Source organism: Physeter macrocephalus, chromosome 8 (genome assembly GCF_002837175.3).
Source record: "Physeter macrocephalus isolate SW-GA chromosome 8, ASM283717v5, whole genome shotgun sequence".
Lineage (NCBI taxonomy): Eukaryota > Metazoa > Chordata > Mammalia > Artiodactyla > Physeteridae > Physeter > Physeter macrocephalus.
In genome coordinates, this window is record NC_041221.1 from 158,905,633 (window position 1) to 158,977,721 (window position 72,089).

Here is a 72,089-nt window from a genome sequence, read left to right on the forward strand (position 1 = left end):
CAATTTCTAGGTTCTCCCTGTGGTGAACCTTCCACTGAATTCCCACATGACAAGCAAACTCATTTGCTCTGTGACTTTTGGTTTCTCTTTGCAGGTCATGGGGAAGCAGTAGACATCATAATAACACACAATTCTTGCTTCTCCTTGCCTCACTCACCTCACTTGAGGCTTATATCTTTCACATAAATTATCACACTTTAATTTTTGCCTGTCAATTTTTGTTTGTTTTTGTTTTTTTAAGAAGACTCAGGCTAAGAAAGGGATATTGACAAATGTAATTAAGTCAAAAGGAGGGCGGAAACACTAACATTTTAAAAGTGTTTTTATGTCACAGAAATTCTTTTTTGGTACTTTCACAAATTATCTCTGATAGTACTTCTCGGCACCTCCATTATTTCCATGTACAGATGAGGAAATAGGGGTTCAGAAAAGGAAAATGTATTACTCAAGGTTAAACAGATAGTAGGGGATAGAACAAAAGCTCAGAGAGTTTGGATAAATTGCTTGCGGTCTTAGATGTGGCAGAAGAAATAAAGGCTCAGAGAGGTGAAATGACCAGTTTGATCCACACATAAGTCAATGGGGGTAGAGAAGAATTTCATTCTGACATGACTAACTCTATGAATTGAGATACCAACTTCTTTGTCTCACTCCCTCTCCCAGAGCAAAGAAGGAAGATGAGGAAATCTTACAAAAGATTAAAATGATTAAGATGCCTACGCAGAAGAAAAGATAACTTCAAGGGACAAAGGAATTTTAGAATATGTGAAGTGTTTTCTTCAGAAAAAGACATTTTAGACTTTGTCTATATAACTCCAATAGCAAAAGAGAGAAATAGCAGAAGAGCCCATTTTGGCTCATAACAGGAACAAAACTTTCTGCAAATTGAAACTACTTAAAAATGCCAAAGGCTTGTGATTTCTCCCATCATTGGTAGAGAGTGGGAGGGATCAAAGTGGGTCTGAAAAATTTTAGAAAGACCATGCTGTGGAGAAAGTGTTGGACTAAATTATCTTTATAGTAATTCTTTCTAATGCAGCGAGTACATGATTTTGAAATCTTTTAGTTTGACTAATGTTTGAATGCACTGAAATTTTAAAAGCAAGGCATTATAAATAGTTACTATGAATAGATACTATGACCATTTGACCCCAAATTTCAGCTAGGCAAAGATTTCCTTTTAATCATGCAAATGAATACTGGAAAATAGGCATCTCATTCACAGTGTCATGAGTTTTTAACCTTAAACTAATACAGTGCCCACATCATTGTATGACTATTTTGGAAAGCATTAATTCTTCATTTCATAAGAATAATTGTATAAAGGTCAAGGTAAGGTTTTCATGCCTGATAAAGAATGTGTTGGTGTCAACTTTAACCCAATAATTGCCCTCTGTTATCAAGAGTTATCATACATAAAACTTCAGTGACAAGTGGAACATATATCAGCTTTGAGTAGGTGTTAAAAATACCCAGGGAGCAAATGTAGCTTTTGAGATATAGGTTATATGAAAATATCTCATTATTTCAAACATGATCTTTAAAACTAGATTTTCAATCTATTTTATTATGAAACTTAACTTATAATAATAAAGAATTCATGATTATCATTAATATCAACAAATCTTTTATATACCCCCCTGAATAAATTAAAGTCTGTTCAATGATAATTATTTCACATGTCATGTAAAAACATGAAATTTTGTAAAGTTAGCTATTCTTAGAGAAGCAGAATTCTTACAAAGAGATGTCCCAAGAAGTTTACCCAGTAGGAGAAAAGGAGTCTGAATTGGAAATAGCTTCTCACTACAAATAAAGAAACTGATTTGGTTGAACATTTATCATAAGCTTTGAGCAAAGAACAAATGCATTTATTTAAGTTGTGGATTTTCCTTAGCATATTAGAATATCTTAGGAAGCATAGCCTTCCAAACTCAGAAAGAAGAATGTCTTACAGACTGCCTGATGCATATAATTTAAACTTTCAATGTAATCATCTTTCTTTGATAACTCTGGAGAAGCAATAAAGACAACTGTAGCCTCACCTAAAGGTTGCAGAGGTCTCCCCTGCTTTTTAAACCAAGTCTCATGTATATAATGAAAGGGTCAGAGTTTTTTTTTCTCCCTCCAAAGGGGTTACACTAAATGAATTTTTTAGTGTTCCTTTTCAACCCCTCCCCTCCAAACATCTATTATTGATTAATACTTGCTCAAGCTGGGATGCTTTTCCTCAAACCTTCACTTTCAGTTAATAGTGCATCATATTCTACCACCTTCTCTCCCTTTCCCATGGATGTGATTCCCAGAATGATATCCTGGTCTTAAGGTTTCCTCCTTGAGTTTCTCAAAGTATATTGTTGCCGTAGCTGCTTTACTATCTACCTATCTATCTATCTATCTATTATTTTGTCATAGCAAAATAATTTCAGTGGGTGGATCTTATTTTGGAATGCGTCAGACTTGCTGTGTAAGCCAGGTTATGATTGTGAGTTACTGAAGGAAGTTTCTGAGTAGTTTTTGCTCTCTCCTGGAGATTTCTCTGTTTAGAGATGGTATCCCCATGAAATGTAATAGAGAAAGCAATAGGCTGATGAACTCAATTCTACAGTGAGTTATCTTGTTGTACAAATTTTATAAAATGTATATAGGCCTTCAGGTAATAAATGTTTCTATAGTGCAAAGCTTTGAATTCAGTAGGATCCAGATCACAGAGAAATTCTTTCATCCTGATTTTGTCCCTAGAAATCAATAAGTAAGACATGACCCTTCTCACAGTGACATCACAGTCTATTTGAAATAGATTTAAGATTTTATTATTCAAAGATTGTAAGAATAGATATTCTTATGTGGTTCCAGAGCACATGTTTAATATTGTAGGGGAGAATAGAAGTGAACAGAAATGGGTTTGTTGGACTAGGTGACCTGAGCGTAATATAATACTGATAAAACTAAAATTTTGGAAACTCAGAAAATAAAATTTATTTTACTTAACTTAGGAAAGTTAGAACTTTTCCTTTTGAGTAATTGACAATATTATGAAAAAAAAAGATGATAACTTAAAGATAAGAGTATAATACTCCCTATGGTAGATAGGATTGTGGTTTCTATGGTCTTCTCCCTTGCCCCCATCCCTACCCCTCACATTACTTCTGCGTTACCCTCTATGGCAAAAGGACTTTGCAGACCATATAAATGTTATGCACCTTAATATAGGGACATTGTTCTAGATTATCCAGGACAAGTCATTGTTAGCGCAAGTTCGTGTTCCCAACGCACAGTGAGGCCAAACAAACCGAAACGTTGGAGTTTGGAGCAGAGAAAGCTTTACTGCAGGGCCATGCAAGGAGACGGGTGGCTCCTGCTCTAAAAAATCCTCGAGCTCCCCAACAGTTTCTTGAGGCAAAGCACTTTTAAAAGCCAGCTGGGGGTTGGGGTGGGGGTCGCAGGATATGTGAACAGCTCGTGCACAATTCTTTGGCTGATGGTGAGGTAACAGGGTGGTGTCACAGGGGTCAACACTATCAGTCCTTAGGCTCCAGGGGGCCTGGGGTTATGTGCTCATGGTCATCAATAGTTAACATCTTGGGCTTCTGTGGTGGCGCAGTGGTTAAGAATCCACCTGCTAATGCAGGAGACACGGGTTCGAGCCCTGGTCCTGGAAGTTCCCACATGCCGCAGAGCAACTAAGCTCATGCGCCACAACTACTGAGCCTGTGCTCTAGAGCCCTCGAGCCACAACTACGGAAGCCCATGTGCCTAGAGCCCGTGTTCCTCAACAAGAGAAGCCACCGCATTGAGAAGCCTGCGCACCACAACGAAGAGTAGCCCCTGCTGGCCGCAACTAGAGAAAGCCTGCACGCAGCAACGAAGACCCAATGCAGCCAAAAATAAATAAATAAAATAAATAAATAAATTAAAAAAAAATAGCTAACATCTTCCATTTGATGGGGGGCTTTTCACATCTGTAAAACAACTCAAGAAATGTGCATCAAATACTGTTATCTAGGTACTTCAGAGAGGAGCTGAAGCAGAGGATGCAGGGGAAGGGCCTGTCCCTGGAAGGCCCCATAAGGGCCTGCTCGGTTACATAATCATATGGACCTGTAAGAGAGTAAGCAGGAGGCAGAAGTGTCAGAATGAGAAATGAGTGTGTTGGAGAACTGTGACATGAGGAAGAGTCAACCTGCTGTTACTGGCTTTGGAGATGGAGAAAGGAGGCCATGAGCCAAGGAATGTGGGAGGCCTCTAAAACTGGGAATGGCCCTCAGCTGACAGCCAGCAAGGAACTAGGACCTACAGCTGCATGAAACAGAATTCCGCCCACAACCTAAATGAAGACGGACATGGTTTCTCTCCTGGAGCCTCCAGAAAGGATCACAGCCCTGCAGACACCTTGAATTCTGCTTTTAGACTCTAAAGAGACACGCTGCTGAGCCAAACTTCTGACCTACAACAACTATGAGATAATAATGGGTGTTGTTTTAAGCTGCTAAATTTGTGATTATTTGTTAAGATAACAGTAAAAAACAAATACACTTCCCTACAGTTTTAGGCAGCCCCATCACTGCTTCTGTATTTAAACTCGTATGTGTGTGTGTGTGTGTGTGTGTGTGTGTGTGTGTGTGTGTGTGTGTTAGAATTTCAGTGCACTCAGATGTTGTGGTCCCATTTCTTCAGTGTGCAGCTGGGACTGGAGAAATAATTTCTCTGACTTCCTTTACAATTTATAATACAACTGGCAACTTATTCTCCTACTTAAAATTTTTTGTGAGACTATTTTAGAGATGGAAAAGAACAATAATATTATCTACTTCATTGTGGCCTGATGTCACAGTTCATGACTTTTCAAAAATTAAGCAGATGCATCTAAATTGCCAATATTCTATTTCATATTAGCAGGACAATAGCAAGGCATGGGACAAAATAATGTTCTTATTTCCTTTTATCCAGACTTGTTGCTCACACATTTACTCAGTCATTATTTTGGAGGTCTGGATGTAGTGTCATGGAATATTAGCCATGCATAAAAAGTTATGGATCATGTTAGAATTTGCTGATATTTTCAGTATTAGCCAACCACTGTGGAAGAAAATTGTCTTAAGAATATTAGTATTAATGCAAAGTGCTGTGTCTATCTTTGCCAAAAATTTGTATGTGTCTTTTACATAAATTTCCCGCTGGAGGTCTTTAGATTTAAAAACAGCAGGAAAATCATATACGTTATGAAGCTGCACTTTGTTTAGCTCTAGTGCTATGAGCCAGGAATCTCGTGATATCTTTTTTACATATTCTCAGCCTGTTTCCTGAGAATTTCTTACTACCCTTAAGGAGAGAAAGGTATTTCTTTCTCATCTATTGGGAGATTCTGGGAGTCTTTCTTAAGGTCTCGTTTTGCACGGCTTGATGCCCCTGCCCACGCTGATAACTCACCAAGGGTTCCAGATTTTATAATTCAGTCTGATTAGGCTGTAGTCTGCCACATCATTACGTAAAATAGTGTTATAACAGTACACATTCAAGTAAAACACTAACACAATTAAGATTAAAGAACGGGTTAAGTAGAAATGGGGGAAAAACACATTTTTCTTCCCCTGCTCTGTAAGTAGCAGGTTGACTCAGACATCTTCCTCATTTAGTAAGCTACCTAAAAACAATAGGCTATAATGAGGTAAGTTGTCAGCTTCACATTACAGCATAGCTTGGGGGTGTGTGTTCTTTTGGTAAAGGAGTGTATTTTTGTAGAAAAAAAAAAAAAGTAAGTGTATCAGTGTATCAAGTTAAAATCTCAGTGACAAATCAGTGCTAACTAGCACATGTCTGCATGTCACCAGAGGCGGCTGTGCCTGACATTTCCTGGAGGACAGCCTATAGTTAAGTGGTATTGAAAGGCACCACAGGCATTATAGCAAATGTATAGGGGACAATGAACAACAATGGGGTAAAATCAGGCTATTTGAGCTAATGGCTGAAGCTGTGTTCAGTGTATTATACTGGTGCCATTCACTATGGCTAAGGTTATGTCAGGGTTTTCATAATAGAGCTACTATTTTAGACGTTTATAACCTGGCAATAAAAATTGGCTTCTGGCAGAACCTTGACATACAAGACAAGACCTCAACAAGAAAGTGATTTTTTGAGAAATCATATTTTGTTGCGGGGAGAGGGTATGGAATATGTTTTGTTGTTTTAGATGTCCATTTGAGTTTCTGAAACTCAAAAATACAGGTCAGATTTGGAAGATGGCATTTTGTAAGTTATTCAGCTACAAGGAGGAGTCAAATTTGCGAAAACCTGGTCAAACAATACTTATTGTTACAGGCTTGGCTGAAAACATTTTTATCTTTCAAAATGTTTTTTCCAGACTTTTCAAAGTGGGAGTATGTGTGATGACTCACAGTCTTTTATTTTGATATATAGAACGGCATGGTTGTGTGAAGATCAAGCAGTTAAAGGGGGTTGTATTTTCAGAAGGTAATATATTATGATATGTTGCTTGTTTTTTGAAGTTAAACTCCTTAATATCACCTAATTCATTAATCCTATTATTAAATGTCATAGATTCATTGCATCTAAATATTGGGAAAAAATCCAACTTCCAAAAGAGCTGGAAGATATATCTCTGTTATCATTACCGTTATCATCCACTATTCATTGTATCTTGAGTCTGTGCCCAGTAGTGCACTGGTGACTTGGTTACACTGATGTAACCTCATGGATCTTTGATTCACATGTTGTCATAGAGATATACACAAAGAAGGAATAAGGTAAAAGGGAACAAAGTGTACACATTTATATACTGTTGCATGCTAAAAATATTAATGATAGTTTTCAGAATAGAAATTTTAAAACCTTTATTTTAAACATTTGCAGTAGGCATGGGGCTTATCAGGTTATAAGAACTGAGGTGCAGAGAAGGAGAGAAGAGAAAGTTGAGAGATTTGGAAAAGGAATAATGCCAAAAGGGTAGAGGGGAGGACATTAGCAGAGCAGCGATTCCTGACTACAGAAGACATAAATTGTGATTTTGATGTTGATAGTATAAGTAACTATTAATATATTGTTAACAATAAATAGTATTAATATTATTAGTAACTATTTTTGCTGATGACCAATTTGTATTAGGCATTAAGCTGCTTCACAAGCATGACAGGACAGCAATTTTCTTACAAACAATATTATTTATATTTCTCCTTAGACAATGTCTGTCATGCTTCAGAGTACAGAATAGCAATAGATAATATTAAGTTAAAGGTGCATATCCATGCTTTTGAACTACCTATGAATTTTCCAAAGGAAATGAAGAAACTGGAGTGGCCTTCAGAAAGCCAGACCCTCTGACTTTTTAGTTGACTAATGGATGTTGTCTTATAGTCCTCATAAAGCACATATTCTCTGTTGTATGGCAGGGTGTCATTGTCGACACCTTGGCTCAATTGGTTTAAATAATGGACATTTATTATTCCAGCTTGTGTTAACATAAAATGGAAAATATAATAAAATCTTTCAAATGCAGGATTGAAGAATTGAGATAGAACTGAAAAAAAAAATAATTTGACCCCCTTTCATATTTATCCAGAGTTGTAACAAAGACCTGACTAAATTAGAGAAAGCCCATTTGTAAATTATTTTCATGAAAGAGACAGAATCATCTCTGAGGTTATAGAATTTTTTCTCTTAGTTAATGAGAGCCGTGTCTTGCCTTACTTTAAACTTTTCTACTTGTGTAAGTCTTTCAATGTGACTCTTTGTTTAACGCTGAATCTCACATCAGAGACTTGACAAGTTGAGAGGTGAGTTATCTGGAGCAAAAATATTAAGCTTGTCAGAAGCAGTCCTCCCACACAGAATTAAGATAAGATCTCAAATTCTTAAGTTCTCAAGATAATAGTTCTAAGGAGATATTTTTATCCATACCACCAATACTAAGTAGATTGTAGGAAAAATAGTTTTTCTTTCCCATGTTTGAAAGTCACTGTTTCTACAGAGATTCTGTTTTTTTTGTTGTTGTTGTTGAATTTGTCCCAAAGAGAGATATATACTGCTGAGATTCACAGTTACTGGAAAGTAGGAGGCTATGGAAAACACATATTTTTTAATTTTTTAACCATCACTTAGTAGTACCCAAGAAGTAAAATGATGTATATGTTATAGCAGGAATTGAGAGGAGCATAGGAGATTTATTTAAAATGTATTGAGTTGCACGTGGAAAGGTGCAATTCAAACAGTGAAAGGTAATCTCCAAATGCCAGAAATGAGAAGGAAACACAAACCCATAGTAGTAAACTAGAATTGAAGCTGAAAGAGCAAGAATCAGTCACTGATTTAAAAACTGGGCTCTCAATACCCACTTGGAAACCTGAGCAGAGAAAATAGTCAGTGTGCATAGCAAAAGCTGGAACGAGGCTTCCTGCATAAAGGCTGATGCCCTATAGGAGTTGTCCTTTCTGTGAAACAAGAAGTAAAAACATTCCAGCACTAGCAGTGGGACTGGCCACAAAAGCAAGTCACCCATCCTGGGTCTTTAGTAGTGCTGAAATGGCCTATGAGGTTTTAGTAAACCTCAAGCCTTCCAGTGTGAACATTACAAATGAAAACTGACCATGTACTAGTAAAACCCTAGATAGCCCAACCATGGCAAAAATGAAACCACTCCAACAAAGAAGCCCTCTACAATCCATGGCAAAGAAGGGAAAATGTTAGGGTGCATGGAAACCCAGTAACCGTAGTGTATATTAAAAAGTATATGAAAGACTCTCAGGTGAGCAATTAATCTGTATCATATATCCTTCTTTTCTATTCCCAGAATTCAATTTTAAAGACCAAGAGTATAAATAGGAATAATGCCAACATCAACTCTGGTTATGAGGAAAAGCTGTCATGTATGTGCTGGAGATTTTGATGAAGAACTGCCATATAAAGACAGTATAAGATTAAGTGAAATACTAACTTCTTTAAAAGTCATAAACTACCAAATATCACTACACAAGAAATAGATAACCTGAATAGTTCTACAACCATAAGTGTATTGAAGCTTTAGTTAAAAACATTAGGCCTGCATACACACAAATAAACAAACAAATTAAAAAAAAATATTACAGGCCCAGATGGATTCACTGGTGCAATCTCCCAAACATTTAAAGGAGAAATAAACACACTCTACCAAAACTCTTCCAAAAAAAATTAAAGAATAGAGTATCTTCCCTAAATCATTCTGTAAGGCCTAAATTACACTGACACCAAACACAAACAAGAATATCACAGGAAAACTACAGAGGAGTTATCTGTACCAGCATAGATGCAGAAATCTAAACAAAATTTTACAAAATAAATTCTAACAAAAAATGCAAAGAATAATACATCATGACCAAATCAAATATAGCAAATGAATGCAAAGCTGGTTTAACACTGGAAAAACAATCACTGTAATTCTGAATAAAAATGAAAAAAAGAAAAAAAATCTATGTGATCTCTATGTGATCTTCTGAGTATATGCAAAGAAAGCACTTGAAAAAAATCTAATAAAAATTCTCAGCATACGAGAAAGAAAAGGGAAATTATTCAACCTGAAAAAAGAGCATCTAAGAAAAACCTACAGCTAAAATCATAATAATTGAAAACCAAAGAGTTTCCCTCTAAAATCAGTAGCAAGGGAAAGATGTCTGTTCTCATCACTTCTATTCAACGTTACACATTCTATCCAGTGAAATAAAGCAACAAAGATCATTAAAGGTAATAAGGCAATAGAGATTTACAAAAAATACCCAGATTAGAGATCTAAAAAAAATACCCAGATTAGAAAAGAAGAATAAACTTTTATTGAAGATGACTTGATCATGTATGCCAGTAGATCCTACAAAATGTAGCAAAAAACTACTATCACTATTAAGTGAGTTTAATAAAGTTGTAGGATACAAGATCATTATTAAAAAAATGAGTTGAATTTCTATATACTAAACAAAAACAATTGGAAATTAAAATTTTCAGTCGAATTAAATATATGAAATACAGACAGTAATAAAAATGATGTGTAAAATCTGTACTCTTAAAACTATAAAACTGATGAAGAAATTAAAGAAAAACTAAATAAAAAGAAAGATGCATTATAATTATGGATCAGAAGACTCACTATTATTGAGATGTCAACTCTGTCTAAATACATCTGTAGATTTACTCCCGGTCAAAATTTCCAAAGTTTTCTTTATTTATTTTTTATTTTTTGGCAGAAATTGACAAGCTGATTCTGAAATGTTTATGGAAACACAAAAGATTTTCCCAGAACATTGAAAAAGAAAAATAGTGGAGGACTTAACCTCATTTTAAGTCTTATTATAGACCTACAGTAATCAAGATGGTGTACTATTGATATAAAGATAAACAAATAGATGTTGAGAACAGAATAGATTCACACATATATGGTTAATGAATTTCAGCAGAAATACAAAGTAATTCAAGGGGAAAGAATAAGCTTTGTAACAAATGATGCTGAAAATTTAATATCCTTATGCAAAAATAAAAAGAACAAAGAGAAACAAAAAAACTCAACTCATGCATATGCAAATTTAACTCCTAGTGGATCATATACCTGTGCATTAAACCAAACCTAATATACACCTAAATGTAGTATACACACAAAAAATATACATACATATGTAACTCCTATCTAATAAGAAATAATGAAAATAATTGGAAAAATTATAAACTGAAATATAAATTTTACATATATTTCAAACAAATGTTTGTTAATATAAAGTTTCTATTTTTTACTTTAAGATAAAACACAATACTACCAGTAGGCTAATGGACAAAGTAAATTATAAATGGCTAAGAAGTCAATGAAAACAAGTTCAATCTCTTTTCAGCAATAGTTCACTCCTAGATATTTATTTTAAAAAAATAGGCATGTGCATAAAGATTCGTGAGAATGGAAGTTATCATAACGTAATGGTGATAAATTAGATACAAATTAAACATCTAATCTTATAAGATTGGTTAAACAAGTTATAGAGCTTCTATTCTCCAATGGTCTTGGGTTACTTTTTTAATAAAAAGTAAAAGAAAAGTAAATATGGGGAATAGGAACAAAAGACTTTAGAAGTTAACAAGTGCCAGCTTATGATATTTCTTTGATTCTGTAAGCAATGGAGAATAATAGAAAGGAACAAAGAAGCAAATTGTTTTTTCTTAACTCATTGTCTAATTCTATATGTGACCTTATATGCTGCATATATGTGACTCTTTTCAGGATAATAATGAGGTCTTTAAGCATTGAGGATTTCTCATATACCCACAGAAAGTTATATAGAGTCAATGGCCAGTACATACAACAATTTCCATATTAAAAAATCAAGAATTTTGGGCTTCCCTTGTGGCGCAGTGGTTGAGAGTCCGCCTGCCGATGCCGGGGACACGGGTTCGTACCCTGGTTCGGGAAGATCCCACATGCCGCGGAGCAGCTGGGCCCGTGAGCCATGGCCACTGAGCCTGGGCGTCCGGAGCCTGTGCTCCGCAACGGGAGAGGCCACAGCAGTAAGAGGCCCGTGTACCGCAAAAAATAAAAAAAAAAAATCAAGAATTTTGAGGAAAATGACCATATATCTGCATTTTGCAGGTATTGTCCAGTCTAATACTTGAAACAATTTGAAATTGACTTACCAGAAGGATAAATTTGAAAGACTATTATGAAACTAATGAGGCTATAATTTTTGGTTATATTACATTGCAATGATTATATTTTTCTAATTAGTAAGGATTTTTTATCTATATTGGCAATTCAAAATGGATATATGATCATGAAGCATGTGGCAAGAGATGTGTAATACTGGGGTTAATTGGGTGGAAAGTTCAATGACAAAACAAAATGAAATAAAACCTGAAAGGGCATGAGACCAAACTAAAAAAGGTACAGTAGATGACATCTAGGAAAACTGAAATTTTTCGCAACAGTAAGTTAAAAGCATTTGGATGAATGCAGAGGGTAGGAGGAGAAGGAGAGGGATATACAATATACTAGAAGAGAATCCGTCTCTCTGAGTAGAATATTCTGAGAACTTTCTAGAGAGTAATTTTTCCAAGGAAGTCAAATATTATAATCATGGACTTCCAACCAAGCATAGAATATTCTTGTGGTTTATCTCACCACATCATACGCATTAGGTTTAAAATGCACAATCTCAACAAATCATCAAGTCTTTCTCAGCACTCCTGTGTAGTCAGGTGACTGAAGTTAAATGTGTGGGAGATAGCAAGATGCTACAGTGTAGCATATTCATTAGTAACTTATAAGGATCTTCAGAGGAAGCAGAAAGTACTGAAGTTAATTTGCAAAAGTTATTTGTTTTATAGACAAAAATGTGGCAAATACGTGTAATTATCTTAAACATAGGAAAGGTGACATAAAAATTTTGAGTTATTTACACATAAAGTACAAATAAAATGATTATTCATATGTAATCTTTTCTCAAATTTTGGTTTTACTCAAAATTAGAAATAAGTACCGTGAATACTAAGATATCACATGGTATTTAATAATATTAATAGGTAGCATTCTCTACTCTTTTATAATACCTGATGTCTGTTCTTTAATTCAGCAGAGGTTTATTATGCAGTGATGGCATACTCAGCATTTTATTAGGTGCTGTGGAAAATGTAAATAGCAGACAATACAAGATTTGTCTTAAGTCAGGTTTCTGAAAAGCAAAGTCTAAAAGTGTTTTGAGTGAGGGAGTGTTTCTTAGGAAAACCCTAGAAGCAGGGGAGTGAAACCAGATTGGGCAGGAAAGGGGAACTGAGCAAGGATGTGGTCTCAGGTAATGTGTAGCTTTGGTCTGATCCGCAGATGAAAACCATAGAACGTGCACTGTACTTCAGAATCGTTCCCTCCTGGAGGCAAAGGGGCTGGCTCTCTGTTTCCTGTATGAGAGTCAATTACTGGCTATGAGGGGGCCTTGGGCGGGCTCACCTTCCAAGTGAGGTGATTCCATCTAACCTAGGGATATTCTTCAAGGAGGGGGCAGCTGCGAGCCATGAGGAGCTGGGAGAGAGAGCACCCAGCCTGCCAGAGGGAAAAGGCATGAAGTAACTAGTGCAAGACTTTTCCTTCTTCTTTCCCTTGGCTGTTTACTTCTTTGTCTCTTATCACCCCGATAATCCCAACAGACACGTTTTTAAAAACCATGTCATCCTTTCCATGTTTCTCACCTACTTCGACTTTCTTCACTGCATTTGTGACCCTTAGGCTAATGTGATTGTTGAATGGAGTCAGGGTCCCTCAGAGTAGTTAACTTCACTAACCAAAACCTTCCAGTGACCTCCCGGATCCTTGAGCATGGCCTATCGTACCCTAAAATTCTGTATCTCTAATACTTTACTGATACTCTTTCCTGTCACTCACTACTATGCCCAATACACCCATTCAACTCCAGTCACCTTAGCCTCTTGCTGATTCTCAAACATGTTAAACACACTCCTGCTCAAGGTCATTGCAATTGCTGGTCACTCTACCTGGAACATTGTCCTTGTCCAGAAAGTTTACTTACTTAACTGCCTGTAGGTCCCTGATCAAATGTCATTTTGCCAGTTGGACTTTTCTGATCACACAATCTAAAATAGCTCTCCACTTAAACACATTTATCACTACCTGAAATATTATATACTTTTTTTTTTTTTTTTTTTTTCTGTACGCGGGCCTCTCACTGTTGCCTCTCCCCTTGCGGAGCACAGGCTCTGGACGCGCAGGCTCAGCGGCCATGGCTCACGGGCCTAGCCGCTCCGCGGCACGTGGGATCCTCCCGGACCGGGACACGAACCCACGTCCCCCGCATCGGCAGGCGGACTCCCAACCACTGCGCCACCAGGGAAGCCCTATATACTTTTTGATTGGCCGATTGGTTGTCTGTCTAATCCAACTAGAATATTAAGCATATGCATAAGAGTAAGAACACTGTTCCATTCACCACTGGTTCCCTTACACCTAGAACAACGTCAAGACCATAGCAGATACTCAGTGCATATCTGGTTAATGAATAGATACGTGCTGAAGGAGCAAAAGAGAGAAAATACTCTGCAATTGTCACAGAAAGCCATGCTGAAATGACTTTTGTGCTGAGACTTTACAGGTAAGTACAAGATTTACAGGTTGGAAAGTAGATGAGAACCTTCCAAGCAGAGAAAGGAGCCAATGCCTCTGAAGCAAGAAAGCACAAATGTCTCTGCAATTCTTTGCTCATGCTAACTACTTTGGAGAGTCCATCAGTAATCTCAGCAGTGTTCACCATGAGGATACCTCTCAGATCTATATTCTACTTTCCTTTACAAGGCAGCTTGCTGGATATTTGCAGTTACATGGTCTTTCGTCATCTTAAAATAACACTTTCTAGATTTATTCCTGTCTTTGTGGCTAAGGTATTAAAGTGATGAGAGACACCTCATTGTCCCTCGTCCTCTTGTCCTATCAGTTAATAACTTTTATTGATTTTTTTCCTTATAATGTCCTTTATTCTCTTCATACCTACTGCCATATCCGTATCCTAATGTGTCATGCTATCGACTGGTTTCTCTGACTCTAGACTCTTCCTTTCTAATTCATCCTGCCCAGTAGTGCAACATGAACAACTCTAAATTATACTTTCAGCCTGTCACACAATAAACTCCTGGGGTCATCTATAGTGTTTACTTCCAAAGTCATAGCCTAATAGTCAAGGCCATCCAGGACTTGGCACCGACCAACTTCCTACTTTGTCCTCTTTCTTCTTCTTTCTTTGAAGTCTCAATTTTTTTCACATACACTTATCTACTGTTGTGCTTTTGCCCAGTTTCCCATCATCCTGGAATGCTATCCCATTCCTACAGTATAAATTTAACCTATTCTTTCTTTGAAACCTGGCTCAATCTTCCCCCTACACACAACTGCCCTGACCAATCCATTGAAAAGGATCTTCTGTGTATTTTGAACATCTAAAAATTTCATCTCTATGATTCATTTGGAAAGTAATCATGTATTTCCATGGAATATATTTCCTTTCTTTTATAGTAAAGCATTATTTAAGTTTATTATTTTCATTTGTCATTTTGCCTTTTAATTTCCTGTTTCTGCAAGAAGATTTTAAGTTCTCTTGGGGTCAGGGATTAAATCAAGGTGCAGGATGGAGCCTACTGCCTAGTCTCAGCTGGCCCAGGTCATCTTGTACAATATTGTGAAATTAACCTCCCTAAATAGGTTCTACCACCCACAGGATCATAAGATTTAACTGCAGTAAATATTTATACATGTTACCCTTTCTGACTATAAGTTTATTTACTACTGCTTTACATATAAAATTCCCACTTAGCCTTTAAAGATTCACTCAAGAACAGAATCATTTCAAGTAAGATGTAACTAACCTTTCTGTGTTAACCTCTGCTTCTACTTCTGTTGGCTCAGCACCAGGAGGTTACTTTTGTTACAGCTATGACTTTATGTATGAGCAAAGATTTTGAATTGCAGGAATTAAGAACATAGGCTTCAGAGTTAGACCTGGATTCAAACTTGACTCTGCCTCTTTATTGCCTTTATGACCCAAAACAATTAGATGTGATCATGTGTTGTGCTCACTTCAGTTCCTAAAAATAACTTTGTGGGTGAATGAAACCAAAATGTCTTGTTTTTGTCATCCTGTAGATTCACAAAAGGAAAGTGGATAGATCCTTTGGTGTTTTCTTTAAGTTTAAAGGGTGTATGTAACCATATACAAACTAAGAAGGAAATGGATGGAGAGGGTGTTACAGATTGGGATAGCTACTCTAATTCTTCAGGGAAAACACTCTCACTTTTGTTTTACATAATTTTGGTCTGCTTAATTTGGATAGCTGTTCTCTTGTCTTTCACTTGCTTACCTGATAGCAGTGTGTGGTTGTTTTCTTTGCCTTTTGAGAGCTCTGGATGATATCTTCTTTCATTACAAAACTTTCTTAACAAAAATAGTATCAAAATACGTATTCATATTTAATGTTAGAAGAACAAAAACTGGAATAGTGTTACTCACCTGGCAGTTATCTTGCACTTACACATTTATTATCCTAGAATATGTCAACATAGATAATGTTATTACATTTTATTTTTTGTCATATGATTTCTTTATCTTTTGAGGAATAAACTGCCAGCTTCTGTTATCCTAAGTAATACCCGTTTCTTCTAACCATGTACAGCTCTAAAAATATTTAACAATGCAATAAATATTATTAATCGAAAAAAGGAATACTTCATTCAGCAAATTTAGTTTGAAAGACTTTATTATATTTGTCATTTAGAATGCTTCTGCCTTTCAATAACAAAATCCCTGACTCACAATGACAAATGACAAGGAAACGGTATTGTCACTGTAATAGGAAGTCTTGATTCATGATGAGTGTCAGGCTTGGTTGATTTTTTTTGGCACAACAATATGATCAACTCTACCAGTTCTTTTTATTTCTGGTCTCTGCCATCATAAACATTTGCTTCCTTCAGGACGGATGCAACATTTCCAGCCATCAAATCCAGAAGGAATAACAAAAGGAAACAAAGAGATCATTTATTCCTTCATTCTCTCCTAAGAAATAGGAAAATTGCCAGAAACCACTGACCAAACTGTTTCTCCCCCCACCCCACCCCATGTCTCATTGGTGAGATTTTGGCCTCGTAACCATGGCTGGGCCAATCAAGTTCACTCTTTGGAATGCAACTGGCCAAATTTCCAAGGCCAATCTCGTAGTCATGCAGTCTATGCAGTAGCACAAGAACCTGGGCTTGGAAGTGTTCCATTCTTAGTTTAGTATACTTCTAGTATCATCTTGAAAGTCTTAATAATTTTTGAACAAGGGACCTGCATTTTCATTTTACACTGGACCTCACAACATTATATGGCTGATTGTCCATATTCCCCTGAGGTAATTAGCTATATGAGTCAGGGATGGCTAGTACTTATAAGTCTCCAAGAAAAGAGAATGGTGTGTGTGTGTGGGGGGGGATTTGCTGGGTAGACAACCAGCAGGTTTTAACTCCACTCATTATTTGACTTTAGAATGGTTTTAGTCCATTCTACATCACCAAGAGAAACAACAGTGAAATGACCAGTGCTACACATGCTAGAAAATTAATTCCTCAGGTTAAAGAAGCCACTGAGTACAAACTAGAAATTGGTGTTGTAGTGGAGGATTTAAAGGGAAGTGATTAAGAGTTAAGGCATGTCTTCTTACATTGTTGCTCCTGATATCACCCCAAAATCGTAACTGACCCGATAAAACTGATTCTCCTCCATCGATGCCTACTTCCCAAACTTAACACATTACCTTCTTTGTCCTCATGCACACACAAACACACACATTAACATTTTTCAATGCCTCTTATTACAAAAGAAAAGCAGAAAATCCTTAACCAATATTACAAGGGCCAACATGATTTTGCCCTCTACCTCTCCTACATTATGTAGCACTTCTTGCTACTTCAGACTCTCAGCTCTGGCCAGCTGGACTTTTCAATTTCCTTTGAGCTCTGTGTTGTCTGCAACTTAGGAATCTTTGTCATGCTATTTTGCCTGCTTCCACTTCCCTCCTGTCCTGTTTATCACAACAAACTTTTATTCATACTTATGATCAAATTTGGAGTCATTTCCTCAGAAAACTTTCCCTGCACCCAATTCCAGATCCAGTTATTTTGTTATGGAGCCTATAGAATTATATTGCTTTCTTTCAGAACTGGTATCTCAGTTCATATGCACACTTTTATCAGTATCTGCAATTTGTAGATTAATAGCAAGAAAGCTTAAGCCCAGGAGATCAAGGATAGCAATAAAAAAGTTTCATGAAGGTTTTTCAAAACTTGACTTAAATCCTCTTAGAACCACTAATGGGTAATGTGCAAAGATAGAATTGTGTCACATGCCTAACTAGAGAGTTTGTTTGTTGAGGATGTGAGTTAGTTAACTAAGCTTCATAATTACATTTAATTGGTGTGTCTGTTATTCACTCAGACATACAGCTTTTAAGTCACTTTTTTTTATTTGAACCTATATAATTGCCTGTTTTGATTTAAACAGAAAAGCCACAAAAATAGTTGAATACCCTGATTCAGTGACAGATCTATATTCTTTTGTTTAAATGGTTTCTAAGGTACCTTAAGGATTCTTTTTAACTCTAACCTTTAACCTGACTATTTCATTAAGTGCTTTCCAGTCATTTCATTGTTTTTTGAATCTTCTTGCATTGCTTCCCAAACTTAAACCCTGAAGTACTTATGAATCTGATGGGCTTGAGATGCTTCCTAATGAAGTCTGGAGGACAGATTTTTTCTTTCTCTCTTGACTTTTTGTCCTTCGTTAAAGACATTAAAGACAACTTTGAATTTATATTTTCATTAGGCCTCTTTCCAAGTGTTATCAATTGGTTGGTGATCTGATTACTAATTAAAGATCTGGAGTTCAAAATAGAGCTGCAGATTTAAAAATGTAGTGTGTGTGTGAGTGTGTGTGTGTGTATATGTCAGTATCTGTGTCTATCCATATAATATATACATAAACACACACATTGGTGACTACATTGTTTTTTAGAACTCAATGTTTGTATCAAATCCATCCATCCATCCATCCATTCATTCATTCATTCAATAAATATTTATTGAGTATCTGCTGTGAGCCCAGGTACTCATTTAAACCAGCAGCCCCCAACCGTTTTTGGCACCAGGGACCGATTTCATGGAAGACAGTTTTTCCACGGACTGGGATGGGGATGGTTCAGGCGGTAATGCGAGCGATGGGGAGCGGCAGATGAACCTTCGCTCGCTCACTCACTCGCCACTCACCTCCTACACAGTTTCAGTCCCCTCTTTTCTTTGACGTTCCTCAATCTTGAGGAGGAATGGGTGTGGAACAAGAAAGGGAATAAAGTTTTAGATTGAGAGGTTAATCATAAACTTGACAGAGGAACTCAGTTTTAGTTCTGTTTCTGTTTCAGTAACACTGTCATTTAACTTACATTCTAGTAATGGAGACAGATAATGACAAGAAAATAAATAAAATATGTTCTCATAACAGTAAGCACTATGAAGATAATGTATTGGGTAAGTGTGATAGTTATACAACAGAGAATGATTGAGATAAGGAAGAGAGTTGCTACTTTATGTAGGGGGGTCAGGGAAAATCTATCAGAAAATGTGATATTTGAATCAGACCAAGACATTAAAGCAGTTATTATAACTATTTCCCATATGTTCAAAAGGTTGAATAAAGGCAAAGAAGATATAAAAAGACTCAAATTGAACTCTAGTATTAAACTACAGTTTTTGAGGTGAAAAAATAATCAGATTAGGCAGCTTAGACTTTGCAGAAGAAAAGATTAGTTAGCTTGAAGACACCACAATACAAACTATCCGAAATAAAACACATCGATAAAAAGGAAATTTAAAAAATGAAAAGCAAAGTGCATCAGTAAGCTGTGGGACAACTTCAAACAGCCTAATAGATGTGTAGTTGAAGGCCCTGAATGGAGAAAGGGGAAAAAGAAAAAAAAAAAAGAAAATATGATATTTGAGCTGTGACCAAAATAATTAGAAGGAATGAGCAAGATGACAATTTGAGAAAAAAAATTAACTCAAAGTAAACTTAATTTAGCCTTGAGGTAGGAATTGAGTCCACCTTTATATAGGTAGAAACTTTAATTGGTTGGGAAATATTTTCTAATCCAAAAATCTTTGGCTTGTTCTATTTTTATTTCCTGCTTTGTGATTGCATGAAAGGGCAACACCTGGCTATTACTCATGAAGTCAAGGACTCTTCATACTTCTCAGATGAAATTTTTGTCCTGTTTGCCTCTGATTGACTATGCCATCTTGTTCAAATTACTTAATTTCTTGGATGCTGTTTAAAATTAAAAGGTTTGTTTTTTTTTTTTTGAGAGAACAATCATTCTTGTCCTGTTATCTTGCCAGAGAGTAAATTTGTAAGAGAAACTGTGTAGAGTCATATTTAAGGAGAAGATTTGGGAACTGGATTTGTAAAACTGGATTTGCTTGTGAAAGCTTAAGCAGATTACTTAGCATTTCTGAATCTCAGTTTCTGATCTGTAAATTATGGGATAATGGAATCCACATCAGAGCTATTGTGAAGAATTAAAGGAGATAATTTATGGAAAGTATCTGGCACATAGGAAGTACTCTCAATAAATCTAAGGTATTATTACCATTATTTTAATCAGAAAAAGTAGTGACCGTGGAAGTTCTTTGCACCTGAAAGAAACTCTATAAACAGAGGCTATAATTATGTGTTTGGTAAGTAGTCACACAGTAATTATTGGTAGTGGCTTTAAGCATTTTGCTAAAGAATAGTCTTTATTTTTTTCTTAATTTGTGACATATTTTGAGTAGAGAATTGGGCTGTTTTAGAACCATTATCATCTACCATAATTCACCACTGTTCTTCAAAATTTTCTGTCCAGAAATAGCTTTTTAACTTGGGATATTAGACACGTAATAAGTCACCATATTTGTTATCTCCAGGGAGGTAAGTGTTCCTTATCCTCTTCTGGAGGAATGAATGTTTTCATCTGGCACTCTAGTCTTAAAGAGACAAAGAAGTATTCCCTTCCTTAAGCACTATATACAAGGTGAATGAAGATAAATAGCAAGGCCACAGTGAATAATTATATACTAAATGAAATGTGCAATTATTAATGGTACTGGCTTACTTTTAGCAATTTAATTGTCTACCAGAAGACCATCCAAAGATACTACATTATATTCTCTGGTTTTTTACTTCTTTGCCTACTGAAGGTTTTATAATGATTTACATTAGTAATGGGCTTCTCCAGTTCACTTAATTTAATCATCCTCAGTTTATTCTTCCTTTGATGGAAAGCAATTAAAGAGAGTGTAGAGTTCCCCCAAATGAGAGCCCTCACCTCAATAGACCCAGGTGTATGATAGTATATACTTCTCAGCTGTGCAGTTGCTCTAGAAGTTCTATCCATAAGGTAGGAACCATAGATTATAGCCCTACCTTAAGGCAGGAAAACAATCTTGTTTTGCAACATTAAGAAAACTAACGCAATAACAGTAATAGCAGATATTTCTTAGACACTCACTATGTGCCACATACTCTGCTAATCTATGTGGATTTCCTCACTTAATCCTTATTTCCAAACTATGAGAAAGGAATGTGTATGGTCCTTTTTATATAAATGGGGAAACAGGCCCAGAGAGCTAAGGTAACTTGCCATGACCATTTAGCCAGGGTCTGTTGGCACATACCCAAACTCAGGAGTCTAGTCTGACCTTAGAAGCTGTGCTCTTAACCACCACTGATCAATATAAGCCAAATGATGTTATTCTCCCATGCACAACTCTCCGGAAATTTCTCTTCAGACTTCACAACTACTGGCCTCAATGTCCGAAACTCTCTTTTTCCCAGGTATTCATATATTTTACTTCCTCATTTCATTCAGGTCTGTGCTCAACATGCCATCCAAAAAAAACAGCCCCTGCCACTCTGTCTTTTAGCCTGCCTTTTTTTCCTTCATAGGTCTTTTCATTACTCGACACCATATATTATCTGTTTAGTTAATATTCTTTCACTGTATCATAAGGATCTTGAAGACAGAGAAATTTTTGTGCTAAAACACTGTAGGAGCTCAATAAATATTTGTTGAATGGAGAAATGTATGAACAGATATTAAATAATAAGCCGATGAGTAAAAATATTAAGCACAGTGTCTGGCACAAAGAAAGCATTCAGTAGAGATTGGTTCATTTTTTATAATATAAAATACAGTAATAATTATCATTATCAAAAGTGATGAAATGAAATAGAGTATAAAGAAAAACCCACTAATTTGAAATCCTCTGAAGAGACCTAAACAGCTGAGGTAGAGCCAATGTTAGAGATAATTTTGCTAAAGAAAAGAAATACCTCCTTATTTTCCTGGAAAAGGAAGAAAAAATATTCCAAATTGAATCTATTTTTAAAAAATTATCAATAATTAACAGTCACTTCTAAATTCACATCATAAACTCTAGGCACAGAAGGAAACTTAACACATATAACATGTGTTTCTCGGGAGTGGACTTTTAAAATTTGAAGTTTATCAGCCCTAGTTAAAAAATATATTACACACTTTATTTTGAAGCAAGTATACATCCATGTCATATGGTTAGATAAGATAAAATAATGTAAACTAGAATTTGGCGCTATTTATATGTATTTGTTATATATTTTCTTGAACAGAGAGCAGAATTATTCTCAATATTCCTATATTCTTGAAGAACGGATTATTCAACTTATAATAAACAGAGAAAGGCAGCTAACTTATTGAATTACTAAAAATGATGTTCACATTCTATAGTTTATGATAACCACACTAAGTTTACTTCATGCATTACTTTTTAAGGATCTTTTGCTAAACACAATGCCAATTGGTTGTGTAGCGTTATTTTCCATAGCTCTTCTAAAGTGAACTGTGGATATTAGGTTATCACAATTCTCTAAACGATTCATATAAAACTAGTAGATTTTCTTAATCACAGAAATGTTACTTTCTATTTCCTCAGTTTAGAAATAAAGATGTATTATCTAGAGAAGTTGACTGGAATGTATCTGACAATACTGTAAATTGTGAGAAACAATTATATAAATAACTTCTAGACTCTGGAGATGTAGTGGTAAACAATGCCCACATAGTCCTTCCAGTTGTGTAGTATTCATTATTTATAGTAGACATGAATGGATGTGGCTGCCTGGCTGATAATTCAATGGGAACAGAGAAAGTTTCCAGTTGCCAAATTTCTGCTATATTATTCTTAATTCTCTCATAACTGATACTTCTAGAAATGGATTCTGAGAGTAAATCCCTGTAATTTTTTATTTTGTTTTTTAAAATCTGAGACTAAGTTAGAGTCCTTCCTCTGTCCTCTTTGATGGTAATAGCTAAGGCATGTGAAGCTTGTTAGCTGTTGGCAGCTACATTTCCTTCTATACAGATAAAGCAGGGCCATAGTGTGAGAGAATAAAGTCAAGGTACGTACAAAATGAGCAGTGAAGGCAACCCAGACTTATGGATGCCCTGTGTCCAGTTAAACTTGAAGCCCAGATGAACTCTGTATTTCTAGTGGTTTAATTATATGAGATAATCTAGTATATTTTAAATCAATATCCTTCTTTCTGCCTAAACTAATTTGAGTTATGTTTTTAACACAACCAAATTAGTTGTAACTAATATTATTAGACCTACTGTTTACCTGCTCACATCCAAATGCACAGTTATAAGCATCATCAAGAAAGGAATTTGAAGTGAAAAGAAAGAAAACCAATTTTCCTCTGAATTTATCAAGATAAAACTTCTCATTTTATTCATGTTTTAAATCTTTATTGTCTAGTACATAGTAGGTATTTAAAATATTATTACATGTGTGAATTAAATATATGAGTGGGCAAAAATTAGTGAATATTAAATACAGTGAAATGAAATGAAAACGATTATTGACATTTTGGGCATGAGAACTGAGAGAATGGTTGGGGGTAGTAGATAATATAAATATCATGTTGGAAAATATTCAGTTTGAGATGCAATAGGAAATCTAGCCCAGAAAATCTAGCCCAGAATCATTTGTCCTCTATCCCCTGTGGTTCAGTTGCATCATGAAATAATTTGTCATTGTAATTTTATTTGTGTGATTCATTCACCTGGAATAACCCTAGTTTTTCATCTCTTTTTTTTCTTTTTTCCTCAGAGTCCTATTTGTCCTTCAAGACCCTATTCAGATTCCATATCCTTCCAAACCCAATCCCAGTTCCACCCAATGGCATGCATTTCTCCCTCATCTGGACTACTTTATATTTCAGATAGGTCTTTATGGAAGCACTTAACACAGTCTACCCTGTATTATGTTTACATGTACATGTTCTATCTTCTTCAGTACATTTTGAGTCCTTGAAAAGCAGCGATAAGTTTTTAATTCTATTTAAAATTTCTAGACTGTTTCATACAAGGGATGTATGCCATATATGTATATATGTAGCATACAATATACTATCCTAATGGTGGCTAGAAATTTAAGACGAGAGAGTACGTAAAAGCTCAGCAATGTAGGCACATTAAACACTATATTTATGTACCAGATATATTAGAATAGTAGATACAGTAGATAAATATGTGTGGGGATATTCAGTTTTGGAAAGTGGCCTAAGTGTCCAAACAAAATTAGTAACTATGTTGGAAGGATCGAAACTGGTAACACAGGTTATATAACTTTTAAAATATATCCATTTAAAAAAAAAATTTATTTATTTTTGGCTGCGTTGGGTCTTTGTTGCTGCACACGGGCTTTCTCTAGTTGTGGTGAACGGGGGCTGCTCTTCATTGTGGTGTGCGGGCTTCTCATTGTGGTGGCTTCCCTTGTTGCAGAACATGGGCTCAGTAGTTGTGGCAGTGCAGGCTTCAGTAGTTGTGGCACGTGGGCTCAGTAGTTGTGGCGCACGGGCTTAGTTGCTCCGTGGCATGTGGGATCTTCCCGGACTAGGACTCGAACCCATGTCCCCTGCATTGGCAGGCAGATTCTTAACCACTGCGCCACCAGGGAAGTCCTAAACTGTATCCATTTTTAAGGTATACAGAGTCAAGCTTATTTTCTTCTCTTTAGCTTAGGACTTAATTCTGTATGTGTATGTGCTGCTGACCAGGATCTCCGAGAAATATAAGGTTTGAAAATTCGTGCATTCATGGGGTTTGCATAAATTACTTTCTAGTTTTTTGGTTTTGGCTTTTTGTTTTGTTTTTTTTCCCAAATGGTTTATCAAGCTTGGGAGAAAATATTATGCATAATTACTACACCTTAGACTGCAGTATACTATACCAAACTAATCATAGATATTTATAGCCTGCATAAACTCTGTTTGCCCATCCATGGCAAGCATTTAATAAAGCTAGTTCATCTGGAAAGGAAGTTAAATTAAATAATCCAAAATGAATGTGATGCATATTCACAAAAATGTGGTGTTTAGATTGAGCTAACAAAAAGGAAGTCAGGCCCCAGCAAAGACAAACAAGCTAGAATTCAGTCTTTCTCTCTATATGATACATAAAGCCTTCAGCCTACCTTTTGTGACCAGTCATTTTAGACATTGTACCTTGGTCCGTTTTTATTAAATCCTCTAAAATCCAATACATCTCTATTATATACTGCAAAAATATAATAAAAAATTATCCTCCAGCTGCTGTATACAAATCTAAAAGCTATATAAGACTATTCAAATGAAATTTTCAAGGTAGATTTTACTTTCCTAACATGAGGGGAAAATTAATTTAAGTGTAAATGTAAAGCTAAATGGAAGATGGTGAAGTAAATTCTGGCATTTTCAATCTTGAGGAATGATCACACTGTTGAAATCATCTATAAAAAAGAAAAGCCCTGGGACATTTAACTGAAGATCATTTTCCACCACCATGCAAACTGAGGAAGCACCTAATAGCAGCAAATAGCAATGGTAGGCAAAGCTATTTTGTCTTATGACCAGGCTATCAGACCATGATGTAGTCTACAATCTCTTATGTGCAATTCTAAAATCCAAATAGCCCTAAATATTAAAAATATTTTAAAAAATCATTTGGTATCAAAACCTCTCTTGATCTGATAGAAGTGATGCATAGTCTTTTTGTGTGTGTGTGAATAGTCATGGACTAGAGACATATTAATGGTGGTGTTATATATGGTGCTTTTTTTCTAAATCAAAAACTTTTTGAATTCTGAAACACATATGCCCCACTGACTCCAGATAAGGGATTTTAATTAATTAATTTATTTTTGGCTGCGTTGGGTCTTCATTGCTGCGTGAGGGCTTTCTCTAGTTGGGGTGAGCGGGGGCTACTCTTCATTGCGATGTGCGGGCTTCTCATTGCGGTGACTTCTCTTGTTGCAGAGCACTGGGTCTAGGTGTGCAGACTCCAGTAGTTGTGGCACGCGGGCTCAGTAGTTGTGGTGCATGGGCTTAGTTGCACCATGGCATATGGGATCTTCCCGGACCAGGCCTCAAACCTGTGTCCCCTGCATTGGCAGGTGGATTCTTAACCACTGCGCCACCAGGGGAAGTCCCTGATAAGGGATTTTTTTTTTTTTTTTTTTTTTTAGATGAGGTGAAATCAGTTTCCCCTCTCAAACCTGCAGCATCATCTCCCTCTTCACTCCAGACCACAAACATAGACTCAAGTTTCCATTTGCATGTAATGATTTGAGAAGTTTTGTTTAGGGACAGGATTTTGAGAAGGAAAAGGAATTAGACATTAAAAACATATTTTTGCCTCTTTTCTACTCTGCTCAAATGAGATTTGACATTGTATGTTTAGAAGGGTATGAACCAGAAGTTGAAAAAATTTTTTTTCTGAGTTATTGAGAATTTGGGCCAAAGCAGATCCCTTTCATGATCCCTGTGATATAGTGAGGTATAGATCTGAGGAGAAGGCAAATGTCCTCATCACTTCCGGCTGGCACCGTGAAAGCTGCAGTATTGGAAGCATAAGGAAACAAGACTCCTGACATGACCACTGTTGTTTACTTCATAAGATCCATGAGCAGTTTTAGCCATTGATTTGGAAGTGATTTGCCTTCAAATGACTTAAAGGCATTAGAAGTTAATAAATGAATTCTAGAGCTGGAAAAGAATATCATGGGCATAAATTGGTGACTCTGACACTGAATTATGTGTCACGTGCAGATATATCTTTGAGGAATCCAAGAAATAAGTGAGGAACGTTTTTAGGAGCTAAGTTCTTGAAAATGCATGGAATTCAGAGCCATTCTAATAGGGACATAAATGTAAAAGAGGCATTGATAAGGTTAGGTAACATGTGGGTTTGGTAGTTTGGGGTTTTGTTTGTTTATTTTTACCATCAGTAAGCAGCTGATAAAACTATGATATGGGCAACATGCTAAGATCACCAGTGCTCCTCAAAATACCACAAAACTCTCATTATCCTCTTTTTTTTTTTTTTTTTTTTTTTTTGCGGTACGGGCCTCTGCAACATGCTAAGATCACCAGTGCTCCTCAAAATACCACAAAACTCTCATTATCCTCTTTTTTTTTTTTTTTTTTTTTTTGCGGTACACGGGCCTCTCACTGTTGTGGCCTCTCCCCGTTGCAGAGCACAAACTCCGGGCGCGCAGGCTCAGCAGCCATGGCTCATGGGCCCAGCTGCTCCGCGGCATGTGGGATCCTCCCGGACCGGGGCAGGAACCTGTGTCCCCGGCAACGGCAGGCGGATTCTCAACCACTGCGCCACCAGGGAAGCCCTCATTATCCTTATTAGCATTATTTTCTACGTTTTTCAATTAAAATTTCCAAACCCCAACGTTAATTATTTGATTGTAAAAATTGGTATCTTTGCCTCTAAAGGAACACTGATACTTGCTTCCAAATGCATTGGGCATAACCCAGTAATGTCTTCTTGATTTGCCTATCATGCCTACATTAATTTCCATTGCCATATTTCAGGTGTTTATCAGCGCATACCTAATCTATGGCAATAACCTCCTAACCAATGTCTGTATTTCCACTCTTTCATCTTTCCAACTCCTTCTTCTAATGTCAAAGTTTTGTTATTAAAGTCAGGTTTAATTAGTTAACTCCATTTTTTAAACTCTCTCACTGGTTTTCTTTGGGAGGAGAAATATCTCAAATTCTCATCCTAGAGACTGTGGTCCTCATAATCTGAATCCAATACATATTCTGAACTTTATTCTTCTTAAATCTTATCTTTCACCCTATGACACTAAACAGATTACTCCCACTCACCATTACTTAGATTTGCTATGTATTCCCCAGTGCCCATTGCTGTTTCCCCTGAAATGCATGTCCCAGTTTCTAGCCTCCCAGTAGAACAAGCCCAGACCAACCAGTTCATCCAGTTTACATGGATTTATTTTCTCTTTTAGGATTTTTATAAAATCAAAAGGAACTATCCCAACATAAATTCCCTTAAACAAAATGGTCCTTTGTTCTTCTTAGTAAGAAGGAAGTCATTTTCATTTTGTACTTATATTACAGATATCAGCAGAGATGGGTCTCAGTTTGGCTATTAATCACCACTCGTTCCACTATTTTTCTTGACAAGTGCTGAATAAACTTTGATGGGTTCGGCATCTGGAATGCAGTTAAATTTTGGAATGCAGTCAGAAATGGGTGTTCAGAGCCTGGGGCTCTGATGGTGAGATGTTATATGGATATGACTCTGGTGACTCCAACACTTTCTTTTTGGTCAAATGTATAACTTCTGCAGAACTGGAAGAACATTACTCACAATGATACTGGGCCATTTATAAGTTGTGTAGTTTAAACAAGTGAATCAATTGCCTCTTCATTTGCTAGCAAGCGAGGAGGGAGTGAAGAAGTCATTTATTAAATGTATTTCAGGTAACAGTGAAGGTCTGGAATTGGATGTTCTCTTGAAAACATTGCTTGTTGACAGATGGAGGTATGAGGAGCATGGGGCTAAGAGTATCAAAAACATTGTTCGTTTGTTTTTATAAGAGGAGACATATATCCCAGATGTTTAACTTCTGGAAGATATGTCCAACACTATGTCTTGGATGTGAGAATGAGAGCCCATTTGCAGATTACAGAGGCAGTGTGTCCATGCCATTGTAGGCATTCAGAGGCACTTAGAATGACAGATGCCAAGCTCTTCTTTTGTGGTGTGTGTGTGTGTGTGTGTGTGTGTGTGTGTGTGTGTGTATGTGTGTGTGTGTAGCATTTCTGTGTAAATATTAAATATTTGAAATAGGTTTTATGAATAATTTTCAATAACCTTCCCATTTATCTAGTTTCTATTAAGTCTGTAAATCACACCATGTTCTATAGCCTTTTTCCACCAGTCATATGCCTCCTTCCTTTTTCCTTGGCATCTTTATGTAGCTCATTATGGTATGCGTGGGGTGAGCAGGATCCTGTTATTCTTCTCCCAGTTTACCTTTCTCTTTACAAAGTTAAACTTTTACTCTTTCAGAAGTGTTGGGAAACTAGCTTCTGTTCTTATTTTTATGCTTTGCTATTCATTCCTTCCCCAGAGAAAAGAGGTAGACTTTAACTGGTGACTTTGGGGAAGGGACAAATATGCGTAACTTATCCATTCCCAAGCTCTTGCTTACTTGACAGTTTCACTCTTCTCTTCTATTTTCTGTGTGATAAGCAAATGTTGGTTAGAGCTAAGGGCCTGTCTTCTAGTTTAAAACCTGGGGGATCATATCTCTCTCCCTGCTGTTGAGACTCCTGCAACTGGGTAACTACCTACTTTGAAAACCTATCTCAGCAAATGTGGATTCCCAAGATCAAGAGGTAGGGGAAGAATTTGAATCAGCTGCTCTTGAAGTCCCGAACTGTTCTCCAAATCATCTGTGCCAACAATAAAGTTAATTTTTATACTTAGATATATTATCATAGAGATCTAAAACAGAGTGAACATTATATGCATCTTCTAAGTTCTCTTATTTAGTTTCTAACTCCATTCAGTGTTTTTTTTTCACATCTAAGACTGTGAATATTTTCAAAAATGAAAAAAGTAAATTATTAAAATACTTTTTACCTAAGTTTATTGGTTCAATGCCTGATTCTTTGCCAGAATGTTTGGTTTATTGCTAGAAAGTACTAAACTGGTACCATTTTGAGTGATTTATTATCTCCTTAAACCTTCCCCTTTTAAAATAACTTGTGATATCATATTCATTAATACATTTGTAAATGTTTAATTATATATAATATATTATTTGCATTTACTAAATCAGAGGGACACTTATTTTGAATCCACACATAGCCATTTCAACTTCAGTAATTACCAATACATGGACTTTTTTTTTTTTTTTCATCTACATCTGCTTCCTCTCTTCTCCTATTATTTTGAAGTAAATACCAGAGAGCATATTTTTTTCATCCATAAATGAGTGTGTATCTTTAAAGCGTAATTATTTTTAAAAATTAACCATAGTACCATTCTTGTACCTCAAAGGGATAATTTTTCAAACATTGTGAAATATTTAGTAGTGTTGAAATTACCGATCCTCTCATAAATGTTATTTATCTTTTTTTATATGTTATTTACTTGGTCAGTATCCCCAAAAGGTTCACATGTTGTATTTCATTGATATGTCACTTATGTTCCATTAGTCTATAGGAATCTTTCTCCCCCCACCTCTCCCCAGCCCTTTTATATCTGAGGAGATTCCCATAGTTTAAATTTTGCTGATTACATTCCTATGGTAACTTTTCATATTTTCTTCTATCCTATTTTCCCCTAAATCACTCTCCAATATGGTAACCACTAGATACATGCGGCTATTTAAAATTAATTTAAACATTCCCATAACGGTAAAAAGTTCTACTGAAGAGTGCTGATCTAGAGGATTTATCAGATTCAGCTTCGATTTTTTGACAGTATTTCTTCAGAGTGGAGCTGTGTTCTTTCACCAGGAGCAATTTTTAATACTTCCTCTCTGTGATGTTAGCAGCCATCACAGATCAATGTCCAGTTCCGTCATTCATTAGGGGTTGCAAAATGATTATATTCTAATTCTATCATTTCTCCAATTATGAACTGAAACTGTTATATAGAAAGAAACTCATGCATATCTACTCTATAACCAGTGATAACAGTTCATATAGAAACCGTGGAATCAATGCTTGATTTTTTTCTCTTCAAAATCATGGATTGGTAACTAGCTTACTCCAGTTGCATATTTTTGAGGGGATAGGGGAGAGGGGAATATTAATATCAATTTGTGAATTTTAAAATGTTCGATGTGATTCAATTCATTGATTTTTAAAATTCATATTAATGTTCCAAATGTCCACTTTGGCAACTCTTCAAGTTGGTGCCTGAGCCTTTTTTTTTTTTTGCATGATCTTACACTTCTTCATAGCTTCTTATTTTCTGGTGTGACAAAATGTTGCAGTTTATCAAGCACATTCCAGATCTAGACATGGGCCCAACTATTTCTTCAAGGAGCTCTGGCTATTTTTATCCAGAAGTAGTTTTGTTAGACTGTTATCTCAGTAGTAGGTGCTCATTGCTACCAGGTTTGACATTGTTTCTAGGCCTTTTTGGTGGACAGACTCAGGATTTTTTTTTTTTAAGAGAAAGTACATTATGTACTCTTTAAAGATAAAATACATAAGCCCATTCTTCCATTTCCAATTGAATCCAGGACTACAAGGATTTTATCTAACCTGTACTACCTTATATCTGTATTTCCTTTTCCCCAGGCTCAGAAACCTGGTTGGCAAAGTTGTCAGTAACAGAAATGATAGAATACAGTTAGTAGGGCTTCCCTGGTGGCGCAGTGGTTGAGAGTCCGCCTGCCAATGCAGGGGACATGGGTTTGTGCCCCGGTCTGGGAAGATCCCACATGCCGCGGAGCGGCTGGGCCCGTGAGCTATGGCCGCTGAGCATGCGCGTCTGGAGCCTGTGCTCCACAACGGGGAGAGGTCACAACAGTGAGAGGCCCGCGTACTGCAAAAAAAAAAAAAAAAGAATATGGTTAGTTACTCATTTGCTTTGTCCTGTGATACAACAAAACAGCTTCAAAAATCCAACTTCAAAATTATGGCCAACATTATTACTACGAACAAGGTTTTAAGATTTTTTTTTTTTGTCCTTAGAGTATATACTTTAAAGGCTGCTGCAGTCAACAGTCAAATTATTGTTTTAAAGTCACTTGGAATAATGAGCAATAGAAAAGTAGAAGATAGTGGCCATTGTTCATCGAATGCTTACTACTAGCTACATACTTCTCTGAGTGCTTTATAACACGGGTCCCCAACCCCCGGGCCATGGACTGGTACCTGTCCGTGGCCTGTTAGGAACTGGGCCACATAGCAAGAGGTGAAAGGCAGGTGAGCGAGCAAAGCTTCATCTGCCGCTCCCCATCACTCCCCTTACCACCTGGACCATCCCTCACATTACCATCTGAACCATCCCCCCACGCCTGTCCATGGAAAAAGTGTCTTCCACGAAACTGGTCCCTGGTGCCAATAACGTTGGGGACCTCTGATTTATAAGGAATAATTCATAGTTTGGAAAATAAATCTGTGAGGTCAGTGCTATTTTAGATATGATGGAACTGAGGCAAAAATTGGCTTAATAACTTATTGAAGATTATAGGGACAGAAAGTGGCTGAATAGGAGTTTGAATTCCAGGAGTCTAGCTCTAGAGCTCATGCACTTAACCACTTGATACCATCTAGGATTTATTAGAGTTGGTAGAACATGAAGCCCTGTAGAGAAGGAGAAACTATTGAGTTCCTAGCAACAGTTATTTTAGATCCTGTAAGGTCTACATAAAATTTTGTTTCTGAGACTATGAGGGTTTTTGTTGTTGTTTTTTTTTTTTGGTTTGCTTTTTTTTTTTTAATATAAGCTATTTCCTTACAACCAAATAATCTTAGACTGAGACAAGTTAATGGAATAATTTATATTGTGATTGAGAGAGGCCTAGATTGTATCCTAATCTTGATATAGCTAGAGTACAGCTAAGCACATTTTTTTCCCAAAAGAACTCCTGTTTAAAAATGAGACTCCTGTCCTGTCTGAAGTGAGCATTACAATATTTATATCTGTTTTTGATTTTCAAAAAAACTACAAATTTTGTAAATATGATCCAGTCAATTTTTACATATAAAGCATGATACACTAATAACTATGTAGTGGTGAATATAAGTTTTTGGGCTACATGAAAACACAAGTCTCTCCTCTTTTGAAAGTCAAGAAAGGTTGTGTTTATTTGCTCTTTTGGGTAAACATCTAGAATGGGATGTCTTTGCTTAATATAATACATAGCATTATAGTTTACCTTCAAAATATGTAAAAGCATCTATACCAGTGATCAAGATAAATTTATTGAACTCCAGGTTGTACATTGATAATTTTAAAATTAAGACTTTTTCAAAATTAGAATATATTCTCGTAGCAAGTGAAGGCAAAGGAAAGGAGAAAAGAACTAAGATATAAAAAACAGAAAATAAAACCAAAAAATCCTTAATGTTTGAAAAAAGTAGCTTTCTGAAAAAAAATCAAATACTGCATGCTTATAGTATAACAACTATGTTCAGTTGTTTTGTAGGTTACTTTATATTAAGGTAAAGGCAAGAGAAACTTTGAAGAAGAATTCAAAGAGAAAAATACACATGTAGCAAAATGGTCTAATGGAAAGACTAGGCTCTATTCTACCTCTATTTTATCTAGCGTGGGAATGAAGCAAATGCTGTGTAGCTCCTATTTCATCCCCCAGAGGCCTCTCAGAGTTGGGTTTTACTTGGTGTGATTTCTCAGCGACTGATAGCTCTCTGTGAGCAGTGAATTCTCCAAGGGGACTTACTTATACTCGTTGCAATATAGTAATCAGAGCAGGGGCTCTCTTGCTTAAAGGAAACTGGGAGTTGGGGAGGGGGGTGTCTAAAGTCAAAATCCTATAAATCAAAGGCTTAGAAACAAACAAAAAAATATTCTCAACCTACATTTCTCCTTACAGGAAGCTTTAAAAAGATAACCCACTGTGTATTACTTTACCCAAAGGCCAAGGGAAAAGTTTACTGGTTCAAAATCCCAACAAACCGTATTTCCTTCATGTAAAATTTATGAAAAACACCTATAAAATTGCATAACTCCAAGTGGGGATAAGTCTTCTTTTGTGAAAAGGGCAAATATTCCTTTAACAAATACTTCCATTGGCACATTGTTAATGGGGTTATCATGAAGGGCTCATGTGATGATCCAAGAGACAATTGAGAAATTTGGGATGCTTGATCTTCTCTGTCAATCTGGTTTATGTTATTTCTGAGCCAAACTGTTGACCTTTTCTTACTTCTTTTGTTAAGCTGTGGCACCAAAAGGATTGCTTATGCAAACAATTTTAGAGAACCTTTTCACTGTGAGAATAGTAAGGGGGTTAAATTTATTGAATACTGCTGCATTTAACCTATTTAATTGGAACACGTTAATTAGATCTAATTGCAAAGTTGTTTTAATTGGAAAATCAAGCATTGCACTGATATTGGTGTGCATGATTAAACAAAGTAACTGAGGTCACCAGTAGATCATGTAAGATTCATGCCTGTGATTGATTAAGTATGAAAGTTAATCAATTTAATTTATGTGATTGATGTTGATTCTTTCCTTTTGAAATTGCCTGTTTGTATCTTATTTTATCAAGATACTCTGCGTGGAATGTCAACTAAACTACAGTAGCTCTTCAATTTGTTTATTTTGGTATAGTGATGTGTTTATTTCTGATCTAGGTAATTTTAACATGGCTTTTGTGTCACTAATTAAGATTTTCAAGTTACTTGAGATAAAATTAGATTTTCTATTAAGAAAATTTAATTTTCCTGGGGAAATAATTCAAGCAACATGGGAAACTTAACCTATTAGTTCCATTAGTAGTGTAGTTGATAGTTTATTGCTTTAAAGCATATGCCACACAGCTCAGGAACAAAGATGTTCCTTTTTTAATCATCTCAGTGTCAATGTGCTTTGTGTTTCCTGATGATTATAATGATAATTGTAATAATAATGAGAAGATGAAGAACATTTATATAGTACTTATTATGTGCCAGGCATTGTTTTAATTTCATTAAATATAATAACCCATTTAATAACATATTATGTAAATGCATTTCCTTCTGTGAATTTTCTTTTATCAAAGACACAGTGGTAATATCTTCTTATATATTGGATGCTGTCTCCTGCACAGTGGCAAACATACATTGTTAAGTCATAACAAGGTAACATTATTTGCCTAGGTAACATAATTAGTAGTCACTTGATAAATTTTCATATATAACATTGCAAAAAATGAGCCTGTTCACGTGACTGAATCTATACCTCAAATTAGTCAGGGTTCTCTAGGGAAACAGAACCAAAAGGAGATATCTATATCTATATATCTTATCTTTCTATATCTCTATCGATCTGCCTATCTATCTATCTATCTATCTATAGAGATAATTCTTTTAAGAATTTCTTTTAAGAATTAGCTCCTGAGATTTGGGTGGAGAGCTGGCAAGTCTGAAATTTGTAGGGCAGGCTGAACACTCGGGCAGGAGATGATGCTGTAGTTCTGAATCTGAAATCGTGGGTTAGGCCACCAGGCTGGAAACTCAGGCAAGAGTTGATGCTGCAGTCTTGGAAAATTTCTTCTCCAGGAAAACTTAAGTTTTGTTCTTAAGGACTTTAACTGATTAGATGAGGCCCACCCACAATATTGAGAGTAATCTACTTTACTTAAAGGCAACTGTTTCTAGATGTTAACCACATCTACAAAACACCTTTACAGAAAAACCTAGATAAGTGTTTGATTAAATAACTGGGTACTATAGCGTAGCTGAGTTGATACATAAAATTCACCATCACATACTTTGAATTTATATGAATGGTATATAAAGATGAGCAGGAGTCTTGGGAATAAATATATAATTAAATATAGTGAAACATCAATGTAGTATTATTCCACAGCTAGATAACAGTACTAATAACTTGTGGCAAACATTGAAGTTTGGTTCACTGAACAACTTTTCTAAACTATTTTCTTCCTTTCCTTTTAATTTCCCAAACTCCCTTGTAGCCTGGGGGCCATGGAAATCAGTTTTGTTGGAAAAGACATGAGTACAGATCTGCTAAGGGAGGGATATTGTCATGTAGAAATTTTATTTTATTTTTTCTAAATAAAACAAATACTGCTGCATAGATTTTCCCCTTCCCTCTCTTCTTACCCGAGCTACAGAAATAAAGCCTACTAGAGCAGCAATGACTGGCAGCCACGAGGACAAAAGCCAACACGCTAAAGATGACCAACCTTTGAGATAGGAAGAACCAGCTTCCTGGAGGATAGTGCTGAGTTCTTACTCTAGGCTAATAGTCTCTGTCACTGGATTTCTTGTTACATAGGAAAAAAAGAAAAAAAAAAAAAAAGAAAGAAAGAAAACACTCCTCTTTAAGCTATTGCAAGATGTGTTCTTTGGAATTGTTTGTTTGTTTGTTTTTGTTTTTTGTTGGTCTCTGAACACAATCCTAACTGAAAGTTTTTACTATTTTTATTAGTAAAGGGAGAATTAGTTTTTATCTATTGGTTTTACAGAACAAACCATGACATAAAATTGAACAGTCATCTTTCACAACCACTGTCTCTTTATCAGGAGAGACAACTCTAAAAGAATCTTGAAGCATTACAAACTTTATAAAACAAAATTAATGGTTCCTACAAGAATATGCAATGTTGACTACAAGGGTTTATGAAATCATCTACATATTGTTCTTTTCTGAGCTGTATTACTCTCCTTATTCCTTGGTCACTGATATTACTTAATGTCTAATGTAAAGGATAATAGGGCCTATTTTTCTATGGATTCTTGGAGGGGAACACTCTAAGAAAGGAAAAGAAGGGAGATATAGGCAAATGTTAAGTGTGAGAGTTGTGTAAGAATCTTTAGAATTAATGCTATACTTTTTTCAACTGTGTATGAGATTAGCTTCTCCCCTCCCCAGTGATGAGAGGAAATGGTAGTGGTACCAAAAATATAGTTTTACCTTTGTTTTGTTCTCATATAACATTTAGTATCTGGTACACATTCATGAAGAAATATATATTGGGTCACTGAATAAAGGACAAGCAAACTAATTAAATGTCCAACTACCAGAGATATTCATGTCAGAAGTACTTAAAGAAGAACAGACAAAAATAACAAGAGCTTAGGCTGAGAAGGAAGTTTCAAGAGGATGACTTCTGTGAAATCTTGAAGTGTATAAACAAGAGGAATATCAATTTACTTAGTAAAACCAAGACTATAAGAGTAAGGGACACTTCTTGTAATTTTAAGTTAAAAATATTTTATAGGGATATCTTTTGCAGTTTAAAAATTTTAATACATACATGCATGTATGTGTGTTTGTATATATATGTGTGTGTATATATATATGATATAAAATAAGGAGTCTATTCCAAGGGTTTTAACAATTTTGAAGCATAAATACAGGCAGATCTTGGCGTTTCCATGTGTTACTTTCTGTTTGTTTACAATAGCTTCCTCTCTTGTTCAGAAGACCATGACTTCAGTGTCAGGCAAGTGGCATATAAACAGCCACTTCTATGTGTAGTGGAAAAGTTGCTTACAAAAAGTAGTCAACACTTATAAATTTGGTGATTTTACATAAGATTTCCTATTTCTCAGTTCTCTTGAATATTAGGGAAAACGTGACAGCACTGAATCTGCTTTCCAAGATGGCATCAGTAAGCTGGTGACAACAAATGCATATCCTAATAGATTAAGGCATACAATCAGAATTCATTCCAGGTCCCAATATTCCCTATTTTCTCCCCAACAATGAGACATTTATTCAGGTATTATTAATCAAGAAACCTGAATTACTGTTTGGGTATAGAAAAATACAGAAATATATATTTATAACAATATCTTTATCTAAAAGGGAAGACAAAATACAGGCCAGAAGGGCTTCTTGGTTCAAGGAAAATGTGATAATGCATATTTCAATTAGAGATTAAAGAATATTACACGTTTAATAGTAAATTGACAGTATATCTATAACTATACTGCCCAATGTGGTAGCAACTAGCCTTTTGCAGCTATTGAACTCTTCAAATGTAGCTAGTCCAAATCAAATATGAGCTATAAGTTGAAATATACACTGAGTTTTGAATACTTAGTGAAAAAGAATTTATAACATTTCTTTAACAACTTTTTAATTGATTATATGTTGAAATAAAATATTTTGATATAATGAATTATATAAATTATACTATTAAAATTAATTTCATTCATTTTGTTTTTATTTTATTAATATGATTACTATAAAATTAAAAATTCTATGAATGGTTTGCAAATGCCACTTGACTTATAAAATATTATACTTTTATTGGACAGTGCTATCCGGAGGATACATCTAGCCTGTCTATCCAGCTTCACTCATTTTTGTTACCTGTCTGGCACCTATAAACATATAAGATTTTAGCCCCTTGTATAGGATTAAAATTTGCAGCATTTCTATTTCATATAAAATATTTCATATCCATATGGAAAGAAAATATTTCAGTTCTACATAAATGAGAATTTTTTAGATATTTAAAAGCACTGTAAATAAGCAAATCCAACAAACTGTTCCATTGTACTTCGTTGTCATGATTTAGAAGACTGGTTTTACTCTTATAGAGTAAGGATGTCTTTGAGAGAGTATTAAACAGTTATACACTATTTATAATATAAATCAGGATATCAATTTATGTACAAGTATTTTAAGCTGTGTAGACATAGTGTTAAGATGATACATTACAGATTCACAAATCATTAAGTGCATTGGATTTCAGATATATTTTTATAAAGGTTATTAAATTTCTGTACATTATTATATGTTATATCCACAGCAAAATCTAGAGTAGCACTCTGTAGTAAAAAACATTACTATATCTCCTGTGAAATGTATGAATAATCAAAATGAATGTGTTTAATGAAATTGATATATCATATCTCATTGGTTCAAGTTTAGAATTTGTGAAAAGTTAAGTTCATGTCAGGACAGGTTTTGCCACCAAATGAGATATGAAAAAATCTTTTGTTGAGCACCACAAAAGTGCCCACTGGGATTATTTGGATTCATGATGCTATAAGACTAAGAATCAAAGAATACTTATATAACTAGCAGGATTAGTACTTTAGGTACTTGAAGACTTACCTGTTAATTTTTTTATTTCATCTTTCCTGTCACTCAAATAGACTTAGTTCTTCAAGTTCTTTAAATACCATTGTCTCTGGAACTTAGAAAAGGTGGAAAGAAATAGTGATAGAAATCTGCAACTTAAACTTAAGTAACAGAAAAGCTTTTCAGTAGCAATTATCCATTTTCATATTACGGTTTTAAAATGTCAGAAATTACATCCTTTGTTTCCTAAATTTAAGAACCAAACTTTTTTTTTTGATCTCCTGAAAATCATTGAGTTGTTTTATTACTTGCAGAAAGTGATGCAGAAAAATAATGTTGAATTATCCTGTATCTCTTCTTTAGCATTTAAATACTTGCTTTGCATTTCCATCCCTCTTTCCATGGTCCTAATTCAATCTTCTGGCAAAATTATTGCTTTAGCCTCTTTTCAAATACCATACCTCCATATTTTTCCCATTTGGAATCTACTAGACTCTATACTGCCTTCAGGCTTATGCTTCTCACCAGACCCCTGGTTCGGCAGTTTAGATCTATTTTTTCTCATTGAATTCTTAAAACAAAATTTGGATTATAAAATGGCATTAGGTAGCTCACATTTTAAGAAACTTGTCCAAATTCAGGAATCTGGTAAGAGTTACAGTTAGGATTATAATTGTAGCTTGAAGAAATAATTTTTGAATTTGTTTCCTCAATGTCATTCTCTTTCAGGGGAAATCATCACAGGTTAACTAAATCATTTTCTATATCTTCTAGAGAATGCTCTAGAGAGCTCACCATGAATTCAAACATATTTCAATATAATAATTTATATAATCATGCTACATGCTTTAAAACTACAAAAGCTATACAGATGTTGTTGTTTTTTTGTTGTTGGTTGTGTGTTTGTTTTTAATTATCAGCACTAATAAATTAGTATCCAATTTGCATGCCTTTTTTTTTTCTTGCTTAATTTATCTGGCTAGAACCCCCGGTTCAGGTTGAATGTTAAATAGGAGCTGTGAAGTGGATATCTTTACCTTATTTCTTACCTGACAGGAAAGACTTACAGTGTTTCAGCCTTAAGTATGATGTCAGCTGTAGGTTTTCTATAGATGACCTTTATCAGGTTGAAAAAATTCCCTTCTGTTCCTGGTTTGTTGAGAATTTTTATCAGGAATGGACAGTGGATTTTCTCAAAGGCTTTTTCTATATTTATTGAAATGATCATATGTTTTCCTTTTTTCAGTTTGTTAATATGGTGATTTATGTTACTTTTTGAATGTTTAAACCAGCCTTGCATTCCTAGGATAAACCCCGTTTGGTCATGATTTGTATTCCTGTTTATATATTGCTAGACTTGCTAAAATTATGTTAAATTTTTTTTTGCACTTATGTTTAAGAGGAATATTGGTACATAGTTTACTCTCTTTATATATTTTGTATCAGATTTTGTATTGAGATAATGCTAGCCTTAAAGAATGAGTTAGGAAGTATTCCCTTCCTTACAGTAGTCAAGAAAAGTTTGTGTACAAGTGGATTTTTTCCCTTTAAATGCTTCATGGAAATCACCTGTGAAGACATTGAGACTTAGTGTTGTCTTTGTGGAAAGGTTATTAACTACAACTTGAATTTATTTAAGAGATGTAGGATTATTCAGATTCTGTATTTCTTCTTGAGTGGACTTTGGTAGTTTGTGTCTTTTAAAGATTTTTTCCTTTCCATCTAAGCATGGACTTTATTGGCATAACATTTTTCATAATACTCCTTGTTATGTTTTTAATTTCTTGTAAAGTCTGTAGTAATGCCACTTCTCTCATTCCTGAGATTGCTAATTTGTGTCAGCTCACCCTTTTTTCCTGGTTGGTCTGGGGAAAGGGTGGATAATTTTATTAATCTTCTCAAATAATCAGCTTTTGGTTTCTTTGTTTTTTTAGTTTTTCAGTATTTTATATAATCAGTGTCTATTCTAAGTTGGGTTTCATTTCCTATTATTTTTTTAGTTTCTTATGGTGGATGCTGAGGTCATTGATTTGACTTTCTTTTCTAACATAGGTGTTTAACACTATAAATTTTCCCCTAAGTTTTGCTTTGTCAACATCCGACAAGGCAAAGTTTAATAAGTTATATTTATTTTAATAAATAAGTTTAATTTAATAAACTTGTTTAATAACTTATATTTTAATAAGTTATATTTTCATTTTTATTCATTACAAAATACTACTTTTCCTTTTGAATTATTTTTTGGTTCATGGATTATTTAAGGGTGTGTTACCTAGTTTCCAAATGTTCGAACTTCTTTCCAGAGATCTTTCTGTTTTTAGTTTCTAATTTCACATCATTATGGTCAGAGAACAAACTCTGTATACCTAAAATCATTTTAAATTTAATGAGACTTGTTTTATGGCCCCAAATATGGTTATATTGGTAAATGTTTGGTGTGTACTTCAGAAGAATGTGTATTCTCCTGTTGTTGGGCAGAGTGTTCTATAATGTCAATTATAAAATGTTGGTTGATTTTGTTGTTTAAATCTTCTACAACCTTACTGATTTTTCTGTTTACCTTTTGTATCAATTGTTGGAATATGAAAATCTTTCATTCTTATTATAAATGTATCCCTGAAGTTTTTATTAGTTTATGCTCCATGTATTTTGAAACTCTGGTATTAGGGGCATAAGAACTAAGGATTGTTACATCCTCCTGATTAATCAATCATTTATCATTCTTACAAAGAACTTCTTATATCCCTGGTAACATTACGTGATCTGAAATTGTCTTGTCTGATACTGCTATAGCAATTCCAGCTTATTTTTGATTAGTATTGGCATGGTATGTTGTTTTCTTTTCTTTTACTTTTAACGTACTTGTTTTTATATTTAAGGCATGTTACTTGTAGGTAGCATATAGGTGGATTTTGTTTTCTTTTCCAGTTTGATAATCAGTGCTTTTTAATTGGTGATATCTAGACTATTTTTAAAGTAATTATTGACATGTTTAGTTTAAAACGTATCATCATACTATTTATTTTCTGTTAGTGCCACTGGTTCTTTGTTCCTTTTTTCTCCTTTCAGCCTTTTATGGATTAACTCAGTATTTTTTATGATTGTATTTTGTCCCCCCTTTTTAAAAAAAATTCCTTAGCTATAACTCTGTTTTATTATTTTAGTACAGTAAAGAATATCTTTAAACATAAGGAAAATTTGAGTGCCTGTTCTCAGCACTTGCATTCAACATTTTACTGAAGGTCCTAGCCAGAGAGTAATGCATGAAACAAAATAAATTATAAAAGAATTACAAAGGAAGAAAGAAAACTGGAATTGTCTTCAGATGACTGCTTATCTCAAGTGCCCAAAAGAATCAATAGATAGCGCAGTCCTGCAAGTGATAGCAGTTGCAGTTGTGGGTCTTACTGCTCCTCCCTTACCCTAGAGAATCTTCTCTTTTTCTCCCTTTCTACCATTCCAGCAAGCTGCAAAACCTCTGAAAAAAAATGCCTCTGCACCTCTAGCTCTTGTGGAGGTTGGCGTCTTCAGAGGAGTCTCCTATTGCAAGGGGACCTTCAAGATGGCAGAGGCATAAGACATAGAGATCACCTTCCTCTCCACAAATACATCAAAAATACATCTACATGTGGAGCAACTCCTACAGAACACCTACTGAATGCTGGCAGAAGACCTCAGACTTACCAAAAGGCAAGAAAATACAAACATACCTGGCCGTGTGGCTGACAGGGTCTTGGTGCTTCGGCCTGGTGTCAGGCCTGAGCCTCCGAGGATGAAGAGCAGTGTTCAGGACATTGGGCCACAAGAGACCTCCCGGTCCCATGTAATATCAATCGGCGAGAGCTCTCCCAGAGATCTCTGTCTCAGTGTTAAGTCCCAGCTCCACCCAACGGCCAGGAAGCTCCGGTCCTGGATGCCCCATGCCAAACAATTAGCAAGACAGTAACACAACACCACCAATTAGCAGAGACACTGCCTAAAATCATAAGTTCACAGACACCCCACAACACGCCGCCAGATGTGGCCCTGCCCACCAGAAAGACAAGATCCAGCCCTACCCACCAGAACATAGGCACCAGTCCCCTGCACCAGGAACCCTACACAACCCACTAAACCAACCTAACCCACTGGGGGCAGACACCAAAAGCAATGGGAACTACGAACCTGAGGCCTGCGAAAAGGAGGCCCAAAATACAGTATGTTAAGCAAAATGAGAAGGCAAAGAAATATGCAGTAGATGAAGGAGCAAGGCAAAAACCCACCAGACAAACAAATGAACAGGAAATAGGCAGTCTACCTGAAAAAGAATTTGGAGTAATGATAGTAAAGATGATCCAAAATCTTGGAAATAGAATGATGAAAATACAAGAAACTTTAACAAGGACCTAGAAGAACTAAAGAGCAAACAAACAATGATGAACAACACAATAAATGAAATTAAAAATTCTCCAGAAGGAATCAGTAGCAGAAAAATTAAGACAGAAGAACGGATAAGTGACCTGGAAGATAAAAGAGTGGGAATAACTACTGCAGAGCAGAATAAAGAAAAAAGAATGAAAAGAATTGAGGACAGTCTCAGAGACCTCTGGGACAACATTAAATGCACCTACATTCGAATTATAGGCATCGCATAAGATGAAGAGAAAAAAGAAAGGTACTGAGAAAATATTTGAAGAGATTATAGTTGAAAACTTCCCTAACATGGGAAAGGAAATAGTCAGTCAGGTCCAGGAAGTGCAGAGAGTCCCATACAGGATAAATCCAAGGAGAAACACGCTAAGACACATATTAATCAAACTATCAAAAATTAAATTCAAACAAAGAATATTAAAAGCCTCAAGGGAAAACAACAAATAACATACAAGGGAATCCTCATAAGGTTAACAGCTGACCTTTCAACACAAACTCTGCAAGCCAGAAGGGAGTGGCCAGACATATTTAAAGTGATGAAAGGGAGAAACCTACAACCAAGATTACTCTACCCAGGAGGATCTCATTCAGATTCGATGGAGAAATTAAAAACTTTACAGACAAGCAAAAGCTGAGAGAGTTCAGCACCACCAAATCAGCTTCACAACAAATGCTAAAGGAGCTTCTCTAGGCAGGAAACACAAGAGAAGGAAAAGACCTACAATAACAAACCCCAAACAATTAAGAAAATGATTATAGGAACATACATATCAATAATTACCTTAAATGTAAATGGATTAAATGCTCCAACCTAAAGACATAGACTGGCTGAATGGATACAGAAACACCACCTGTATATATGCTGTCTACAAGAGACCCACTTCATACCTAGGGATACATACAGACTGAAAGTGAGGAGGTGGAAAAAGATATTCCATTCAAAAGGAAATAAAAAGAAAGCTGGAGTAACAATTCTCATATCAAACAAAATAGGCTTTAAAATAAAGACTATTACAAGAGACAAAGAAAGACACTACATAATGATCAAGGGATCAATCCAAGAAGATATAACAATTGCAAATATTTATGCACCCAACATAGGAGCACCTCAATACATAAGGCAAATGCTAATAGCCATAAAAGGGGAAATCGACAGTAAGACAGCATAGTAGGGGACTTTAACACCCCACTTTCACCAGCGGACAGATCATCCAAAATGAAAATAAATAAGGAAACACAAGCTTTAAATGACACATTAGACAAGCTGGACTTAATTGATATTTATGGAACATTTCATCCAAAAAGAACAGAATACACTTTCTTCTCAAGTGCTCATGGAACACTCTCCAGGATAGATCATATCTAGGGTCACAAATCAAGCCTTGGTAAATTTGAGAAAATTGAAATCGTATCAAGTATCTTTTCTGACCACAACACTATGAGACTAGATATCAATTACAGGAAAAATAAAAATGTAAAAGTTACAAACACATGGAAGCTAAACAATACTAAATAACCAAGAGATCACTGAAGAAATCAAAGAGGAAATGAAAAAATACCGAGAAACAAATGACAGTGAAAACATGATGACCCAAAACCTGTGGGATGCAGCAAAAGAAGCTCTAAGAGGGAAGTTTATAGCAATAAAATCCTACTTCAAGAAACAAGAAAAATCTCAAACAACCTAAAAGAGATAGCTAGTGGGAAGCAGCCACATAGCACAGGGAGATCAGCTCCATGCTTTGTGACCATCTAGAGGGGTGGGATGGGGAAGGTGGGAGGGAGACGCAAGAGGGAGGGGATATGGGGATATATGTATACATATAGCTGATTCACTTTGTTATACAGCAGAAACTAACACAACATTGTAAAGCAATTATACTCCAATAAAGATGTTTAAAAAAAAAGAATAGATAAATTATTTAATCAGGGTTACTAAATTTAAAGCCATTCTTAAATATTTTTATTCACTAGTAATCAATATGTCAAAAAGTGTTCTTTTACACTGCATATTTATGTTGTGCATGTAACTATTTATGGAGGGAGCATCTAAGATCTATGGTTGATTATTTCTAATAGGTTTACTTACTTGTTCATTCCTAGTTTTGTCTGTAAATTTATGTGCCTTAAATTGCATACATCTATGAGAACTAACTTGTGAGTTCAGTAAATACCTCAAGGCAAACTATTTGCTTACTTTTCTATGTTCCTGTCATCACTTAGTCCCTCACTTGTGTATACCTTACATTGTTGCCAATGAATCTTGTTACAGATTCACTTTATTAATTTAAGAATAATTTATTCAGTAATGTTAGTTGTTTTCAACAGGAGGATTTGTCCTGTTTCCCTCTGCCATATTGCCAGAAATGTTTAACCTGTATAATTTTCATAATTCATACCATGTAATTGTCTCAGTGATGCCATGAGGCTATTTCTTTACTGTATTTCTGTACATTTATTGATATATACATTTAACTTAAGCTTTTGTTAGATTTGTCGTTAGGTCAGTTTTAACCTAATTCATAAACAAAAGTCTATTGAGTACCTACTATGTGCTTGCCTCTGGTAAGTAGACAAGTTATTAAGACACAGTCTGTCTCTTGGGTTGTACGTGATGGAAAACTTAACTCACTCTGGCTTAAAAATAAAGGTAATTAATTGATGTCTGTAACTGACAAGTGAAAAAGTGCAGTAAGCTGAGATCTGGCTTTTCTCTGGTCTGACCACACCGGTGTTGGCTTCTCCACCACACTCTGCACTGTGCACCATCAGCCCTGCTTGTCTAGGCTTTCCCTCTCATGGAAGAGTCCAGGTTTCACATTCTCACCTTGTATCTTGCATGAAAAAGAAGAAATTTCTTCTGATAATAGAAAGCTACAAGTGAGAAAGTGAAAAGTTTTCCTCATAGAAAACCTCAACAGATATATAGTCATGTCACATTGCATCAGCCTATTTAGAATATTTTGTCTGTACATGAACTAGTTACTGTCTAGATGAAAGGGTATGCTGACTGGCATGAGCCTGGAACTGAGGGTGGTTTCAACTCTATCTAAACCATAGTAATGGTTGATAGTAATGGTTGAGGGAGGAGGGGTTTTGCAAAGATAAATCGAAAGACAATTAACAATAAGGGAGGTGAATGGAGACTGGAGAAGTGAGAGGGTGTAGAATAACTACTGCTGGCCTACATTCCATCTTCTAATAATTTATGAATCAGGAACTTTAAAATTCATCATTAAAATTGTTAAGTCATTGAGTATAGTCAAGTAAAATTGTCAAGTTAAATAGTAAACTGATGTTAGGCTAGACTTCTCTGACTGTACTTTCTTGTGATATGTTTGTCTCTGCTTTTTAAACATAATCATAAGGTTTAGAGTTATTCCTATAAATTTTTATCCTGTTGCTTTTTCACCATCATTCTTACTTGTTGGGCTGTTTCAGCATCTTGATTCTGTCAACTGTCATGTTAACTTACCCTTCCAGACTGAGGTCACCTGAAAATGTGATAAGCATACTTCCTTTATCTCTATCTGAAATGTAGATAAAAATGTTTCATGGCACAAGGCCAAATACACTGGTTAAACTTTTTTTTGTTGTTTTTTTGATTGTGGATGAAAGTTTGAATAAGTAGCCACTAGCACATAATAAAATTATGATAAAAATATTCAATCTTTTTATTAGTATCCATGTCAGCTTGCATTAATAATGTCAATAGTAAGCATTCACAGTTATATATGATGTTTTTTTTTTTGTTTTGTTTTGTTTTGTTTTTTTTTGTGGTACGCAGGCCTCTCACTGTTGTGGCCTCTCTCGTTGCGGAGCACAGGCTCTGGATGCACAGGCTCAGTCGCTGTGGCTCACGGGCCCAGCCGCTCCGCGGCATGTGGGATCTTTCCGGACCGGGGCACGAACCCATGTCCCCTGCATCGGCAGGCGGACTCTCAACCACTGCGCCACCAGGGAAGCCCAGTTATATATGATTATAGTCAGGGCTGGGTAAGGATAAGAAGATAAAGGTTAGGTTTATCTGTTGTACAGATTTCATGGTTAAAAAAAAAGAGGATAATGATTTTACCTTTTACTGAATCCGTTTTGATCATGGCAAAACAGACAGAGGAATTCAGGATTACTGTGTTAAAATGTCCACATAGGGCTTCCCTGGTGGCGCAGTGGTTGAGAGTCCGCCTGCCGATGCAGGAAAGGCGGGTTCGTGCCCCGGTCCAGGAGGATCCCACATGCCATGGAGCGGCTAAGCCCGTGAGCCATGGCCGCTGAGCCTGCGCGTCCGGAGCCTGTGCTCCACAACGGGAAAGGCCACAGCAGTGAGAGGCCCGCATACCGCAAAAAAAAAAGAAAAAAAAAATGTCCACATAAATGCTGTGTATCTATTGATTCTTATTTTGTAAAACGACTTACAGTGAGAGTTACTGGCCATCTGTTAACAATTCACTCCACCTTCCCAACTGGCCTGGCACTGTGATAGTGTAGTTTCTGAGTTCAAACTCACCGATTTGACCTTTTATATGGCCTTTATTAGCCCTGCCTGTTCTCTTTTCTCCCTGTTTAATCATTTAATATGCTATGTGATCCCTTATTTGGTGGGATGTGTTGTGTGAATCATGTAGTTCATTTATAGATAGTGCATTCTCTAGATTAGAAAAAGCTACTAACTCAGAAAAAAAAAAAAAAAGAAATGCAAGTGAAGAATTGTAACAGCAAACCTTGCCAGTAAAGGCATAACAGAGAATTTGAAGGGGAAATCCTTCTTTTTCCACCCAAAGTCAAGGTCAAGGCAGGAAATTTCCCTTAGTGCCTTCTTCGGCTAGCACAGTTTTTGTTGTTTTACTGTTGTTTTTGTTTTGTTTGTTTTTGTTGAAGACCACAACACATCCTCACCTAGACCAAGACCCCTGTCTCTTGTCCTTGAATGACCATTAAAACTCAAGGCTCTGGGTTAGTTAGGTATTGCCGAATACATCAGGACAGCTGTAGCAGCATCTCTGTACTCTGCTGTTCAGCTATCTTTCTTCATTTTGGCTTCTTTCACTGAAATACTCCCATTTCCTTTCAACATTCTTCATTTGTTTTCTTCACCATCTTTATTATCACAGCTGAGAACCTTCTAAGATTAAAGTATGAAACAAGACCTAATTAACTACTCTAAGTTTAGGTTGACAACATTAATATATTATATCCTTCTTCTAAATTTTTATTATGCATTTTTCTAAGTGTTCATACTTATTATCTCAATTTTATCATTCTGTTCTACTCAACATAAGATATTCTCCTTTTCAAAAGTCACCTAAAATTCATATTTGAGGTTTATATTTTGGGAGCAGAGCCCACTGTTAGTTCACCAAAAAAAAAAAAAAAAAAGAAAGAATCTGCCTTTGTCCGTTTTGAATTATGTCTTAACATTATATCATCATCCATATTAATATGTTATATCTAAAAGAGTACACTTGTATATGTTAGGACATTTTGGGACACAATTCATTATGCTTAGTATTCGTGGCTTAGATTTGGAATCTCTACAACAGTATGATTAAGTTTATTTATAATATTTATAATATATAATTAATATAGTTATTAATTTATGTGAATTTGTGTTTGTTATGTGTTTCCAGAGAGTATGAAGTATGTAGAATATTCACAGCCACATTCTTTTGCAAACATCTTTATATACTTCCATAGCTGACATCAGGAATTCGGAGACAAAAGATATAGTAAAGGAAATCAAGTTTCTAGTCCCTGATTTTTAAAAATACTTTTTACTGGATGACTTGCTATACTCTCTTGTTTTGGCTATAACTATTCAGACGAGAGAGAGAGAGACAGAGACAGAGAGAGGGACAGAGAGAGGTGAGTATTTTGTTCTATATTCTTCAAAATGGAAATCTCTTATTAAAGTGCTTTGCGACCACCTAGAGGGGTGGGATAGGGAGGTGCAAGAGTGAGGGGATATAGAGATATATGTATACATATAGTGATTCACTTTGCTATACAGCAGAAACTAACACAACATTGTAAAGCAGTTATACTCCAATAAAAATGTAAAAAAATAAAAGTGCACTTCTGATGTTTTGCATGTCTTTATTTTTCCTTTTTGAAAATTTGATAATAGATTTAGAGCTCAAAAAAGAGTGACCCAAATAATTTTTTCTCAAAATAAGAACACTTTTGGCAGGCACTGGGACAATATCAACTTAACTCCTTCACACATTACTGTTTTCACAATTCAGCTTGACGTTGAATGTGATTGCTTTTCTAGCTGCAAGTGCTGCTCTTTTAAATATATGATGCCTACTGTGTTGTCAGATGAGTAGCAGATCTGAAATATGCAAATTTTGAATGAGAGGTACAGCCAGGTGCATAGAGTTTGTGAAGGCCAGATTCAATCCTGATGCGATGCAGTGTTAACTTGAAAGGATTGTTAGCCATAAAAAAGTAGCCCACTATGTACTCAGCTACACCTGAGTTCAGCTGGTTAATGCAGGCTTCATTTCTTTGCTTGAGGTGAAATTCACATGAACTATAGATGCTTGATCAAGAGTATTTCTCTGACTTTGCCTGGCCAGGGAGGCCCATGGAGAGAAAAGCCCTAGGCCAGGAGCATCCTGCTGGCCAATTGTTTCCAGTCTACAGCTCAGAAATGAGGAAAGAAATAGGGTATCATTGGGCTGCGTGGAGAATTTAGACTTTTTGACATTTCAGTTCCCAACCTCTCAATAATGTTGGTTATTGTCCATTCACTTCCTGCTCTAAAACAAAACAAAAAAACTTCCAACCTGGAGATAGAGATCTTTTTCTGTTTTCCATTTGAAACCACTAATGTTAAGTCCCAGGAAATGCTGAAATTGGTCTGATTATTTGCAGTGCCAGGACCAAAGGCATCAGCCTATTCTTATAAGAAGGGTTACAGTCTGGCTTGGAACTGGAACTGTAGAAGAATAATTAAGGATAGACTTAAGAAAGAGCTAGAGACCTGGATCTGGATAAGTGGAAGTAGAAGAGGATGGTGTAGTTGTACAAAGACAGAACCAAGCAGTGAAACTAAACATGGCATTTTGGAAAGACTTTAAAATTAGAGAAGTGGAGAATTTCCCTCAAGATCACATACCAAGGAGACATCACTAAATACAAAGGCTGATGGCTTTTTCCGCCTTTCTTTATAAAATGGGAGATAAAGCATAAAAGATTACAGGTCAAACAAAAGAGAAGGATGGTTCAGAACAAGACAAATATGGTGACAATGGTGTATTGGGTGGGTAGCTTAGAATGTTTTATTCCTTCAACAAATATTTATCGAACCACTATTTTTTGATCCAGGCACCATGAGAAGAGCTGGGGGTAGTATAGTGTATAAAACCAGGCACAATCTCGGGAATCTTCACTTCAGTAGGAAAAGAATGACACACGTAAATTTAAAATTATGTTAAAACTGCGTTATTGCTGGAAAGGAGAGTGACGTGATGGAGATTATGATAAGGAAACCACACTAATATACAGATTGTTCTTCCTTGAGAAAGTGAGTTTTGAACTGAGATAGGAGGAGAACAATAGCAGTTTGTCAATTGAAGAAGGGTGGGTGGGGAGGAAGTAAGGTCTGGACAGAGAAAACTTCATGCTAAAGACCTGATGGCTGGAGTGTATTTGTTGTGAGTGATTAAAAATACAGAGCCAGAGAATGAAAACAAGCGTAGAAAAATGAGGACCCCAGATCTGATTATTCAAGGTCTTGTAAGCCATGTGAAGAAAACTTGTCTCTATCTTAAGAGAACTGGAAGCCAAACTTCAGTGTGAACAAGGGACTTGCAATCAGTAAGAGCAGATGTAGGCTGAGTGGTAAGGAGGCTACTTTTAGGAATGGAGAGGAGTGATGATGATAGATCGGTCCAGGGTGCTAATGGAAAAGATTAAGAGAAGGGAAAAATATGAGATATATTTGGGGGAAGAATTCAGTATGCAATAACAACCAGCAAATGCAGGTAATACCCACCATCTCCAAACAGCAACATTTGTCAGAGCCTGTTCACCGTGCTAGGGCCAGTACGTCTGCAGGATGAATGCCACCCTCTGGGTCAGGTTCACAACTTTTAAATGGTTCTTATCGTGATAAGAATAAATCTTAGCATAGAAAGTGTTGGTGCAAACAGGTAATTGAAAGTACTTGAGTAAAGAAAAACATGTGCCTGTGGGCAGGGGAGAGCAGAAGCTTTAGAAGAAAATTATGATACTTCTTTCCTTAATATTTTTTCCTTAAGTGCATATAAGTAACATTCCCTGCCCAAGCTTTATGTGATATGGAGATAGAGAATGAAGAACCATGTAGAATGGAGGGAAAAAAATGTAGAAAACTAACACATCCTAGAATCCTGCCACTCATGTTGTTTCTTCTTTCAGGAGCCTTATAAGAAATGCAGAATCTCAGTTTGAAACTCAATTCTACTAGATCAGAATCTGCATTTTAACAGATCTCTGGGTGATTTGGATGCACTCTCAAGTTTGAGAATCGCTATTTTAAAAAAATATACAATAAGCATCTCAGAGACGGGGTGGGGCACTATGCTAGTACAAATTAGTTGCAAATTGCAACCCTTTTGCTACTCAGCCTCCTGCAGCATACACAGTCACACAACGTGACGCGAAGTTTATTTTTGTATGTTGTACGTATGCTCAAACATTGCATTAGCCACAGGTCTATCTAATACTATTCAGAATTGAAATAAAAGCACACCAACTTTTGAAAATGACAATGAGTGAAAGTAAAGTCGTTAGCAATGACAAATGAGAAAGAAAAGCCTACGTCAGAGCTCACATTTAATAAAAAGCAAGTTCCACCTGAGAATTTGAGAAAGATTGTATTGCTAACAACAAAATTAAGTCAGAAGATCAAAGTTCTTCTTGCAAGCTGTCTGCCTATGGATTTCTTACCATTTTCCCTCTTTTCTTTCAAAAACAAACTGCCTGCCATTCTAGTTATCTACTGTTGCATAACAAATCACCCCAATATTACTGGCTTAAGACAACAATGTATTATTACCTCTCATGGATCTGCAAATTGAGCAGGCTCATCTGAGTGGTTCTAGTTTCAGGTCTTTTTAGTCAAATGGAGTCTGAGTTTGGGGACATTTGAAGGCTTGATTGCGTCCCGTGTCTAAGGTTGTTCATTATGTGACCGAGAGCTAGGGCCAGCTGTCCCCTGGTAGCTGAGCTGGTATGTTTATTTGAATGGCTATACATGGTTTCTCCATGTCCTTGCCTTCTCATTGCAGAGAGAGACAGAGAGAGGAGAAAAGAGGAGAGGAGAAAAGAGGAGAGGAGAGGAGAGGGGAAGAGAGAGGAGGGAGAGAGAGAGGAAGAGAAATATTTTTAAAGAACACTAGACAAACGAGCAGAATTTGCACAGGTAGGACAGAATATATAATCACTACAAATTAGATGCTGTTTTCACCCCTCCCTAAATATAGATTTCATTTGCATCATCATCTCATCTACTAAATGTCATTTTAAAATGTGAATTTTTAAATGTCAGCTAACAAGGAAGTTTGACTACTCAATCTCTCTTGTTATTCTGACTCCACCAGTCTATTATTAGGGACATTTTAGCAGTTGATTGCTGATATTCCTAATTAAGTATTGCTTGGTGTAAATTGATTGAAGGGGACATAATTTTTAAAAATCATGTGGTATAGAATCTGCTGGATAGTTATAGTTCAGTTGCATATCCCTTTCTTGGCCAAAATGCATCAAGTAGATTTGCACAAAGATATATAAAATTGTAATATAATTGTTAAAACTCCCACTGAGCCACAAATTACATGCTCTTAAAGTCCACTGCTCAGGGATTTCATTGAAGAAATTTCTGCTTCAGATGGAAGAAGGGACAAGAAGCCTACACAAACTAGAAAACCTTTAAAATATTTTTCACTTGATAACCCTATAATTCTTGTGTCCCTTCTACATTTAACTTGGGTACATCATAGCGGGCTTTCTCCTCAACTCAAGCCCCTTAGATGCTTTCTAAAAGAGACTCAATTAATTGCTGCTGCCATTGTCACAATGAAATTACCTATCCTGTGAAAAACCTGACTCTAATTAATGTTGTAGCATATGCACGTTAATCTGTCTGCTCCTCCAGTTCTCTAATGAGACACAAACTCACTACAAGATCTTTCTTAAAAAATAATAAACTGATTGACTTGGCATGACACCATCACCTAATTAATAAAATGGTGACAATTTTGAAATCCCTGTACTGTGATTTTCTTTAAAGAAAACTGTTTTGCAGATTTGTAAAGGGACATAAGAAAGGATGTAAATTTAGCAGTTAACAACCTTTGACTAAAGAAACAAGGGCTTAGATGGAATCAATATTGCCAGAAAGAATTTCCCCCAAACAGTCCAAAAAACCTGGAAATGCAAGAAAATAAATCTGCATCAGAGAAAATGGTCTGTTTATAGTGACATCTAGTGGTATGCGTTTTCATGCTCGCCCATTCCTAAATGAATTCCCAAGGAAGATGACAAATACAGAAAACTTACTATTTATTTTTTTATCAGTACAAGTATGTAATTGATGTAACGTAATTGGAGTAACAAAAATTAGTGTTTCACAGAACTTCATGAATTAGTATCATCAGGTGATTTGAAGAAACTGTTTCTGAAAGTGGTGTAGGTAAATGGATTATGATGGGGTTTTATGACCACAAGAAGGGGAGTAATGTCTGCCTTTATGTATAAATAGGTATATTTCTTGATTTTGAAACATGTGACCCGTATGTTTTTTTCATATCTTTATTTCGGGTGAATGAAACCAACCGATCGGGAGATTCATGGTGTAAATACCTTTGTGAAAAATGAATCATCTTGTGGCAAATCTATCTTAAACTAAGATTACTAAAAGGACTACATTTCCAAAGGGTTTCTGATAATTTACACAAGTACAGTTTGACTCACTATACTAAAAATACCTGTGTGCAGGGGCTGGGCAGGGGGCCGAGTGAGATGTGGAAGCAGAACATAATCTTAAATTTTCCTGACAATTATGTTAGACCTTTTGTTTAGAACACATTTTTTAAATGTTGGAGATTAAAAGAAGAGTAAAATGTTGAAATGAAACAAACGACAGTACTTCAAAATAGTAAGCAACAGCTATAAAAGTTGTAGGCTTGTTACAGTTAAGGGGCTTATGAAGTTGCTAAATTTGCTTCAGCTACTTCAGAAGAGCAGAAATTTTGACAAGCAACACTTTTTTCAGAGGAAGTTTTTGCTTTGCACCAGTTCTGACACTTGTCCTTCTGGGAGAGCCCACAGAGAAATCCATCTTATGCATTACTGTTATCATACTTTCTGGATCATTTTAGGGCAGACCTTATCCATTATGGACAGATGCCTTAACTCAACACTTCATTCAACTAATATTAATGGCCACCCATGTGTCAAACTGTGAATGAGTCTGAACCAGTACAAGCTCTTAATCCTTGAAAGTCCATGTCTTCACTTCTTTACTGAAAAGAAGCTTCCCTGGTGTGACACAATTTTTATCTCCAGCACTGTCCCATTTTCAGCAGTTTTCATCAATATTCTATGATATTAAAGTTTCAGAGTATCCTTGAAGTTTATGTCTGTCCACTTGTACCCTCTGTACTTCAAGGCACATAGAAACTGCTTTGACCTTTGAGACCATCTTTTCTCTTCGCAAGATGAATCCCACACAGCTTGACACAGTAAGCATTACTTCAAAAGCATACCATTCTACTTTATTCTCCCATGTGATAACCATTTTGCCTGCAAGTGTCATGGGTGAATATTTTGAAACACCCAATGTGACAATAATACCTCCAAGTTCTACTCAGAGCATTTTGTAAAACACCTTCTCCATAGAATATATAATAAAGTTAAATAACTTGACTTTTTCATGAATTAAAATTTATCATTGAGGCATAAGTTAGTTTTACAGTGGCATGATTTAAATACCATTTCTTACCCACAGAAGGGAATTAACGGTAAACAGATTCATAGAATTTCTAGCCTAAAAATTTGTCTGGGTGTTCTAGGGCATAGCCACAGGCAGATTTCAGAAGCTTTTTAAATATGGGAATTGAAAATGCTTCATACATGTACCTAAGGATAAGGAGAAGAAATTTTACTTTTAACATCTATCCACAGGCTTGAATTTGACTGACCAGATCTTCCTAAAGGAACATATTAAGATTCAGCGGAAATATTTAGTGATGCAACATGTCAAGCACTCAATGTACGTTTGCAACTTTAAGAATATACAATACCTTTCCATCACCTTTGGTTTTACTATGTGCTGAAAAATGTAGCCACTGCCTGGCAAAGTGTCATCTGTCCTGGTGTAAGACAAAATATCAATGAAGTTTTGTTATTTTGACAGTGGCCAGAATCTCTGCAATATTTTGCAAAAGGCATTTTGATGGTAGCATACAGTCAGTAGCCCCTAGAGGTGTATACATGCATATATTGAAACTTATCAGTGATAATTTAAAATAAGTAATGGGATATTAATCTTAACTATCATGACACCAAATGTGTCACGTTCTTCCATTAGCGATTGTAATAAATATCACAAGTGTTTTATTGCTTTACTCAGAGAATAATCAGCCATATGTAACTCTCCTATCTCTCCTTTTTCTGTCTTACTCTGCTTTTATTTCATCTGGCTGGGTGCCTCACAACTCATAAGTTCAATCTAAACTTCAGTCGGTTGATATTCATCTTTGTAGGGCTGACCCAGCTTTCAAGTTCAGAGTGAATTCCATCTTCTACAAGAATGAGTCTTTGGTTACTCTGGCCGGGCAACTCTCAGATCAGCTTACTTATTAGAATCACCAGGGAATGAAAAAAAAAAATATATATACACACACACACACACACACACACACACATACATACACACCTAAAAATCAGACCCCCAGCTCAGATATTCTGTACTGTAGTTTAATAATGAGCATATATATATATATGTAAAATCAGGCCCCAACCCAGATATTCTGTACTATGGCTTAATGTCCTTGTGATTTTAATTGTGTAGCCATGGTTGATAATTCTGACATCTGGTTTCTGCTCCACCAGTAATTCTCATTTTTCTTTTTTTGGTGAGGGGGGAGAGAGGATGGGTGATATAAGCCAATGATACAAAATTCAAAAGATAGAAAACATATATATAAAAAAAACCAAACCTCCATTTACCCTAATTCTCAGCCACTCGGCTGTCTTCCCCAGAGGCAACTACTATTATATCTCATATCTCCTTTAGAAATAATATATTCACAAATAGACATGATTTTTCCTTCAACAACTTCTCTCTACTTCCCCCTTGCTATACAAAAGATAAGATACTACACTAACTTATATGAATATTGCTTTTTAAAATACTTGATAGTGCACATTAAAACCTTTCTGTTATCAGAACATGTAATTTTGTTTCCTTCTCTTTAACAACAGCACAATATTTCATTCTGTGAAGAGGGCATACTTCATGTAACTGGTCCCCTTTGTAATGTTTCAGTCTATGTATTTGCCTGTTCACCGCTATGTCCACATGTGTGAGAATATCTGTAGAGTAAATATTTGGAGTGGATGTGCTAAATCCAGGATATAGTACATCTCTCATTTTGATAGTTAATACCAGGTCACCCTCCAGAGCGAGGATGACTTGACACTCTCACGGACAATATGCAAGTCCTTTTTTTCTCTCTTGTCAACACAGCATATTAGCAACATTTTAATAACTATCAGTGTTGACAGGTGGAAAAAAAAGTATTGCATTGTGGTACTAAATGTCCATCTTTCCTGAGGGATGAGGTTGAATACCTTTTCTTATGCTTAAGGGCCATTTGTATTTCATCTTTTGTGTACTGTTTGCTCCTGTCCTTTACGCACTTCCCTATCGGGTTGTTAGTTTTAACCTATTGGTTTCAAAGTTTATTTTACATATTAACAAAATCATTCTTTCATCTTGAGTTCCATATGGTGTTTTTTCCCTATGTAGAAATTTTTTTATTCTTCTATGAGATAATTTCTTAATTTGCTTTTTTAAAAAAAATTATTTTCCATTATGGTTTATTACAGGATATTGAATATAGTTCCCTGTGCTATACAGTAGGACCTTACTGTTTATCCATTCTATTTATAATAGTTTACATCTGCTAATCCCAAACTCCCAATCCAACCCTCCTGCATTCCCCTCCCCCTTGACAACCATAAGTCTGTTCTCTATGTCTGTGAGTCTGTTTCTGTTTCATAGATAAGTTCATTGGTGACATATTTTAGATTCCACATATAAATGATATCATATGGTAATTGTCTTCCTCTTTCTGACTTACTTTGCTTACTCTGATAATCTCTTGGTCCATGCATACTGCTGCAAATGGCATCATTTCATTATTTTTTAAGGCTGACAATATTCCATTGTATATATATACCGCATCTTCTTTATCTATTCATCTGTCAATGGACATTTAGGTTGTTTCTTTGTCTTGGCTATTGTGAATAGTGTGCTATGAACATAAGGGTGCATGTATCTTTTCAAATTATAGTTTTGTCTGGATATATGCCCAAGAGTGGGATTACTGGATCATATGGTAACTCTATTTTTAGTTTTTTGAGCGACCTCCATACTGTTCTCCGTAGTGGCTGTACCAATTTATATTCCCACCAACAGTGTACTAGGGTTCCCTTTTCTCCACACCCTCTCCAGCATTTGTTATTTATAGACTTTTTAATGATGGCCCTTAATTTGCTTTTAATTTTTGTGACACAATAGAAAGGATCTCTGTACTCTGAAACTTTTTAAATACCATAAAAGCTTCTTGTATTTATATAGTTTCACTTTTATATCTAAATATTTGATCAATCTAAAATTTATTATAAATTTAGTGTTCATAAGTATTTAATTTTTTATATTTTAATATTTATTAGATTTAAGTTGACATACAAATATTAATTGATATAATACATGAAATAAGTTTAAAAATAATGAAAACAATGAAGAAAAATATTGGTCCAAGAAAAGCAGGGATGTATGTGAGTTTAATATATAAATTACATGTAGTGAAGAAAAATATTCCATTTAATAATGGACCACAAATTTGGCCATAAGCTGTCTGATAGACAGTGTGAGAAGGAAATATGTGATAATATAATCAGTTGTTAACTTTATAGGATCATTAAAATTAACACACCCATGCACACACATACCCCTTATTTATCAAGACAATCAAAATATCTCCTAACACTAAAAATAAATTTCTTCCCTGCATTTTCAGGAAAATATCCTTAAACAATGAGCAGACTCCATTAATCTGTTTATAGTACAAGGCTGGCAGCATCAAATCAACCACAGTTTAGTAAACCAGTGCTACATATATGGGTCCCCAGAATGATTTGATTGAGGCATAAGATATGTTTGATATGTGTCAAGGAAATTTTTTTTTTAATTTAGAGAAATGATGGACAACATATCTTTCAGATATTCTCTAAAAAGTTAGTTTCTTCAACTGAGCTTTAAAAAGTACGTTGTAGATGCAGATTTCAAAAATATACTTTTTGAAAGTATACCTATTCTAATTTTCCAGTTAAAAGCAGTACACAATCATTAATGTTTACTCTCTGACTTACCTTATAAGTGATTCTTTACATTATGAGATCTCAAAGGCAGAGGATATATTTATGATTATATTTATACTTATACATTTTTACTTAAATCTACATAATATATAACTTTAGGAAGTTGATTGGTTGGTTCTCAGTAAAATCTGATTGAGTCACATGAAAATGGTTCTATTTTCATGAAAGTGTTTAGAGATAGGAAGGGATACGATTTTTTAAAAACCAAAACAGCACAGGGAATTCTACTCAAAACTGTGTAATGGCCTATATGGGAAAAGAAGCTAAAAAAGAGTGGATATATATATATATATATGTATAACTCATTTACTTTGCTGTATACCTGAAACTAACACAACATTGTAAATCAACTATATTCCAATAAAAATTTTTTAAAAATTAAAAAAAATAAAAACCAAAATTATAATATTTTGCTAATACACAATTATCTTAACCTTATGCTTAACCAAAAAGTAAGTTTTGGTTTATTTTAGTTTGATTTGTACAAGTGTGTTTTCTGATGAGCAGACTGAGAGCAAATAATAACCTTTTGTTATTATAGATAATAATTGACATCAGATTTCATTTGTATCACCTTTGTAGGTTCTATCAGTTGAAGGATCTTGTCTGTCTTGTTCACCCTTGTACTTCCAGCATTGAGAACAGTGCCTACAATATTAAGCATTTCTCGAATTAATGAATGAATAAGAACTTAGTTAGTTTTTGACATGAAGTAGCTTAATAGGCTAGAGACACATGATTATACATCCCTCAAAAAGAATAAAGTATACATAAAGTATATACTTTAAAGTATAAAGTTCTAGTATGAATAACCGTGTGATAGCTAAGTAGAGTTTTCTAGAAAGTGGCAGAATACTATTACTGTAAGCTAATTGCTAAATCGTATTTTATAAAATTGCTTAGTCTCGCTGACTCTTTGGTAAATAGAAGTAAAAAATACTTGGTTGTGTTAGCATTATATTTCTCTGTGACAGAAAATACCGTTTCTCTTAAATTTTTCATGTGGTCTTGTCCCAATATCTTATACTGATTGAATTCAGAACACTTACTTGACTCTCCGTTATTTAAACTTTAGCTGTTTATAAATGTATTGCCTCTTCTCCCAAATAAATTACAATACTAATATAATTACTATTTATAACTATAGTTTATTTTTCTATCTTATTGCATATTTCAGTACATTACACTTTCTGATTTTTTTCTTTTCTGCTTTTACTGGATTTGTCATCTGTTGATTTAGTAGTTACAAACACTGTGATTGTTCTCCCGATAGTTGTCCTGTACACCTATTTCCGCATATATTTTCTTCTATCGATTTGTTAGATGTATCAAATCTATAAAGTGCTTTTCTCCAATACTTTAAAAATGTTTATTCCTTTTTTTTCTGTATCCAGTGCTAATATTGAAAATTCTAATGCCAATTAGATGGTCTTATCTTTCTGTATGAGGGTTTTTAGAGTTATTCTGTCTTTGATATTCTTTATTGTCACTAAAATGTGTCTATATGGGGGTTTTATATTCTCTCTCCTAGTTAGTTCTCTGTCAGTGGTTTATGTCTGAGATCTGTAATCATTCTATTATACTAGTGTATTAATCAGCTCGGGCTGCTCAAGCAAAATACCACAGACTGGGTGACTTAAAGAAAAGACCATTTTTTTAACTGTTCTGGAGGCTAGAAGTCTAAGATGAAGGTCTGGCTGACTCAGCTTCTGATGAGAGCTGTCTTCCAGGTCTGTTGAGGGTCACTTTTCACTCTGCCCTCACATTGCCTTTTTTTGCATTGTGTGATTCTGATACTGCAAGTCTAGAGATTACATATTGTGAATCATGGCCTTAAATATGTGATTTCACCCAGGCTCCGATCTTCCCCATCTTCACCCAAAACACACGCATTCTCTTTCACAATGACTTTCTTTCCACCTAGTGATACCTTATATTTATTTACTTTTGTTCGTTTTAATTTTTAATTACTTTTATATTGTTTTGGTTATTAATTGCTGTGATCCATGCTTTTCTCTTACTTTTGTAGATTTCTTAGGGTTGACTTTTGAGGAGGGGACCTGGTTCCCATCTTATTTGCACTCTTAATAAAAACAAGAAGCCCCTTCATGGTTCCTTATTATAATTTTAAATGTTGTTATGCTTTTCTGAATATATATATTATAGAAAATATATATAATACAAAAATTTGAAAAACAAATTTATGTTTAATTCCTCAAAACTAAGATAACAATCCTTAACTTTTTGGTCTAAATTCTTCTAGTCTCTTTCTTTTTTAAAAAAATTTACATAGATAAATCGTTGGTGATTTATATTGTGGATTAGTTTTGGCCTGGATGTACATAGGTGACTTTTTATTTCCTGTATCAAGTGTTAAAATTAAATGCTGAATGGAGATATTCTTTTTGGAGCTAAATGTTCCCTTGATATCTTTGACTGTTGTAATGTAAATTTTCACAGCCTCCACATCTTTTACTTGAACTTACCCTTTTAAATTATAGGAGCACTCACATCTGCATTCCTTAGGTGGGAAAAAAATTATAAGATGTATGCTTGAAGAGTACTTGTTACTGTCATGATTATTGGTAATAATAATGCCATACTCCTGAAGTACTTATCAGAATCCACTCTGCTTATATTGCTAATAAGTGATCACTGAAAGCATAGAGATAGCATAACTACATAGCTACGTAGAGCATAACTACATAGCTACATAGCTTGAAGCAGTAGAAAGAATATTATTTAATGATTTTGTTTACCTTTCCCCTTTGCCATCTGTCTTCTTTCATAGTGTAGCAACCTTTGGCATAAACACCACATGGAAGTTATAGCTAAGGCCAGGAACCCAGCAAAAGATTAACTCATGGCTTATGTCAAAAGACAGAGACTTACTTTAAAAACACAAGGTACACTGTTCTGGATGCTAAATAATAATGACGATGTCAACCGATAACACTTATGAAACAGTGCTCTATTAGGATCACTGCAATGTGTGCTTTCTTTGGTTTATCTTGTTTAATTCTCACAACATAATAAGGTAGGCCTGTTACTAAGGTAAAGGTCATGTGTTTGAGTCAGCCCATTATTTGTTTATTCAACAATTATTTATTTAGAGCCTATAGTTTGCTAGGCAATGTGTGTGGAGCTGAGGCTCTAGGAGCCTATATACCAGAAAAAATACAGAAACAAGCAAAAAACAAAAACCAAAAACAAAACCCCTGCTAATGCAAAGTGTTTTGAAGGAAATAAAGAGGGTGATATGAATATGATCGGATGACTAGGGAGGGCCGGTTAGGGAGGACTTCTTCTAAGAGATGATATTTGGTGAGACAGTCACATGTTCACCAGTGTTCCAGATAAGCCACCAAGTTTAAAGGCCTTGAAATGAGAATGATCATTCTATACTGTCCATCTTTTTCCCTGGTAGTCTTCCTTGCTTTGAAGTCTACATTATCTAATATTAGTATATAGTTACTCCAGGTGTCTTTTGATTAGTTGTCACATAGCATTATTTTTGCAATCCCTTTACCTTTACCACAATTATATAATTACATATGAAATAGGATTGTTGTGGATACATAAATATTTTTTAATCCATTCTGACAAATTCTGTCTTTTAATTGGTGAGTTTAAATCACTACATTTAATAAAATTATTGATATGTTTGGATTTTAGGTCTGCCATTTTACTATTTGTTTTCTGAATTTTCCCTCTAATTTTCATTCTTCTGTTTCCCCTTTCTTGCTTCCTTTTGAATTATTGAGTTTTTGATGGTATCACTTTGTATAGTTTTTTAGTGGTTTTTTGGGGGGGGTGATTATGGCACATATACTTAATTTTTTTTTTTCATTTTACAGAGACTTAATATTTTACCACTTCAAATGGTAAGCAGAAACCTTACCACAGTGTAGGTCCTTTTACTCTCCTTGTAATTCTCAGATATTACAACTACATATATTGAATAACCCATTAGAAAATGTCATAATTTTTATTTTCAATCATCATGCATATTTTAAAGAACTGAAAAGGAAAATAGTCTGTTTTGTGTATCCAGATGTTTACCGTTTCTGTTACTCTTCCTTTATTCCTTATGTTATAGGTTTCTTACTAGTGATGAATGCTCTTAGTTTTGTTTCATCTGAGAATATCTTTATTTCACCTTCATTTCTAACGAATATTTTCACTGGTTATAGAATTCTAATATAGAATTTTTCTGCAGCACTTTAAAAATATTGTTTCACTTCCTTCTGACTGTCATGGTTTCTGATATCAAATATAGTCATTTGAGTTAGTATCTCCATATGTAATGAGTCCTGGGCTGCAGTCAAGATTTTTGTATGTGTCTTTAATTTCAGAAGCTTGATTATGATGTCTCTGCATGTGAGTTTCTTGAGTTTATTGTGCTTGGAATTTCCTGAGCCTCCCTCTTGCATCTGTAAGTTTGTCACTTTCACCAAATTAGAGAAGTTTTCAGTTATTTTTCTTCAAACACGTTTTTCTCTATCACATACTCTTTTTTTTTTTTTTTTTTTTTTTTTGTGGTATGCGGGCCTCCCTCTGTTGTGGCCTCTCCCGTTGCGGAGCACAGGCTCCGGACGCGCAGGCTCAGCGGCCATGGCTCACGGGCCCAGCCGCTCCGCGGCATGTGGGATCCTCCCAGACCGGGGCGCGAACCCGGTTCCCCTGCATTGGCAGGCGGACGCGCAACCACTGCGCTACCAGTGAAGCGCCCAATCACATACTCTTTTTCTCTTTCTGTGGCTCAGATGACACCAGTGTTAGACCTTTTGATATTGTCCCACAGGATATTGAGGCTGTTGTTATTATTATTATTTTTCGAATCTCTTTTCCTCTCTCTTTTTCAGAATGCTTAATTTCTTATGATCCACCTTGAAGTTATCTGCTTCTTTACCATTATCCTATTTAGGCCATCTAGTGAATTTTCTATTTTGATTATTATATTAGTCAGTCAAACAATTCCATTTCATTTATCTTTGTGTATTCTAACTCTTTGCTGAGACTTTGGATCTTTCTATTCATGACATGAGTGTTTGCATTTGCCTATTAAAGCATGGTTATAATAGCTGTTCTAATGTCTTTCTCTGATAAGTATAACAACTCTGTTATCTTGGTTTTGCTATCTGTTGATTGTTTTTTCTTTAAGTGTTAAGATTTCCTTGATTCTTCACATGCCAAGCAATTTTGGATTGTATCCTGAACATTTTGAGTATTGTGTTACGAGACTCTCTTATTTAAATCATAAGAAGATGGTTCTTCTTTCAGGTTTAAGCTAAAAGCTCTGATCTACTTTTTTAGATTGTGGTTTCAATGTCTGTGCAGTTTTAAAAGTGTTTGCAGTGCTATTTGGATCACTTGGTGTGTTCACTTTCTAGCAGCCATTCTGTGCCTGGTCTATATTGTAGTCAGTTTTAAAGCCTTTGATATCCTATTTAGGGTCAGATCCCCACATGTTCAGTTCAGAGGTGAGCACAGGAGTTCATACACAATTTTATAGGATTGATCTCTCTCTCTTGAGCTCCCTCCTCTCTGAAAACTCCCTGATACTTCCCAGTCCCCTGCAGCTTCCTTTCCAGATCCTCTGGTCAGAGAGCTTGGGCTTTAGTTAACCTGCTTTTCCATGCACTTCCCACACCTGGGTCTGAATTTGGAAGAAAGTGGTAAAAATAGAACAAGAAAAAGAGGCAACAAGCAACAGATTCATCCCCCTGCTCTTGAGATCATGGCTCCTCTGTTAAGAAAGTTTCCCTCCCTCAGAGTTTTAGGTGCCTGCTCAACCACCAGGGCTGCAGCTTCAGCTATAGAGTTTCCCAGTGGCTAGAGAGTGCAAGAGACAATGGAAAAGAGAAAGAAAAAGAACACGGGGAATTCTCTCACTTTCTCTGCATTTCAGGAGTCCTCTTTACAGTACTCTGGAACTCCTGAAGCTCTTTCTGTCTTTAGTATGCAGTTTTGTGCTCCCTTTGAGTCGAGGCCAGGCCAAGCAATACAGGAAGGGGGGAGAAATTGTAAATTCACTACCAGTTTAGTGGTACGTTGAATTCTGCTCTCATTTCCCAGTCTACCTGCTACCATTTGTTTTTCTGAGTCCTCAGATATTTGTATTCCTTCCAAGATGTAAGCTTGCATTCAGTGGGAGAGGCCTCTATAACTGGAACCTCCCTGTCTTGGCTGTTTAAAAGCAGAATTTTAAAAAGGTATCTGGAGAAGAATAAGTGATGGAAATTGGAGGAGGGGTACAGTTGGGTCAATATTGTAAGTGGTAAGATGCTTGGATTTTATTCTAATAATAATGAGAAATCCCTGGAGGATTTTAATCAAGACATATGTATATATATACATATATATATATATAAAATCTGATTTACACTTCAAACAGAATACTTAGGTAGCTATATGGAAAATGAATTGTGGGAATTTAAGGTATTTGTTGATATGTTAAACAATATCTGTTGCATACAGAAAATAAAACATTTTAAAGTTAGGATCAAAATGATTTACCAATGGATAGAAGATAGGGAAACGTGAAAACAAAGGGATAAGGATGCTGGTATTTTTGGCTTGAACAATTGGCTAAGTGACACTGACATTTACTGAGTTTTGAAAGACTGTGGAAAACAAGGCTTGAGGCTAAATATTGATATAAGATATGAGGGTTTTTTGTTTGTTTTTTCTCTCCTTTGGTCATGCCACATTTGGCATGTCTGTTAAATATCCAAGCAGAGTTGCCAACTACTGGATACACTCTAGTCCATTGTCACAGATCCTACTAATGGTGAACCATCCTGGATATATATGACATAGGTCCTTAAAAAAAACTCCTTTAAGAGTACTCGTAAAATACTCAAGAATATTTCTCATAAATACAATGTCCCAGTAATGCTATGTTACTATATGTGAAACTCATTTTCTATTTACCTTAAAACTTTTCAGGAATGCATTTGGTGGCTTGATTGGAGGTCATTGTGTAATAAACCCAAAGTGCTTATATTTCATTATATTTTTATCATATTACAAATGTAAACAAGTACTTGTTCCTTTGGTCTCTTTTATAATCAGAGTGCAATATATTGCACTACATTTCCCAATGTCTGAGTTATTCAATCTGGAATAACATCTTGCCAGGTCTTTATTTTATAGCTTACAGTGTTCTTTTCTCATTCCAAGTCACTTTGATGTCTCTTTGACTACGTGTAATGTCATTTGCTCTTCTGGTCTCTAGTGAACAGCTAATGTTCAGAACACCCACTTAATGAAAACTGTTCAGTGCCTTCTGGATCTTTTTATCATCTGAAATGTGAAACTTGAAGACAACCTGGGTTTCTACTTTCTAACAAATCATGATAGTCTTTCAGCAACTCATTTCATCAGAATTTTTATCCTGAAAACAGACAGCACACATCAGGAATGATGAACACATACATACACACATATGCTGTTCACATACATACACTGTACATACACAAACAAATATTGTTCACGTACATACACTGTAAACATACATATTTTTACATATACACAGACTGTATTCACACACACACACACACACACACACACACACAGCAATGTTGGAGTGACCTATGTTTTCTACATCCTATCTGTAGCATTCTCTCCAGAGGTGGAAAGTAACAGGAGCTGTGTTTCTCCAGAAAATAAGAGACAGAAGCAGAGCGGTATCTAATTAAAATGTTTACAACATTTCCCATGAGATATAAGCTACTGACATTTTCTGGACTGTAAGCCAAGAAACGCTTAGGATTATACAGATGTACTTTGCAAACTACAATTGCCATGCAGTGAAAACATAGCTTAGACACAGTTCAGGAAATATGGATTGGATAACCTTTCTTTAGAACTCAGAAATTAAAAGTTAGGTCCTATGAGAACTTATAGTAAGTTGAGCAGTTCATCTCTTCTCAAAGTAAATCAAAAATCCATTTCCTCTGCTTCATAGGCCTTCCTCCTCTAGAATGGTTTCCAACATCTGTATCTGAGTCTGCCAAAATCAGTGTTGCTTTGTTGTACCTCCTTCTCCTCTCAACTGCTTTTCTCTCTACCAGAACACTGTTCTTTCCCCTAGTTGTCACACTTTTGTCCTCCAGCATTATAATATTTCTAAGATGTGAATGATGATACTGACCTCAGCTCCTCTTAATTGCCCTGTTCCTTAATTCCTCATAGTATAACTTATTCATACATTCACATGACATATGTTTATTGAGCAGCTACTTTATTCAAGCACCCTTAGAGGGAAGAGGATGTATCAACAGACAATGTAGACAGAACTCCTGTTCTCATAAAGCTCATATTTTAGTTCAGGGAGAGGACAAACAATGAACGAGAAATAAGCAATCAGTAGTTTTCTTTGGTTTTTTTTTTTGTAGAGTGATGAATACCTTGAAGAAAATAAAACAGACAAAAGGAAAAGATAAGGGTAATGGGGAGGGTCATTTGGGCTTTTGCATTCAATCCTTCAGAATGCAAATCTTCACTTCTTTCCTTCAAGGATTTGTATTGCCCTAGAGTTGTTTTTTCACCCACACAGGCATTTATGAGGCCACCAAATCTTCATTTTATTTCCCATAGTTCATTTTTATTAGTCTAAAATAACTATTTTTAGGAGAATAATGCAAAGTGCACTTTTTTACTTCAAGCTTAATTTCCTATTAGTGATAGATATAGGTCTTTGCATTATTATGTAGAAAATCATCAGTTCCTCTTTTCTTACTCTCCTACCTCCAGACTATGCCCAGAGGTTCTTTTCTAATAGAAATATCTATCTAATTTTTTCTACTAATAATTTTTTCCAAAATAAAATACGCAGAATCTTTGTGAGGAAAGGAAATATTCCTATATGATTGAGCCAGAATTGATTCTTATGCAAACTTCTTTCTTTAAATAATCACTATGTGTAAAAAAGTGACAGCACACAAATATTCTTCCCTTGAACAAAGCAATGGATTACAGTGGAATGGGGGAGGGAAGAAATTTAATTATTTCAATAACATCACTTAGGAGAGTATCTTAATGCTTTTGAACTAAGGAAAGCATTCCAAATTAAGATTTCTACTAAACCAAACTTTACCTAGAAAACCTGCAGACACATTCAGGAGCTTAGCATGAAGTTGGGTGAAGAATGAGTATAACATACCATTTTTACCTATTCATGAACCTGTATGAATTAACCACTGTACCAAAAGCTATATGCTAACAATGACTCCTGAGTGACTACTACTTTTTTTTTTTCTACTACTTTTATAAGGAATATTTTCTAGCAGTCTTAAACTTTGTATTCTTACATCCTCTTCAAAAGGATTCCTTGAGCAAAGGTTCCGTTTTCTTTACTTACTGATAATCACCACTTATCTAAAGCACAGTATCCACTTGGGTAGACTTTCCACATGTCCTTTGCATAGCAATAAATATGCATAAAAAGAAGAATGTAACTGAAATCATCTTGACATGCATGCTTTTAATAGATCTAAGCAGAAAGTTAGATACAACGTACTGCTTCTTAAGTGTCAGTTATAGGGTGAATATATGGAGTTGCTTTTTTTTTTTTTTTTTTTTTTTATGTTGGGGTGAGGAGGGCAGCATGATTGGTCTTATGTCTGTTACTGGAGAGTAGGTTCTTGTTCCATTGCATAAAGAATTCAGAGACACAGAGACCAAGAGAGCAAAACCATGATTTATTAAGCAACAGTACACTCTCGGGAGGGCGAGCAGGCAGGCTCAGGTGAGCAGCTGCCCTGAGTTTCTTTGGCAAGCTGGTTATATGGAGTGTAAAAATGATTGGGTGGGATATTCATTGCAGAGGAAGGGGTCTTGGGTTGTATTTCCTGGTTTTTATCCCATCTCCACCTTCCCGAGGGGAGGAGGGCTTTTTGTCCTTATTTAGTTAGTCTTGATCAGAAGTATCATGGCATTGGTGCATGATGAGTACTTCTTATCAGCAAGACTAATTTTATTGTAATGAGGCCATAATGAGCAAAAGGTTACATTCAGAAGCCGGAGATTCCCACCTTTTCCTACCTTGCTTTGTCTGCCTCTCGGACCCCTGTCGGCCCGAGATGTATGGTTTCCTGCCATGTGACCCATGCCTTCCTTCTCTGCTTGTTATCTGGCTAACTGTCTGCTCTAATGTGTCCAGTGGAATATATTAGCCAAATGACAAACAATGGTCACATATACAATCTGAATTCAAGGATACCAAAAGATAATAAGAAGTTTGCAAACTATTTCAGAACAATGGAATTCCATTAATTTTATTTTTCTCTAAAAATTAACATGTTTATTGATAGAAATTAGAAATTATAAATAAATAATTTAAAAATACCTAGCACTGTTTAAATCTTAGGAAATTTTCTTTCAAAATTTTTTAAACAGAAAATGTGATATTTTATATTATCTTTGGTAATCTGATCCCTCTTCCTTTATACCAGGTACTGTGCTAGGTTTAATAGTGAGCACATCAGGTAAAGTGTCTGCTCTGACAGTCTACTGCATAAAGTATCTTGCCATGTTGATAAATATTTACTATCATATAAATGCCTAAATCTGTATTCTATATATTATTTAACCTTGCTCTATAATGAGACATTTAGTTTTTTCTCTACCTTTTTCTGTTATTCACAGTAACTCACCACCTGTGGAAGCCCTGAGATCAAATATACCCTCCCTCCCACCCAGTTGAACTTGACCTCCCATCCTCTCTGGTCTAGTTCAGAGCAAGCTGTTGATCTGATTGGATTAAAGTCATTCACACTACTGTAAGGAATACTTTCCATGCAGAAAAGTTTAATCCAAAGTATTTAGTGGCTTTTGACACTATTAAATGCAGCCAACATCAATTTGCTAAAAGCCCATTCAGTGAAAATCAACTTGCCAAATATTGAATTTATAGAATAGCTAATTTTAGATACCTAGCATTTCCTCATTTCTGAACATTTTCCAAGAATGAGTGAACTTTTTCGTAAACACAAATTTTCCTCTTCAGTTTTGAGAACACCCAGGCCACTTCACCTTTCTCTGCCCCAACTCTGTCCCCCTATCCCTTTGCCCTTGCGTTTACACTCGCATGTCCTCCTGCCTCCTACCTGTCTTTGCCCCTGCTCGTGTCCCTGGCAATAAACAGCTATAACACATTAACCTGGGTTGGATTTAACATATTTTTTGACAGGTTTATGAGATTTGGTCATTTCACAGATTGGCTTCAGTCAAATTGTTTACCTTCCTCCACCTCAATGAAGCATTGCTGAAAACATGGCTTTTACTTGGGGCTTTCAGAAGGTAATAGTACTTGCTTATTGACAGTCAAACCACCTTCATTATCTATCCTAACAAGGATTTCTCTACATGGATCAGACAATAACTTCACAACATTCACCTTACATTCTCGTCAAGTCAAGGGGTGTTATGACAGTTTGAAGAAAGTGAATGATACATATAAATATTTCTCATTTTATATACATGAATAAAGAGGATTTGCTAAGTTTGATTTATAAGTGATTATACCTGACATTTTTAGCCTATCTTATTTTTCAAAAAGATGAATTTTGCCTGCAAAGCATGGATACAACAAGCTGAGTCATCATCTCTAATTTTTCATAAAACCTTCATAGGCTGAATTCAAGCACAGATACTGGAAATGGGTTTTAGAAAGTTTTCCCTCATCCTAATATACTTGAAAATCCACAGTCACAGCTGGACTTCAGGTAGTTACAGACCCACACAGCTGCTCGGTGAGCCTCATGACTCTGCCTTGGTAAATAGGAGTTCCTTGAAATTGTGAAAATCCAGAAATGAAATCCTCATTTCATATAATAGGAATATAAATCAGAATCTCTTGTGTGCATTGCATTTGCGTGAAGGTTGATGCTAAATTTTGGTCTTCTTCTATCATTTCATCCTTTTATCTATTCACTCTCCAGCACGTGGAAGCTACAGGCAGCCTACATGTGCAAATATTTACTGTGGTTGAGAATAAGGGGAACAAAACAGAGTTCAAGGAAGTAAATACATTGCACTTTATAGAATTTAAAGTAAACGTTATATAAAGAGGACACGATTCATCCTTTGTTTTCGTACTTGATAAGATAAATCATATAGCAAACCATAACATAAGTTATAGTACTTACCATACATTTAGCGTAATGGCTTAAGCACATTTTCTCTGTAGGAAGTATTCCTATGATAATAGGGCAATATGAAAAATTGCCTATGATAAAAATAAAACATAAGACCACAAAAGATAGCTCAGCATCTATGATACCCCAAATACAATATCATAACAAATGTACATCTATTTATATATTTATACACACTGTGAAATCTTACTAAGTAAATATCAGTATGTAATTCTATATAGTTCCAAGGATAATTTTCTAAAATATTAAATGCAACATTCAGTAAATTCAAAAAGTTTTGCCCCACTCTGGTAGCATCTCAGGTTTTATATTGAAAAGCCTTTACAATTTATAATGCCAACATACAAATAAGCACTAGCCTAGCCATTAAAACACATTAATCAAGTGTTTATTTTATCTGAACTCATCTAGGTCATGCAGATGTTAACTCTTTTCTGACTATGTGTGAAATTGTGGCAAAGGAAGTTTATATTAACCAAAATGTTCAGGTAAGAAACTATCTAGACTCTTTTTTGACTATACTTAATATGGCAGACACCACTATTTGCACACTCCAGATCTATTTGTTTTTTCTACCTTACTTAGAATACCTTGTTGTGGCTTACGGTGGATAATAGATGATGATTGCTACTACTCACCTGTAACAATTATGTTTCTTGCTTTGACATTGTACCTTGCAAGTAAAGGTGGTCTTGAGGGTCACTTAAAGTTAATGAGCCTAAAGGGGAAGTCATTTGGGGGAAGTGGAATGTTTTTTGTTTTTTTTTTTTGATAAATCAGTACAGACATAGGTGCCCCTCTATCTCATTGCCCACTTCCTGCTGTGAACATGGCCATGGTATTTGGATTTGCAGGAGGAGGCAGTTATGAGAAAGAATGCAATCATGCAACAAACACAAATAAATAAAAAGTAAAATCCATTCCTAACCTACAGTTAGCTTGGTTTACTTGAAAGGGTAAGGGCTTTCTGACTGACAAGGACATTTCCTAGTACCTGTTCCCAAACTAAATTCGATGTCTTTAAACTACACAAGAGACTTCCTTAGCAAAATAAAATTTTTAGGGAAAAACTACTATGATTCAGACCTCCATATCTATATTTCAGGAATAAAAATTTTAAACTCTTAATCTGTCCCAAGTTTTCATTATGTTAGAGCTGTTCACTTAGTTTTGTCA